General features: G+C 40.2%; 2 protein-coding genes across 2 annotated transcripts; both read right to left on the minus strand.

Annotated features, from left to right (window-relative positions):
• Nucleotides 1–32,533: 32,533 nt before the first annotated feature.
• LOC112842621 (mucin-5AC-like) lies at nt 32,534–34,472 on the minus strand. Its single transcript, XM_025899488.1, has one exon. The coding sequence runs from the start codon at nt 34,130–34,132 to the stop codon at nt 32,696–32,698; it is 1,437 nt and encodes a 478-aa protein (XP_025755273.1). The 5' UTR covers nt 34,133–34,472; the 3' UTR covers nt 32,534–32,695.
• LOC112842694 (mucin-2-like) lies at nt 34,463–36,414 on the minus strand. Its single transcript, XM_025899862.1, has 2 exons — nt 35,916–36,414; nt 34,463–35,404 (listed from the first exon to the last, which is right to left on the minus strand). The coding sequence occupies exons 1-2, from the start codon at nt 36,412–36,414 to the stop codon at nt 34,485–34,487; spliced, it is 1,419 nt and encodes a 472-aa protein (XP_025755647.1). The 3' UTR covers nt 34,463–34,484.
• Nucleotides 36,415–72,089: the final 35,675 nt, after the last annotated feature.

Raw genomic sequence — 72,089 nt, forward strand, 5'->3', positions numbered from 1 at the left:
ACACATACAACTGCCCCAACAACTACAACTGCCACATCAACTACAACTACTACACATACAACTGCCACAACAACTACAACTGCTACACCAACTACAACTACTACAAATACAACAGCTGTAACAACTAAAACTGCTGCTCCAATTACAGCTGCCACACTTAAAAGTCCAACAACAACTACAGCTGCAGCACAAACTACAACTGCTGCTCCTACTACAACTGCTACACATACAACTGCCGCAACAACTAACACTGGAGCATCAACTACAACTACTACAAATAAAGCTGCCGCAACAACTACAACTGCTGCTACAACTCCAACTACTACACCTACAACTGCTACAACTACAAATCCTGCTCCAGCTACAACTGCCACAAATTCAACTCCCACAAAAACTACAGCTGCAGCACAAACTACAACTACTTCTCCTACTACAACTACTACAACTGCTGCTCCAACTGCAACTTCTACCCATACAACTGCCGCAGAAACTACAACTGTAGCACCAACTACAACTACTACACATACAACACCTGCAACGACTACAACTGCTGCTCCAACTAAAACTGCTACCCAAACAACTGCTGCAGCAACTACAACTGAAGCACCAACTACAACTACTGCACATAAAACTGCCACAACAGTTACAGCTGTAGCAGAAACTACACCTTCTGCTCCTACTACAGCTGCAACACATACAACTGCCACACCTACAACTGTCACAGCAGCTACAGCACAAACTACAACTGCTGCTGCTACAACAACTGCCACAACAACTACAGCTGCAGCACAAACTACAACTATGACACATAGTACAACTACTACACATACAACTGCCGCAGCAACTACAACTGCTGCTCCAACTACTACTGCTACACATACAACTGCCCCAACAACTACAACTGCCACACCAACTACAACTACTACACATACAACTGCCACAACAACTACAACTGCTACACCAACTACAACTACTACAAATACAACAGCTGTAACAACTAAAACTGCTGCTCCAATTACAGCTGCCACACTTAAAAGTCCAACAACAACTACAGCTGCAGCACAAACTACAACTGCTGCTCCTACTACAACTGCTACACATACAACTGCCGCAACAGCTAACACTGGAGCACCAACTACAACTACTACAAATACAGCTGCCGCAACAACTACAACTGCTGCTCCTACTCCAACTACTACACCTACAACTGCTACAACTACAAATGCTGCAAAAACTACAACTGCCACAAATTCAACTCCCACAACAACTACAGCTGCAGCACAAACTACAACTACTGCTCCTACTACAACTACTACAACTGCTGCTCCAACTGCAACTTCTACCCATACAACTGCCGCAGAAACTACAACTGTAGCACCAACTACAACTACTACACATACAACTCCTGCAACGACTACAACTGCTGCTCCAACTAAAACTGCTAACCAAACAACTGCTGCAGCAACCACAACTGAAGCACCAACTACAACTACTACACATAAAACTGCCACAACAGTTACAGCTGTAGCAGAAACTACAACTTCTGCTCCTACTACAGCTGCAACACATACAACTGCCACACCTACAACTGTCACAGCAACTACAGCTACAGCACAAACTACAACTGCTGCTCCTACAACAACTGCCACAACAACTACAGCTGCAGCACAAACTATAACTGCTGCTCCTACAACAACTGCCACAACAACTACAGCTGCAGCACAAACTACAACTACGACACATAGAACTGCCGCAGCAACTACAACTGCTGCTCCAACTGCAACTTCTACCCATACAACTGCCCCAACAACTACAACTGTAGCACCAACTACAACTACTACACATACAACTCCTGCAATGACTACAACTGCTGCTCCAACTAAAACAGCTACCCAAACAACTGCTGCAGCAACTACAACTGAAGCACCAACTACAACTACTACACATAAAACTGCCACAACAGTTACAGCTGTAGCAGAAACTACACCTTCTGCTCCTACTACAGCTGCAACACATACAACTGCCGCAACAACTAACACTGGAGCACCAACTACAACTACTACAAATACAGCTGCCGCAACAACTACAACAGCTGCTCCTACTCCAACTACTACACCTACAACTGCTACAACTACAAATGCTGCTCCAGCTACAACTGCCACACTTACAACTCCCACAATGACTACAGCTGGAGCACAAACTACAACTACTGCTCCTACTACAACTACTACAACTGCTGCTCCAACTGCAACTTCTACCCATACAACTGCCGCAGAAACTACAACTGTAGCACCAACTACAACTACTACACATACAACTCCTGCAACGACTACAACTGCTGCTCCTACTACAACTGCTACACATACAATTGCCGCAACAACTAACACTGGAGCATCAACTACAACTACTACAAATACAGCTGCCGCAACAACTACAACTGCTGCTCCTACTCCAACTACTACACCTACAACTGCTACAACTACAAATGCTGCTCCAGCTACAACTGCCACAAATTCAACTCCCACAACAACTACAGCTGCAGCACAAACTACAACTGCTGCTCCTACAACAACTGCCACAACAACTATAGCTGCAGCACAAACTACAACTACGACACATACTACAACTACTACACATACAACTGCCGCAGCAACTACAACTGCTGCTCCAACTACTACTGCTACACATACAACTGCCCCAACAACTACAACTGCCACACCAACTACAACTACTACACATATAACTGCCACAACAACTACAACTGCTACACCAACTACAACTACTACAAATACAACAGCTGTAACAACTAAAACTGCTGCTCCAATTACAGCTGCCACACTTAAAAGTCCAACAACAACTACAGCTGCAGCACAAACTACAACTGCTGCTCCTACTACTACTGCTACACATACAACTGCCGCAACAATTAACACTGGAGCATCAACTACAACTACTACAAATACAACTGCCGCAACAACTACAACTGCTGCTCCTACTCCAACTACTACACCTACAACTGCTACAACTACAAATCCTGCTCCAGCTACAACTGCCACAAATTCAACTCCCACAACAACTACAGCTGCAGCACAAACTACAACTACTTCTCCTACTACAACTACTACAACTGGTGCTCCAACTGCAACTTCTACCCATACAACTGCCGCAGAAACTACAACTGTAGCACCAACTACAACTACTACACATACAACTCCTGCAACGACTACAACTGCTGCTCCAACTAAAACTGCTACCCAAACAACTGCTGCAGCAACTACTACACATAAAACTGCCACAACAGTTACAGCTGTAGCAGAAACTACACCTTCTGCTCCTACTACAGCTGCAATGCATACAGCTGCCACACCTACAACTGTCACAGCAACTACAGCTGCAGCACAAACTACAACTGCTGCTCCTACAACAACTGCCACAACAACTACAGCTGCAGCACAAACTACAACTACGACACATACAACTACTACACATACAACTGCCGCAGCAACTACAACTGCTGCTCCAACTACTACTGCTACACATACAACTGCCCCAACAACTACAACTGCTAAGCCTGCAAATCCTACAACAACAACAACTGCCACACCAACTACAACTGCTTCTCAGAGTACAATTTCTGCACCTACAACTTCAACAACAACAACTACAAGTGCAGCAGCACCTACAACTGCCAAAACAACTACAAATGCTGCTCTAACTACAAATGCTATACATGCTTCTGCCACAACAACTACAAGTGTCGCTACAACTACAACTGCTACACATCCAACTGCCATACCTACAACTGCCGCACCAACTACAACTGCTGCACCAGCTACAACTGCAACTGCAGGACCAACTACAGCTGCTACACATCCTTCTGCCACAACAACTACAACTGCAGTGGCAGTTACAACTGCTACACCTACTGCTGCAACAACAACCACAACTGCTCCTACAACTATAGCTGCTTCTCCAGCTACAATTGCCACAACTACAACTGCTGCTCTAGCTTCAACTACTACTCCTACAACTTCTACAACAACCACAAGTCCCACATTAACTCCAACTGCTTCGTCAGCTACAACTGCTATACCTACAACTGCCATATCTACAACTGCTGCTCTAGCTACAGTTAGTACACCTACAGCTTCTAAAACAACCACAACTCCCACAACAACTACAAATACTGCTCCAACTACAACTCCTATGCATACAAGTGCCCCACTTATTACAACTGCTGCTGCAACTAAAACTGCTGCTCCAGCTTCAACTGCTACGCATACGAATGTCACACCTACAACTGCCACAACTACAACTGCTGCTCTAGCTTCAACTACTACACCTACAACTGCCACAACAACCACTACTCCCACATCAACTACAACTGCTGCACATACATCTGCCACAATAACTACAGCTGATGCTCAAACTACAATTTCTACACCTACAACTTCAACAACAACAACTACAACTGGAGCACCAACTACAACTGTCAAAACAACTACAACTGCTGCTCCAACTACAGCTGCTACACATCCTTCTGCCACAACAACTACAACTGCAGTGGCAGTTACAACTGCTACACTTACTGCTGCAACAACAACCACAACTGCTACTACAACTATAGCTGCTTCTCCAGCTACAATTGCCACAACTACAACTGCTGCTCTAGCTTTAACTACTACACCTACAACTTCTACAACAACCAAAACTCCCACAACAACTAAAACTGCTGCTCCAGCTTCAGCTGCTACGCATACGAATGTCACACCTACAACTTCAACAACAACAACTACAACTGGTGCACCAACTACAACTGCTGCAACAACTACAACTGCTGCTCCAACTACAGCTGATTCTCCAGCTACAATTGCCACAACTACAACTGCTGCTCTAGCTTCAACTCCTACGCACACAAGTGCCCCAGAAATTACAACTGCTGCTCTAGCTTCAACTACTACACCTACAACTTCTACAACAACCAAAACTCCTACAACAACTACATCTGCTGCTACAACTACAACTGCAGTGGCAGTTACAACTACTACACCTACAACTGCCACAACAACCACAACTCCATCAACAACTACAACTGCTTCCTCAGCTACAACTCCTATACCTACAACTGCCATAACTACAACTGCTGCTCTAGCTACAACTAATACACCTACAACTTCTACAACAACCACAACTCCCACAACAACTACAGCTGCTCAACCATCTATAACTGCTTCACCTGCAACTGCTAAAACAACTACAAGTGAGCTGGCAGTTACAACTGCTATACCTACAACTGTCATAATTACAACTGGTTCTCCAGCTACGAGTAATAGACCTACAACTTCCACAACACCTACAACTGCTGCTCCAGTTATAACTACTTCACTTTCATCTGCTACAACAACTACAACTGCGGTTGTAGTTTCAACTGCTGCACCCACAACTGCCACAAAAACCAAAACTCCCACACCAACTACAACTGGTTCTCCAGGAACAACCTCTGCACCTACCGCTGGCACAACAACTACAACTGCTGTGGCACCTACAACCACCACAACTACAACTGCTGCTCCAGCTATAACTACTACACCTTCAACTGCTACAACAACTACAACTGTGGTGGCAGTTACAACTGCTATATCTACAACTGCCACAACCACAACTCCCACACCAACTAACACTGCTTCCTCAGCTACAACTCCTATACCTACAACTGCCAGAACTACAACTGCTGCTCTAGCTACAACTAATACACCTACAACTTCTACAACAACCACAACTCCCACAACAACTACAACTGTTTCTCCAGGTACAACTCCTATACCTGCAACTGCCACAACAACTGCAACCGCTTTTCTACGTACAACTGCTACACCCACAGCTGCCACAACTAACACTGGTGCTCAAGCTACAACTGCTACACCCACAACCGCCACAACAACCACAACTCCCACACCAACTACAACTACCTATTCAGCTACAACTGCTATACCTACAACTGCCACAACTACAACTGCTGCTCTGTCTACTATTACTACACCTACAACTTCTACAACAACCACAACTCCCGCAACAACTACAGCTGCTCCACCAGCTATAACTGCTTCACCAGCAACTGCTAAAACAACTACAACTGTGGTGGCAGTTACAACTGCTATATCTACAACTGCCACAACCACAACTCCCACACCAACTACAACTGCTTCTCCAGCTACAACTGCTACACCTACAGCTGGCACAACTACACCTGGTCCTCCAGCTACAACTGCTACACCTACAACTGCCACAACTACAACTGCTGCTCCAGCTATAACCACTATCCCTACAACTTCTACACCTACAACTACCACAAGAACTACAAGTGGTGCTCTAACTACAAATGCAGCACCAACTGCTTTCTCAGCAACAACATCCTACAGCTCAGCCACACAGTCAAGCTCAGCTGCAACAACTGCAAATGATGCATGTTGTCACAGACTGGGTTTGGTCCACCTGGTGCTTGCAGTATTTCTTCTCATTTTTAATTAGATGTCAGTAAAATATGAGATGAAAACATAAAGAGATACCAGCAACACTTCTAAAAATGATCTGAAGTTTTAAACTAAGTTTAATTCTATTGCTTATATTGTTTTAATTGTTAGATTCCAAATTTATGAAAAATGGTCTGGGAGAGGCTACATAAGTTAGGAAACATGTATGTTTCAGTAACATGCGTGAATTTACATAATTAATTCAATTTAACTGAACATAATGTTTCCATTGTTTTTTTGCTGCATACTGCATTCTTTTCATGTACTAGTCTTTATCTATTTACTTATTTACTCTCAAAGCAATTAGAGTAAATCAATGCCTTGAGGCAACCTTTGTTGTGATTTGGTAGTATAAAAATAAAATAAAATTGAATTGAACTGTTGGAAAAAAGGAAAAATCTTTTATAAAAGGACTTCTTTGAGGGATATTTTCAAGGCTAGCGATATTAGTAAAATTTGCTGTACTTCCTCTAGTAGCTGTCACGGTCCTGGGTCGGTGACCCAGTGTTGTGTATTATTATTGTTATTCTATTTCTTTCTTGTGTATGACTTCTAGTGTTCTGATTTCTGTTTTGTATTGTAGTTCTTAGGCTTTGTTCCGGTGCCCTTGTGTTTAGTTCTTAGGCTTTGTTCTGTGCCCAGTCTATTTCCTGCTTTATTTTGAACGTCAGTGTATTGTGTTTTGCTTTCTCCCAATCTTGTCATTGTAATTACTGTCAGCTGTGTCCCCCAGGTGTTTGCTCTTTGCCCTTGTTATAGAAATTTTAACAATAACCTGCAACACACTCAGTGAGCTTGATTTGAAGTGGGTTTAATAAACACATTGCAGTGTGGAGAGAGCATCCCAGTGAAACACCAGGACCATCTCTTCCTTGTGGCCACCGCCCTTACATCTTATATAAAGACACACAGACAAAGAACATTCCACAAACTCTTACATGTTGGCCCCTCACATGTTACCTCCTCCCGCACAGAGAGAATTATGACCTTGTTTTCTGCTTAGCCTTCACCTAAGGATTTACATCCCTGATAAGCAGAAGGAGCCTCACTATCTGTTTAATGTCTCCCATTACAATGGCCTCACTGTGTTAACTTTCCACATGCATGTAAAGTAGTGGCAGGAGTGCTCTTACTATGGTAAAGTGAGAAAGTGATATTACTATAGCTAATGTGATATAATTAAATATGTGATTAATACATGAGAAAAGAAATCTGCCACCACACCCTGTTTCCCATTCTATTTAGTGTCTCTGTGTGTTCCCGTTCGTTGACGGGCCTGTGTGTTGTGTTTCTAACTAATTTTCTAGCTGTCGTAGTTCAGGTTTTGTTTTGACTTATGCCAGCAATAAAGCTGTGGTTTTTGAGTTTAAGTTTTGCTTCCACGAGTCTGCATTTGGGTCCTACTTTCCTGCCTGCTGCACACCGACCATAACAGTAGCAACTTGATGTCATCACCATTAGAGAGTCAGTCCACACAGACTACAACAGTTTTCACAGTTAGGTACAAAAAATGGTTTTAGTTTATGCAATATATTTCCACATATGGTTTATGGTTTTGAAGCATTCTTTAGTGCAAAATCTCGTACATTTAGTCCATATTTAATAAAAATATATACAACCCTTAAAGAAGTCAAAATACAGTTGTAAGTACTGTTCATCTTTTAACAGATCTTTCATAATTCTATGGATTGTGCTCTCATAATGTACCACTGTCAGCTGTTGGAAGGTTAAATGAAAATGCGGTCAGCTAACTGATCAGACAATACCTCAGACTGTGTAATAGATTGACAGGGATTACAATTGGAAAAAGTTCACAGTGTGTTCTCACATCTTTTTGCTCTAAAGGGTTAAAAAACAAAATATCTTAAGTATCTCAGTTGCAGCAGCAGAAACTGTGTAAACACCATTTTCAGAACTTCTGCTACATGCAGAAGAATCTGGACGTGGCATTTTCAGTGGGAGAAACGTTTCGTCAGTCATCCATGTGAGAAGAATGAAGAAGACGTCTTCAGCCTCATGTATGAGTGATGAAACGTTTCTCCTACTGAAAATGCCACGTCCAGATGAACAGAATCAACTTTCTGGCATTTCCGTACCTGGATTTATGAGCATGCATCAAGAGAACAGAAAAGGTAGATGAATTGTGTTCCTTGTCATGACAGACTGCATGCACTCACCTCAATGTGTCTTTGACATGTATACCTATGTTTTGCTGACACAAGCCTGAGCTTGATGTGTTGATCAAGAGGGAGGTCCATAGGGAGGTCCATCATCTCATTTCTGCTCATTATTTTATTGCTGATAAAGTTGCTTATTCATGGATGACCGTCAGGCCTAAAAACACCTGATGCTGTCAAGTATGTAGCTGAACTGAATGTGCTGAAAATGGTAATACTGCACAGCCAATAAAAATACAATGAAAACATGACAACAAATAAAAAAACTAGAAAAACTAAAAAAGAAACAAACAAAAGAGAAAATTAAAATTAGTACCTAAACTGAGAAAGTGCGTGTGTGACAATCAATTATGTTTGATTAAAAAAAGCGTCCTATTAATGAGATATGTGGTGTCTAAAAGTGGGTGGCGGGGATCACTTTAATTACAGCAGGTGTGGCAAATTCACAGGCAACACTGTGTGAAAAAAATAGTCCTCTGTCTAATAACTAAATTCTCTGAATTCTTTCATTTGCTAAGAATTAAAAGTAATCTGTGGTTAATGATCATTCTTTAAACCTTGTACTAAAGTCATGGTATGAAAAATCCTAAAGTTTCGTTGATTTCTCTGATTATTTTAGGTGTAAATCAAAAATAGTTAGAAGAAAATCCATAAAATGTACATTCAGATCTATGATCAGAAAAAGGGGAAAAATACAGTTGTGTGTAAATACAGTTTGAGAGAGTAGGTGAGTAAAAGCACAGTTACTTCATTCTTCAAGTACTGGCCTGACACACAAGACAAGGCAACTGCTACACCTAAAGCAAATCAAATTAACATGACTGAACAGACCGGTTGCTTTTTAATAATCCACATTAACAGGAAAACAAGAAGTACATGCGAGACAAGCTGTAAGATGATAGACTGTGGTTCATTAGCATGGACATTAGGTCTTTGAGATATAATGAAATAAACAGATGACGAAATTAAAATGGCTTTCATTTCACATTATAGTTTATGGTTATTTTGTGCTGTCACCAAACACACTGTTTACTGCAATATTTTTTCATTGCTTTAGATAACAGGTTGTAATACGCAAAAAATTTAACTGTGCAAATTATGCAGCAGACAGGTCCCGCAGACAGTAACACAACAAATGGCCCAACTCTTTTCCATTATAATCAAGTACCACCTAAAATGTTGTTATAAAAATAAAACCAAATGTCGTGGGACATCATTTTTATGCGACATGACCGACACAGCAAAAGAGGATGACAAGGCGATGGTAAACCTATTCCTCGGCCTGTGGCTTTTTGTCAGACTCTGGGACCAGTGTTTTGTGCAGCCATTTCCCTCGTTGCCAGGTTTTAAAGATGGCGGTTTTGGTTTTCATGAAGGAGACGCTCTCATAACTCATTGAGTAACACCAGTGACTAGCCAATCGGTTGCATGCAGTCTAATGATGTCACATGTTCAGATCACTTGGAACTCTGGCCAAGTACGCAGTAAAAAATGTGCCTGATACCAGGTACTATCACCTAATAGAAAACCTTAAAAACTGTGTCGAGCCATGCCGAGCTGACCTGAGTATGACTTCTGTCATAGTAGAGTTGTCACTGATGACGATTAAGTACAAATTAAAAAATGTGCCTATTGTATTGATTGACTAATCTTTCAAACTCTCAAACAGCACTCAGCTACTTAATTGATCTTCAAATTTTTATCAAAGTTACAGTAATAAAGTTTTTTTAATTTGAGGCCTTGTTTTGTGCTGGATGTCTTCTGCTGTACAACAGAAAAGGCAGATGATTTGTGTGCCTTAAGATGTTATGATTTAAAGAGGTAAAATACACTGCCTGGGCAAAAAAAAAAAAGTTGCCACCTGGATTTAAATAAGCAAATAGGTACGAGCCTCCTGTTGGACAATTACTGCATGGGCGATTATCTTTCAGCTGGCAACAAGTTATTTAACCCCAACCAGTGCAATGAGTTGCTTCTCATTTCATAAACAATCATGTCAGAGACACATCTCGTGGTGATGGAAAAGATGTTAGTGTGTTTGAGAAGGGTCAAATCATTGGCATGCATCATGCATAGTGTAATTGTCACAGAAATGGCTTATTTATAAAGAAGGTTAATAGTTGGTTCCAGCAGTTAAAATGTTCTTGCTTATACATTTCTGTGGACCATATTGTAAATGTGTGTTTAATCCTGTGTAGGAGACATGTTTATCTTGTTACAAAGAGCAAGTTTTTGTTGCACCGCTATTATCGCGAGGTTTGGGTGTGATAATATAGGCTGTGAGGCCCACGTTTAATAATCACGCTAAGGAGTTCATTGACCTATCTGCAGAAGCCTGGTTTGTCTACCAGCTATACAAGGTATTTACTATAATTGTATTGTAATATTGGGAAAATTTGTAATGTATGGTGTTCTAATTATTTTATGTTTTCATTTAGAATGCACATGACTGTAAAGTTATTCGTCTAGGACCTCGTGGCAGGCGGCCATGAGGTAATTTTTTTGTTAAAGCACATGTGTTACTTTTAAGAGACTGAAGTGCTTAAAGCCTTTATGTTTTAGGTTTGGAGTTTTCACAGCGTTCAATAAATGCAGCAAAGCGCCCGTCTTGAAGAAGCCGTGCCTGTGTTGTCATTTCGGAGTTACAGTGAACACTCGTCCTAGCCAGTGCCGGTGAGAAGAAGACGTCAGCTGCAGAGTGTGACGATAAAGTGGAGCGACACAAGAGGGCGCCATTGCACAAGCTCACGGTTCACAAGCAGCCAAGCACAGGAGCAACAACGTTATACAACTGGAGTAAGGTGGAAATTAACAAAGGACAGTTTTAAAAGTAGAATAAGAGTGGTTTAAGTCAAGTTTAAAGATCCACAATAAGTTTCTATAACACATTTTTCAAAGTTTATTTAATTTCTACTGTACTTCAAAGTGATGCTTTGTAGTTTGGGGAAGAGTTGTGTGCTTGCTTAAGGTCAACGTTTGAGTGAAGTTTACAAGGTTATTAATGTAAAAGTGCATCTAAAGTATACAGTAACAGTAACCCCAAAGTTACACTTAAGTCACAAATTTAAGAAGTATTTGAAATCTAAACACAGTGCACTCAATGACATTTAACTAGACTCATGAGATGGTTGACGAAGATATCGAAGAGCGCTATGCTGTACCACTTACTGAAGTGGAAGAAAATGATGATGAACAAATTACAGAACTAGAGACTGTTCGTAAAAGTGAAAGACTAAGAACACTAACAGAAAAGGGTAAAGAGCTTCAAGAGAAGAAACTTAAAGGCCTCCAACACAGGTATGCCGTTGTTTTTGAAAAATGGAGATATGAAACAAGATTGAGCAAAGTAATATTAAGAAAAGAAGTTTCAGAGAGTGAATTGAATGAGCTCATTAACAATGTAAATGTTGCATGCAAAGATGTACAAACCATTTATGAACAAATACACCAAATACAGTCTCGTGATGCAGACGAAAAACACAAAGTAGATGCATGTACATCACTTTCCTCATTAATTGTCAAGAGAGCTGAAAAACAGCTACAAGGAGACCTTGCAGATGGTGATGAAGAGCCATGGCCAGATGTTGGGTCGTGCTTAGGATCTGAAAGTACTAAATTAAGGTCAAAATCACGAAGGTCTAAAAGTGGCTCAAGCCAGTCATACTGACAAACAATCAAAAGAATGGAAGCAGAGGCTGAAGCAGCTGCATGTCAAGAAATATTAGCAGTAATGGAGGATCAAGAAAGGGAAGCAGCTGAACTACAAAAATTGGAACTTCAAAACTTGAAAAGGCAACAAGCAATGGAGGAGCAGCGTAGAAAGATTGAATGCTTGGAAGAGATTAAAAAATTGAATGCTGCAAGAGCTAAAGTAAAGGTTTATGTGGAAGCTGAAAGAATTTCTGAAAGTTGTGTCGTGTGCAGTACTAAAACAGAGAGCGAAACCTCAGCAATCCTTGCTCCACCACAATTTCCCTTTCAAGCTCCAAGTACAACCCAAGCCCATAATACGACAAGCCCTGCATTTGTTCCACATACTCCCACAGTCATAAATCAAGCCCAACCAAATCCTGGTGTGCAACCACAGGCCAAGCACTCAATGCATCAAGTCCACCATTTATCTCTCAAGCGACACAGGCTGCTGCTTCTGCAACTCATCCACAGCCAAACTTCAATCTAGTTGGCATACTAGCAGACGCAATAAGTGCTAATCGTCTTCCAACTCCAGAACCTGCACTGTCGACTGGTGACCCTTTAAAGTTCAAGGACTGATTGAAAGAAAAAACATTCCAAAGAACGAAAGACTCTATTATCTCAGGAAGTACCTTGGTGGACCCGCAAAGAGAGTGGTTATAGGATTTCTCCTAGTGGGCAGAGATGAAGCATATGTCGCAGCTTGGGAAGTGCTGGAAAAGCATTTTGGAGATCTGTTTACTATAGGAAAATGCTTTCGAGACAAACTTCACAGTTGGCCTAAAATAAGTTCCAAGGATGGAAGTGAGTTGAGAGAGTTTGCTGACTTCCTTACAAGTTGTGAAGCGGCGATGCCACACATAAAAACATTAGAGGTTCTCAATGACTGTATGAAAATTCAGAAACTCTTGCTGAAACTTCCAGACTGGTTGACGACAAGATGGAATCGCACAGCTATGAAAATAAGAAAAACCCTTAAAGAAGAGTATCCATCATTTCACATGTTTACGGATTTTGTATCAACTGAAGCAGACCTAGCATGTGATCCTATAGCTTCAAGCAAGCACTCAAGGGTTTGGAAATAAGTAAACCCAAACACTCACGCAGCCAGGTCATTCAAGCTAAAACATTAATGACAACTTCAAGTCACTTAACCAACTCAAGTCACATAAATACTGTGACCTGCCTTTACTGCAAAAGAAATGGTCACACAGTGGATAAATGCTTCAAATTCACGGAAAAATCAGTCCAGGATTGTATCAAGTTTGTACAAGCAGAAAGGCTGTGTTTTGGATGTTTAAAGGGGGGACATCATTCTAAGAAGTGTGATAAAGGAACACGTGTGAAAAATGCCAGAAGAAGCATCCCATGTGTCTGAACGATGACAAGTTTGTAGAGCGTAAAAGGATAATGCCTGCAACAAATGATAACTCTCAAGACAAGGACGAAGGAGATGAACCAGCAACTGCAATCTGCAATAGAGTAACTCAAGTAACTTCAAGCACACTGACATCCTCCATTCTACCTGTCTGGGTTTTGTCCAAAAATTACCCTGACAAAGAAGTTCTAGTATATGCCCTCCTCGATTCTCAGAGCGATACATCCTTCATCTTGGATGAAGTAGCCCAGGATCTTGACACAGACAAAAGTAAAGCCAATCTGCGACTATCGACCATGTCCGCCAAGTCAACAGTCATATCATGTGAGAAGCTGGTAAATCTTCAAGTTAGAGAATACAAGCATGAAAAGAGGATTACATTGCCACCGGCCTATACAAGAGAGTTTATCCCTGTGAACAGATCACGACATCTAAAACTGCTTTAAACTGGCCTTATCTCGAAAGGCTGGCAGATAGGTTACGTCCAATGCTTGAATGCGAACTTGGTCTGCTTCTCGGCTATAACTGTCAGCAAGCCCTTCTTCCACAAGAAGTTATTGCAGGTGAGGAGAATCAGCCTTACGCACAGCTAACTAATCTTGGCTGGAGCATAGTTGGTTGTACGTCTCAAGTTCAAAATCACAATGATGACACTGGCATAAGCCACAGAATCATTGTTCGTGAAGTTACTCCTGCGTTACAACAAGCAGTTGAACTCAAGCAAGAAGTGCATTTTGTATGCAGAACTCAAGTGAAGGAAGTCGGTCCAATTGATGTAATAAAGGCTTTGGGATCTGATTTCTCTGAGCATGCAACAGATGACAATCCAGTGTCTCAGGAAGACATTTTGTTCATGTCAAAGGTGACCTATAGGCATAAGACAAAAGAAAAATAGTCACTATGAACTCCCATTACCATTCATAACCGGCAACCCAAATCTCCCAAACAACAAACAATGCGCCGAACATAGACTGTCTTCATTGGAACGTCGGCTCAAAAGAGATAAGAAATACAGTGAAGATTATGTCAAGTTCATGGGCGACATCATAACCCGTGGAGACACGGAGAAGGTCCCAGAACAAGAACTGGATAATGAGGTAGCATGGTGCACACCATTGGGTCTACCATCCCCACAAACCTGAGAGGATACTTGTGGTTTTTGATTGTTCGGCCTGTTTCCAGGGGACATTTCTTAACGATCACCTTCTGACTGGACCAGATCTTACCAACGCACTGATCGGAGTGTTATGTCGATTCAGAAAGGGCCCCATCGCCATCATGTGTGACATGGAGAGGATGTTCCACCAATTCCATGTCGTCAAGGAGCATCAAGACTATTTGAGATTACTTTGGTGGGACAAAGGCAATTTAAACTCTGAGCCTTCAGTGTACTGGATTAGAGTGCATCTTTTTGGAGCAGCTTCATCTCCTGGATGCTGTAATTTCAGACTCAAACATATTGCTTCTCAAGGTAGAAACAGATTCAGCAAAGAGACTATTGAGTTCATCCAAAGAGGTTTTTACGGACTCGCTAGTTTGACATCAACAGCCAAACCCATACAGTCGGTAGAAGAGTCAAGAGCACTTTGTAAAACAGGCAACCTACATCTGCATAAGTTTGTCAAACAATAAAGAAGTGCTTGCAGCAATTCTCCAAGAGGAACGAGCTCAAGCCAAAGACCAGGACATGGCTCTTGGAGAACTCCACATTGAACGTGCACTTGGAGTGCAATGATGCATAGAAGCAGATGAATTTCAATTCAGAGTCTAAGTTAAAGACAACCCACTGACAAGGAGAGGGGTACTCTCAATTGTTGCTTCAGTCTTTGAACCCCTTAGTTTCGTTGCCCCGTTCATATTATTTGGAAAGCAAATACTTGAAACGTTGTGCAAGGACAAAATTAATTGGGACGAGGATCTCCCAGATCACATTCTACCACAATATGAAGCATGGTTGAGAGACCTGCCCAAGCTGGCAGCTCTGAAGATCCCACAAAGCTACTCACAAGATGTCAACATTGTACAGTGCGAATTACACAGCTTCTCGGATGCGAGCCTCAGTGGTTATGGTGCATGTTCATACCTGAGAGCAAAAGGCAGAGAAGGACAGATCAGTTGTGCACTCGTCATGGGTAAGGCGAGAGTTACACCCATTAAACAAACAACCATCCCAAGGCTCAAACTGTCATCGGCCGTGACTTCAGTTCGCATCGCAGATGTGAAATGTCAAATGAGAACTAGACATCCAAAATCTACGGGAATATTATTGGATGGATTCACAAGTTGCATTAGCATACATAAATAATGATGCTAAAAGATTTCACACATTTGTTGCCAATCCAATTCAACAAATAAGACAAAGCACGTCCTGGTAAACGGCAGCATGTCAGCTAAGAGGAAAATCCAGCTGATCAGGCCTCAAGAGGTTTAAATGCTACTCAGCTGAAAGATTCAAACTGGTTGAAAGACCCTGATTTTCTTTGGAAACAAGAACTTCCAGTTAAAGAGGAAATGGTGGGAGAGGTTGAAGAAATGGATCCTGAAGTCCGTAAAGGCTATACGCACACTGTGCATTCAAAGGAAGCAAACCCAGTGCTAGAGCGTTTAGAGAAGTTCTCCAGTTGGTCGAGAGCTATCAAGGCTATTGCCAGGCTCAGATAATTTATCAAAGAGTACAAAAGTGTTCGACAAGGTGACAGATCTTAAAGAAAGAAAACACAGAATTATTCATTATCAAGCTAGTGCAAAGAGACGTCTTTACTGAGTAAATACAGAAAATCAGATCTCAAGGAGAAAATTCTCTGCACAAGTGCAAAAGACTAAAGCAGTTAAATGCCTTTTTGGACAAGTCGGATGTTCTCAGGGTGGGAGGAAGATTATCTCAATCAACTTTACACTATGATGTAAAACACCCTGCAATTCTCCCCCAGCGTGTCAGCCCTACTCGTCAAACACTACCATGTTTGACCATGTTTCACCAGCGAAGAGGGATGACGATAAATGAATTGCGTGCAAATGGCATATGGATTTTAGGATGTGGGAGTGTTGTTTCTTCACACATTTACCACTGTGTTAAGTGCAGAAGATACAGAAAGGCTACAAATGTCCAACAGATGTCAGATTTGCCAGAAGTGAGAACAGAAACGGCCCCTCCTTTCACGTATTGTGGTGTCAACTGTTTTGGTCCATTCATGGTAGAGAAAGGAAGAAAGGAAGTCAAAAGGTATGGATTATTGTTCACATGCTTATGTTCACGAGCGGTGCACATTGAAACACTCAATGACTCATGACTTATTGACAGATGCCTTCATGAACGCTCTTCGAGTCCTGATAGCCCTAAGAGGTCCTGTCTGACAATTAAGATGCGACCAAGGGACAAACTTTATCGGCGCCAAAAGGGAGTTTTTGGAGCTAATGAAGGATGTGGATCAAGAAACACAAAGAGCTACTGGTTGCGAATTTGTGGTGAACATTCCGTCAGCTAGCCACATGGGGGGCGTCTCGGAATGCCAAATTCGAACAGTAGGAAGTGTACTGACAGCAGTGCTTGACAAGTTCTCAAACAGACTCGATATAACTGGTCTAAGAACACTGCTTTACGAGACAATGGCCATTATTAACAGCAGACCCTTAAGTGTGGAGTATCTTAATGATCCCTTGGGACCGGAACTCCCAATCAAATTTTAACGATGAAATCTTCAGTTATTCTCCCACCTCCAGGAGAGTTTTGCAGAGAGGATTTGTACTTGAACAAAAGATGGAAAAGAGTAAAATTTCTAGCAAATGAGTTTTGGCAAAGATGGAGGCAAGAATACCTGTTAAATCTACAGCAGCGACAGAAGTGGCAGAACGTTTCACGAAATCTGCAAGTAAATGACATTGTGACACTGCAGGATGATAATGCTCCAAGATGTAAATGGAAACTTGCTCTAGTAGTAGAGACTATAGAGAGCGCAGATGGCAAGGTTCGAAAGGTGAAGCTCAAGACCCGTGAAACTACCTTTGACAGGGGAAAACCATTGACAAGGCTGATATATCTAGAAAGACCAATTCACAAGGTAGTGACTTTACTGGGGACTGACATGCAAAGTGAACCAGACTCTAATGTTGACACTCATTAGAAAATCACATTCCAAACATTGAGTGATTTTGGTGGGAGTGTAAGTGTCACAGAAATGGCTTATGTATAAAGAAGGTTAATAGTTGGTTCCAGCAGTTAAAATGTTCTTGCTTGTACATTTCTGTGGACCATATTGTAAATGTGTGTTTTATCTTGAGTAGGAGACATGTTTATCTTGTTACAAAGAACAGGTTTTTGTTGCACTGCTATTATCGCGAGGTCTGGGCGTGATAATATAGGCTGTGAGGCCCACGTTTAACCCTCTGGGGTCACCGGACGCGCCGGCGCATCAAAATTACATGACCAATTTAAGACGACACAGCTACAAGATGCAGCGAGTCAGAGTCTCCATTCCAACTTGGGTTGAAAGTGCGGACTTCAAACTATATACCAGTTTTTGAATTGTGTCGATAGGCCACGTAAAGCCAGAGTTATGATAAAAAATACACGCGATGTTTTTTTCTGAACAAAACAGTGGTGTTTACAGCGGGAAGAACGGTAAAAACAGCGTTTTCTACAGACAGCGCTAGCAAACACTCTCCGCTTCCGAGTGAAAAAAGAAAAAGAAAAAAACACCCCTTCCTTGTTGGTGTTACAGTTTACCATGTCAGCCAATCAAAAAAATGATATGGCAACATGTGACATTTGGTTGCTTAGGGAGAAGGGGAAGTTTTTAGAAGTGACACCCACGAAGGAAAGCGGGCGAGCGAAAGAAAGAGAGAGAGCGAGTTTTCATATGTGAGACATTAGTGATGTTTAGCGTGTTTGGAGGCTATAGTTAGTTTGTTGTGTAATTATTGTTTTGCATTGTGTGTCAGTTAGACTGCTGAATTTCATATTTTCTCCAAAAAAAGCCGTCAAAGGTGGATTCCAGTGTAAACACTGTTCCCACGTGGAAAACAGGACTGATGCACCTCCTGCAGTCAGACCTGCAGGGTTTAGGCCTGTGGTGTTCTCTTCTGTCTTATACTGAACACAAACTACATTTTTTGGACTGGCACAAATAATTTGTGTGCCTTATTTGATGCAGCACTCCTGATTGTTCTGTAAATAGTATTAAATGGTTATATAAAAAACGCCTGAGGCCTTGGCTGCATTTTTAGGTAAATAGTACCATATAACTTTGTTGTTTGCAAAACTTGTGCATAATTTTTAGAAATGTACAATTTCTCTTTGCATTTCAAGTTATGAAAATGATTCGTTAAAGATGTTTGTGGGTTTTACAGTAAAAAATATAACTTTTTTTCACTCGGATTTTGATTTTTTTGTCTGAATTTAGATCAACTGTGCTAATATAGTATACCAAAATGAAAAAATAACTCAAATTTCAGATATTTGAGGTTGTGCTGAAAATAATGATACCAAACAAGGCAAGAAAAACATATTTTTAAGGTGAAATATTGAGGTAAAATCAAAAGTAGTCAAAAACGGCCAATTATACCCTGGACCCCAGAGGGTTAATAATCACGCTAAGGAGTTCATTGACCTATCTGCAGAAGCCTGGTTTGTCTACCAGCTGTACAAGGTATTTACTTACTGTCTTGAAGAAGCCGTGCCTGTGTTGTCATTTCGGAGTTACACAGAGAAAACATCTAAGGAGATTGTAGAAACTACTAAAATTGGATTAAGAACAGTCCAACGCATTATTAAAAAGTGAAAAGATGGTGGGGACCCATCATCAAGGAAGAAATCTGGCCGGAAAAAAATGGTGAATGATCGTGATTGGCAATCACTTAAACGTTTGAAATCAAATAGAAGAAAAACAACAGTAGAACTTAGGGCCATGTATAATAGTGAAAGTAAGAGCTTTCTGCATGCACAATGCAAAGGGAACTCAAAGGATTGGGACTGAACAGCTGTGAAGAAGCTGCAAAAAACCCCACTAATCAGCGAGGCAAACCAGAAAAAAAAAAGCTTCAATTTGCTAGGGAGCATAAAGATTGGACTCTGGAGCAATGGAAGAAGGTCTGATGAGTCCACATTTACCCTGTTCCAGATAGATGGGCGCATCGGGGTAAGAAGATAGGCAGATGAAGTGATACGCTCATCATGCCTAGTTCGTACTGTACTAGCCTGTGGGGGCAGTGCTATGATCTGGGGTTGCTGCAGTTGGTCAGGTCTAGGTTCAGAAACAGTATGTGTCCAAGAATGAGGTCAGCTGACTACCTGACTATACTGAATGACCAGGTTATTCCATCAATGGGTTTTTTTCTTCCCTGATGGCATGGGCATATTCGAAGATGACAGTGCCAGGATTCATCGGGCTCAAATTGTGAAAGAGACATAATTTTCACACATGGATTGGCCACCACAAAGTCCAGACCTTAACCTCATTGAGAATCTTTGGGATGTGCTGGAGAAGGCTTTGCGCAGCTGTCAGACTCTACCATCATCAATGCAACTTTTTTTGCTCAGGCAGTGTAAGTCAAGTGCTAGACCTGGACAGGACAACAATTAGTTGCAAAGCTTTATTCAGCCAGGAGAAATACATGAGCAAGATTAACTTGAGCAAGAGACTGATCTTGCTGGGGAGAATGGAACACGTAGCAAGGAACTTGATGAGGAGCTAAAGATTTTAATCGACTGTCTTTTGTGGATAACAACATTCTCTGACGTTTAAAATAATGTGGCGCCAGGATCATCCTGCAATCTGTTAACCATAGATTGTTCTCCACAGTGCATGGGAGGGCTGCCCTGATCTGTCCCTAGACCCGGAAGCGTCTTTGCAGATGATGGTGGACTGAAGTAACTGCCAGATCTTGCTCAAGGGCAGGAAACAAAGTTGGCTGATACCCCAGTGTGACTTCAAAAGCAGGAAAGACCAGTGGTAAAAGAGGTTAAATTGTTCTGTGCATATCAAACCCCTGCTTATTGCTCACTCCAGGTAGATTTATTCTGGGACATCATGCAGCAGAGGGCCTCCTCCAGGTCCTGATTTAGCTGCTCAGTCTGCCTGTTGGTTTGTGGGTCGAAACTGGAGCTCAAACAAACTTCGGCTCCTAAAGCCAAACAGGTAGCCTTCCAAACCTGAGAGATGAACTGGGGGCTTCTGTCAGACATGTTCTCCACAGGGAGGTGTGCAGCCTGAAAACATGGTCAACCAAAAGGTTAGCAGTAGCCATGGCACTGGGTTATTTCTCTAGGGCTAGGGAATTGTCTGACTTGGAGAACCTGTCCACAATGGATAGAATCACAGTATTATTACTTGAGGGTCTAAAGTCTAAAGCAATGTGAGACCAGGGTCAGTGACGAACTGAGCGGCAACAACAAACCAGAGGGAGGCTGGGTTCAGCTTTAACTCCGGGTGCAGATGGTGTAAGCTGAAACATACTCCTTTACATCTTTAGACAGAGTTGGCCACCAAATATTATATTTGAGATAAGTCAACATCCTACTCACCCCAGGGTGGCATGTGAACGTGGCAGTGTGGGCCCATTGGGGAACTGCAGAGTGCAAAAAGGAAGGTACAAAGTAGAACCTGGGGGGCCATCTCCCAGATCAGGCTGGAGGTCTTGCTGGATCTGGGCCTCTATTTCTACAGGGTAGCTGTAGCTCAGGAGGGTGGCTGTAGTTCAGGACATAGAGCAAGTTGTCTACTGATGTTGCATCTACAGTTGCTCTCCGATGCATCCATCGGAGTGTGAATGTGTGTTAATGTTAGTTAGTAAGCACTTAAAAGCATAAAAGAAAGTGCTTGTGTGAATGGGTGAATGTGACATGTTGTATTAAGGGCTTTGAGTACTCCAGGAGGGTAGCAAAGTGCTATATAAGAATCAATCCATTAACCATTTATTTCCCAGGCAAGAGAGCCCACAGTGCAGATAGAAGGCAAGATGTTCTCCTGTTTTGTGGCTTCATCCTAAGCAGTGACCTGACAGAAAAGAGCATGAGGTTTTACATTTCTAGAGCTAGGATGATAACAAATTGAGAAATTAAAGTGAGAGAAAAACAAGGACCCGACAGTTTAAAAGTTCAGCAGTTTGAAGGTGAGAGTTTTTTTTAATGATTTGTCCTTACCACAAATGGGCATTTTGCACCCATCCAGCCAGTGACACCACTCCTCAAAGGCTTGTTTGACTGGAAGCAGTTCTCAGTTACCAACATCATAGTTTGTCTTAGCTGCTAAGAACTGGGAAAAGAAGGCACATGACTGTAACTTTGCCTTAGGAGAGGACTGCCCTACTCCCGAGCTGGAAGCATCAACTTCTAAAATGAACTGGATTTTGGGATCTGGTTGCACAAGAATAGGATCAGATTTCGTGATTTTAGCTCAGTGAATGTGGAGTCAGCCTCAGTTGACTAGACAAAAGGTTTTTTAGGGGTGGTGAGTCAGGTGAGAGGTGAGGTTACCTGGCTGTAATTGCATATGAAGCATTGGTAGAAGTTAACAAATCCTAGAAGCCGCTGGAGTTGTTTCTAAATGGTAGGTGTGGTCCATTTAATGATTGCCGTGATCTTTTTCGTACCTGTCTTCACTTTCCCGCCCTTAAACAAAAAAACAAGTAATAGGACAGTAGTTACATGAAACTCACACTTCTCTGCCTTGACAAACTGTTCTCCAGAAGCCTTTGAAGCATTTGTTTACCATAGACCTGATGTTTTTGTTGACTCTTGGTGAGGACAAGAATATCATCTAAATACACAAAAGTGAACAGGTTTGGGAAGCCCCAGAGCACAACATTGATGTTTGCCAGCGTTTGTGACTCCAAATGGCATGGTAAGTAGTTAAATTGGCTGAGGGCCATGTTGACTGTGATTTTCCACTCATCGTTTTTGGTTTCTGACCAAGTTGTAGGACTTGCACAATTCAAGTTTAGTAAAAATAGAGCCTGTTGAGGTTTAAATTTATAATCTGAATGCGTATTTGCTGGTCATATTGCTTTATAGAAGAAAGGTCTAACTCTGTGCCAAAAAGTCCTGACAGGAAATGATATGCTTTTGCAAAAGCATGGTAACTGCATACTTTTGCAGAGCATAGGACCAGAAAGTGAAACCAACTAGGCTGTTTGATCGAAACTTAAAGTGTATGTGATGTAGAGCAAGTATATAAATACCTAGGCTTCCGTTTGTATTTCAGACCTGAGGTTGTGATTGTTGTGCTTGGGTCTCCATATTCCGGAATATGTAAATTGAAGATCATTTTGAAGTAAAAGACCACTTTGGAGCCGTGTCCTTTTTTCGCCGTAAAGAATCTAAAGAACCGGATTTAATACTTGGTGCCAGTGACCCGGATTCTTGTGCGGCTGAGGGGACTAATTTGGACCCTAAGGTACGATCTGATATGAGGTGGACAACAGACCAGTCTAAAAGATTTATAGGTAAGCGCAAACCTGTTGAAAATTGTGCACATTGGATGAATTCTAAATTAGTTGTCCACTGAATTGATGATTGTTACCATTAAATTGGCTCACTAGTGAAAATTAAATTTAATTGTAAAATCTGTTAAGTAGATTTTCAGTAGTGACATGTCCATGATAATTTTGAGTAATTAGAAATAAAGAAAAGTAAAGTTTGGGGATATTGGATGAAAGCTAATTGTTGTTAATATTGGGGTGGATTTTTAATTGTTGTGACGTATGTTTGAAGTTGGTGTGTTATGTGTGTGTTACGTCAGCCAAGAAAAGAGTTTAGATTAGGGCATTTGGTTAAGGGATGGATTTATCCCTGTATTGATTAGCGGAATTAGATTCGGGCACCAGATAATATACTGCATGGTACTTGGAGTCCACAGTGATGCTTTTAAATGTATTTAAATTAATCGAGGACCAGAGTTGGACTCCGAGGAGCGCAGGTGCTCAGCGTGTGGCAGCGACTGGTGATCGTGGACGCACGGTCATCCCTGGCGGCGTCCTGTTAGCTCGGGTGGTACCCGCAGGACTTCGGGCACCCGTTAAAAACCAAGTGGTCAGGGACCACTTTTTACTGCGCTGTTTGAGTGAAGAGTTAGACTCAGGCGTGACCATTTCAACGTGGCTGACAGGTGAGCTTTAAGTAAAGCTTTAAGGTGCAAAGTGGAATACTTAGACGCTGGTAAGTGGAGCTTCCTGTCAAGCTGCGGGGAGAGCTTATAAATTAACATAGGGCCTAGAAATTTGACCGCTATCGGTGAGGGCGTTCCCGAAGCGGGTTGATTGACCAGCAAGGTTGGACCTGGGCCTTAGAGGCTTTTAAAGTGGTCGAAAAGTTAGGAGTAGCGGTACTGAGGTTTGGAAAAGGTGATATGGAAATGGAAATAATTTATCTTGGCAGTTACTGGCAGTCTTTTGTTATATATAAATGTGTGAATCTATAAATGAAGTGTAAAATTGTTATTTGGATGAATGATTAAAGGTGCACATTGTGTTGAGAGAAAGAGGGCATGGTGTGTGTGTGTTTGAGATGATTTATTTATTTTATTGTTTTTAAGGAAGTTCAGGGAGGAGTGTAACATGCTAATGAAAGTATTGCGTGGCTGATGCTACAAAAATGGATGGAAAGAATGGTGATGTGTGTGCGGAAAATTGTTAATTGAGATGATGTCTGAAAGAAGATGCTGAAGATTGTGATGTGAGTGCTTGCAAAAACCAAAGAGCTTAGTATATTTAAAAGTGTGTACATGAAATAAGGGTGTATTGTTTTTAGATGAAGACTTAGTAGAACTAAAGAGGGTTTATAGACTGTAAATATAAAAAACAAGAGTTTGATTAATCTGTAGAAACAGGAAAGTGAAACAGAAAAATACTGCGCTGCTGTGTGCGTGAGAGGAAGTGGTGTGTGTGAGAGGAACTTTGCATGCCCATAAAAGGAACTGAGTGTGTCAAGAAAGCACACAGAGAGACAAACAGATGAGTTAAAACTCTAGGCATGTGAAGCAAATGGAGGCTTTAAGAAAATAAATGCAAATGATATTAATTCCATGCTTTAGTGTGTTAATACAGGTGGATTTCTCTCAACCTGGAACCTTGAGTACAGCGACAAAAAGGATAGAGTAACAATTGGGAAAACAGGCCACTTTTTGGCTAAAATTTTATAGCTTGACCTCCCACTTTGTCCTCGACTCTGAGAAGAAGCTCAAAGGACAGTTAATCTCATGATGAAGACCGACAGAACATCGTGGACTTGAAGACTTAACAGCAGGCAAAAGACAATGGAACTGAACCATTAACACTGACGACGACTGACGACACCAGCAGCAGCATGTAAGAAAAGCAAGTGATGCAACATGTACTGTGAATTACAGGCTGGGCAGTTGAACAGTGGGATAAAGAACTGTGGAAAAGCACTGGACACTGAGTTTCATATTTGCCATGCTTGAAGTAATCTTGAAAGAGAAGACTGAAAAGATGAATGGAGAAGAAAAACAGAGAAGAAACAGACTGTGTTTGTTGGAGCTTTGAAGGCCACACAAAGACACTGTGAAAAAGGGACAAGGACCGGTGAGAGGTGAAGCCAGGACAAGTTCGAGTGCGAGAACACAGGATATGATTGGTTTGAAATTGAAGCCGGAACTCATGATGGTTTAGAGATGTCCACCAGATCACAACAAAGAGGTAAACAATAGAAAAGGTAAATATAATGAAAGAGAATAACTGCCATTACCTTAATGAATAGAAAACACACATACACAAATTGTTACATGTGAAATTATTTTTGGAAAGAATCAGAAGTGAGATAGTTTGAATTCAGGACTCAGTGAAAAGCATGAATTAACCTGATTGTAACAAACATATGCAACGAAGAAAGCAGCTTACACTCCATTAACATGACCCCATGACGCAAGGAAGAACATGCTTACATACATGACATAAGTAGGTATTTCTGACCAGAGAGAGAGAAATGGGTCGTTTAAGCACTTATGTTAATAATGAAAATGTCTCAGTTGTGTTATTTTCAGGGGCAGAGCAGACCTGGATCAATTTTCCACATGCAGCGGTCGGAAGAAAGTTATAGGTTAACATCATTAGAAACGCTCAGGCAAGTTTCTGGTTGAATTGTTTACAGCATGATGTGTCCCTGGACCTGAAAAGCAAGCCATGAATCCTGGCTGAAGACAAGGGATGCTGTTATTTAAGGTGGGGAATCAAAATTTGGGTTAGCAAATTTGGGAAAGAGTAAACTGACTGTTTAAGTGGAAAATTGTGAAGGAGTCTGAAACGCTGCAGAAAGAAACATATACAAGATTACACACAAACAGAAAATGCATTAACCCTACAAAAAGACAAGAGAGCTCATGAAGATTAATGCATAGACATTGATTAATCTTGGCTAAGAACACAAACATATGCAATGAAAATCAGGTTGCTACTTTTATGAGTGATAGAATGGTGTGAATGTTTAATAAAACACACTTAAAGCTTGAAGTTGAGGAATAACTCAGAGAAGCTATATGACAAGGGAGTGATTTATGGAAAAAAGAAAAGCGATTGAAGTAGTTTTAAAAGAGTGAATTGGAAGGGCTCTTGTGTCAATTGAACAAAACAGGTGATTACTGTAGGAAGAAAATAAAATAATTTAATAATGTGGTAAGATTTAAATATGCCTTTCTCTTGTCGCGGCAACTTGTTGAGATATGACTCACTATGCAAATTAGCTGAAATGAGTGGTGACAAAGAAGCTTCCTGTGTGTATGTGTGTCAGAGGCGTCAAATGGTCTGTTCTGAACAAGGTCTGTTCAGAAGTGCAGAGTTGGACAAGGAATGTATAATTTAGTGATGATACATTGTTATAACGGGTTTATATCTTATGCTAAATCTAAGTATGTTAAAGTGCTTAAAGGGGAACATTACTGTAAACTGTGTGGCTTTTAACAAGATTTTCTGTGTATTTAGCAGGTGAAATTATGTCAGTTGACCTCCGACTCTCAGGACGCTGTGGAATCTGAGGCCAACAACTAGATATGATGTGGGGAAAATGAACAGAAGGAGCGATTTTAAGTCTGATTTCAGACTATGTAAGTATTAATTAAACCAAGAGTAGGGCAAAACTTTAGTGGCCCTGAAGTTCTAATCTCCATAACATATTGATAGATTAATAAGTAAAATTTTTGTGTGTCTAAGATCTTTGGGGTTGTTGTTTGAGTGATGGGTTGATAGTGTCAGTTAGGTTTGGGTTGTTTTTTTTGTTTTTTGTTTTTTATTTTAATAGGGGGAGTTTTAGTAAACATGGACATGTCTAGAATTGGGCCCTTTAAAATTGTAACAATGCACTTAGAGAAAACCTGTCAATTTGCTGGTCATATTGCTTTATAGAAGAAAGGTCTAACTCTGTGCCAAAAAGTCCTGACAGGAAATGATATGCTTTTGCAAAAGCATGGTAACTGCATACTTTTGCAGAGCATAGGACCAGAAAGTGAAACCAACTAGGCTGTTTGATCGAAACTTAAAGTGTATGTGACGTAGAGCAAGTATATAAATACCTAGGCTTCCGTTTGTATTTCAGACCTGAGGTTGTGATTGTTGTGCTTGGGTCTCCATATTCCAGAATATGTAAATTAAAGATCATTTTGAAGTAAAAGACCACTTTGGAGCCGTGTCCTTTTTTCGCCGTAAAGAATCTAAAGAACCGGATTTAATAAGCCCCCCTGAAGGAGTTCAAACACTGAACTAATGAGAAAGAAAGGATATTCATTCTTCACTGTTATCTGTTTTAGACCATGGGATCAATGCCCCCGCGACCCTGAAAAAGATAAGCGGAAGTGAATGGATGGATGGATGGATAAATGCAGGGTCTGGGTGTTTTATTCTTCTTTGGCATAAAGAAACATTCAGCAGCTAGAGATACTCTGACGTCCTTCTCCATATGCTCTTCAGAGGCTCAGTAATGTTACTTACTGTTAATAGAATGTCAATATAATGTCAGTATAATCTTTTAATTATATAGGTTTACTTATGGTAGAATGCTGCATGTAATCATTTGTGTTTAGAAGTATGTAGTAGATGGTATATTGAAAGAATGTCTCATCCTAGGAGCTTTGTGTGCATTTCCAGGGTGTTCTGGTTTTCAAACCCACATCCTGGGAGCATGGGAGAGGTCGTACCTTGTCTTATTGTTTTATGGTAGGATAAATGTATCTATGTCTATTTTAGGCTAAGTGCATTTTGTTTAGATGAACTGCTGGACTTCCAGGCCGGCAGGTTTAGGGAAGTCGTTTATGGACACACACACACACACACACACACACACACACACACACACACACACCTAAACATCCACATTCCAATGTAAGGAACAAACACCCACTGATGTATAAATAAAGACCAGGGCAGTGGCACGGCACGAGTTTCAGAGCCCGCACTTCTGTGCGAGTGCTGTGGCTGCCCTTGCTTGCAAGTAACTAACTGCAGTGTGTGTTTCTCCTCTCTGATTCTCAACTGAAGAAGTGTTTTAGAATAATTCTCCTGACGCTTACTGAAACTGAGCAACCACGAGACACTGTGTGCCCTGCGCAGCTTGAACAGCAACAAAAAGAGCATGTCCTTTTTGTTGTTGTTGTTTTGGGGTTTTTTTTGCCTGTCCCGTTTGGTACTTTAGCCATCAGAATTATTGTCTGAAGGCCAAGAAAGATGCCCAACAGATTTACTTTACCAAGTGGATCATCATGGCCTTGCCATATTTGTTTATTTGATTATGTATTTATTTGATTTGATTTGATTTTCAGTTGTTACAGATGGAGCAGATATGACTGGGGGATAGGAAAGGGAGAAAGAAAGAAAGATAGAAAGAAAGAAAGAAAGAGAGGGAGAGAAAGAAAAAGAGAGGGGAAGAGGGACAGTGAGAAGAGGCACTTAAAAAGAAAAAAAATCACCTGGATCACCTGTTGAGAGAATAAAAAAACAGAGAAAACAAGCAAAAAAGAGAGGAACATAATATACACAACACCATCGCAATAATCTAGCTAACAGTAAATAACAGTAGATACTAAATATTGAATGTTATTGTGAAGCACAAGAAGATCGACACACCTGTGTGGGGAAAAAAAAAAGCATGTCATAGGGTTCTTAATTCATGGAGAAATCTTAAAAAATCTTAAACTCCTCCAGTAGCTTCTCATCCAGCAAGACAGAAAGGTGGAGAAGGGACGCGCCAAAAAATAAATGTACAATACGGTGGCCCCTAGAGACAAAGCACGTACAAACTCCAAAACACATGCAAACTCCAAAACACTTGCAAAATACAAAACACTTGCAAACTCCAAAACACTTGCAAACTCCAAAACACTTGCAAACTCCAAAACACTTGCAAACTCCAAAGCACTTGCAAACTCCAAAACACTTGCAAACTCCAAAGCACTTGCAAACTCCAAAACACTTGCAAAATCCAAAACACTTGCAAACTCCAAAACACTTGCAAACTCCAAAACACAACGGAAGTGCTCCAGGACGCTAGGGGCAGTGTTGAGCTTTTGTTACCTAGTAACTACACAAGCCATGAAGTACCAATGACCGTCGCGCTTCCCAGGTTGCCTAGCAACCATGATACTAACCGCTGGAAACGTGTCATACAACTTTTTTTGACAGAAATGAAGAACACATTTTGTTCATTTGTTTGTTTGTTTCTACATGAGCTTTGTGTGATTTGATAAGTATCTGAGGCTGAGACCACAGGACAGTAAAACATGATTTTTGGGCTTCATTTCTGTACTGAACAGTCATTTAAGATTAGTTAGTAAATAACAATTTGCTAATGTTGTTCATGAGACTAGTCATATCACTAATGTAAATATAATATGGCCAATATTATAGTTATTATATTGATCATTATTAGCTATTACGGCAGTTAACATGAACTCTGTGTTAAATACTGAGCTTACAGATTCAAGTTGCAGTTATTTATGTCTTATCACCTTAAATCTTCACTCAAAGACAAGTATCTTTGACAGTGCATATATATATATATATATATATATATATATATATATATATATGTGTATCATATATAAGAGACAAATGTTGTTAGTATGTTGGCATCACTAAATTTGGCTCATTGCTTACATATATTTATAAAAAGAAAATGTATGAGCTGTGATAACTGTTTCTTATAAAATGAAGAGTAGACTGATATCGTTAGCTTCATAGCATAAGTGCCTAAGTCATTGTCTGGTCAAAGTGACTTAGGCAATTATGCTATGAAGCTAACGATATATGAAATATTCCTTTATTGGGTGAGAAAATCAGACCATGTCATAACTGCTTTAAGTCATACAGAATAGATATCAGAGCCTTAAACAGGCCGACTTCTGCTAAATGGGTCAAACTGGGCAGAAAGTATACAAACACATAACGTCCTTATAGAATATGATGTAACACTATAGATCAACTTAGCTCAGAATATATAAAGCATATAAACAATTACAGCAACATGATGCAACAAACACAGCAGTGCTACTAATCCAAAATACTCAAAGCTTCATAGAACTGAAACAAACATTTATTTTTAGCTCCATTCTGCTGCTGATACATACTTTAGGTTTCTGAATATTAAACTTGTTGCTGCCTTTCATAGTGTGTAACTTGAAGGCCCTGAGTACTTTCTCCCACACTGAAAACACTGGAATGATAATATTATTTGAACATTACCTAATAAGACTGATTCAGGACAGACAATTAGTTATGTTAAACTTTCCTAGCAGTCCTTCACAAACAGGGAACAGTCTGTCTATTCTCTCCATCTGTCAGCTGCTGCTGGTTCTTCCTCCTCCTCTTCCTCACACACTGCTGAGTTTGTCCTGGTGGATCATCAGGGGTGCAAAGCCTCACAGGTGATGTGCAGCAGTGGGTCCCTCAGTCTGTCCTCACTCTGGACACTTGCAGTTGTCACACATGGAAATCAAATGTGTGATAAGCTGCAGGATTCAAACACAAGTGTAACTTATAAATACATGTTCATACTTTTATTCCACAATCAGAGAGAAAGAAAGAGAGAGAGTGCAGGACAGACAGACAGGTGACAGTCTCAGGTGTACACACTGCTACAAAACAGCACAGAGAAGGAAGATTTAGTGTTTGTGTTATTACGAGTGCTAAACAAGAAGAGTTCCCAGATGGTCCAGTGGACACATGTGTGACTCCTGTGATTAAAGCATCTTTCTTTCATCTTAACGAGTGAACCGTCAGCTCGTTCAAACACGCATTAAAGTCCGTTTGGCTCGACACCACCGAACAGAGGCAGCAATATAACATAGCTAACATTAACAGTGCAGTGAATCCTGCTTGTACCCTCATATTCAGGACTGCAAACCGAGCAGCATCACTAACTTTCATCTTGTTGTGTTTGTGGATATATGACTGACTTTAATTATCCATGAAATCCTCACATTCTCTGTAAGACTAAGGTCGACTATTGAACGGGGAATATTTTTCAGTAAAGGCTTTAAAACCAAGCTAATGTCACATAACTTTCCCGACATGTGGCCAATAGTAATGTTTTAATGGTCTTCATTATAAAAACATTTGCGCATAAATAACTGACATAATATTCAGTACTTACTTCTGAAAGTTTACTCTTCGGCTGCTCCGCTTCCGCTGTTTTTTTTTTTTCGGCAAAATTATCCACACCACCACCGCGCTATGAAATCTGGGGTATGTTCGGCCATGAAGGCTACACCGACCCTTCCTTAAAATTCAGGGAAATTAAGGGCCGCATTTGGAGCAGACTTTGAATTGGTACAGCGTGTCGCTGTGAAGTAATCGGCCTTAAAATGCGGCCTACAGCCCAAATCCGGTCATTGGTACTTCATGGCTTGTGTAGTTACTAGGTAACAAAAGCTCAACACTGCCCCTAGCGTCCTGGAGCACTTCCGTTGTGTTTTGGAGTTTGCAAGTGTTTTGGAGTTTGCAAGTGTTTTGGAGTTTGTATGTGTTTTGGAGTTTGTATTGCAAGTGTTTTGGAGTTTGCAAGTGCTTTGGAGTTTGCAAGTGTTTTGGAGTTTGCAAGTGTTTTGGAGTTTGTATGTGTTTTGGAGTTTGTATGTGTTTTGGAGTTTGTATGTGTTTTGTCTCTAGGGGCCACCGTAGTACAAAGCACAATAGTAGCTTGATATCAGACAGAATTGTCACATGATATTTTAAAAAGCTGTCAACTGAGCTATGTAGAGTTGGGTAATCACAATGAATCAGTTCGTTTTATGCGAGTTTACAGTATGGTAGTCTCAAGAGTCCTAAAAATGAAATGTGGGCGCATGATTGCGGAAAATGAAGGAAAAAAGTTACATTAATTATTGATTAATTATATTATACAAAACCAAAATATTGTCTTAGCCCCTTTTTTGTTTCCCATACTTGTCATCAATAGGATTGTTGCACAGTAAAAAGAAAAAAAACAAGACAGAAAATAACGCCACCCCAGTGATGTCAGCAGAAAAACTTTATTACAGTTGTTATTTTTGGTACCTTTTTGGTGTTATTACTGTCACAGGTCTAGAACTGCTATCACTGAAAAGATAAATCATTTAACTTATTTTATGAATATAAAACTGATGATATATCTCTATATAAAAAAAAAGGAAAGGTAATAGTAATAGGTATATGGATATTTATTCGAATTCATATTACTCCACACTATTACATTTACTAAACACATTTCCATGATCATTGAAATAAATAGATAAATATATTTGTATTTATAACATTATATAAATATTGCACTTTATAAGTCACTTAGAAAAGGTGTGTTAAATATTTATCCTTCCTCAGCCCTATGCAGGCACTTAAATCTGGTTAGAAAAACCCAACTAAACAAGAAAAGTAGAAGCAAACTTCGGTGGTACATTCAGTAGGTCCTTTCACAGTTTTTTAGTGGTTAGTGTGTGTTTTCCTGTTAGTTAATAAAGGATGAAGAGAAGTCCCAATAGAAAATGGATTACATTCATTCTGATAGAAAATGCATTACTTATAACAACAGCTGTAGTGCTTGTTGTTGAAGTAATTGTTGTTGGGGCAGATGTTGCTGATGTTGGTGCTGCAGTGATTGTGGTTGGAGCAGCAGTTACTGTGGTTTGTGCTGCTGTTGGAGAAGGTGATGTTGCGGAGGGTGGTGTGGGAGAGGTTGTGGTTATGGTTAGGGATGGTGCAGTTGTTAAAGTGGTTTGACCTGCTGCTCCTAAACCAACAACAGTTGGTTTAGGAGCAGCTGTAGTTGTTGTTGTCGTTGGCGCCACTGTTGGTGTTGTTTTAGCAGCTGTTGTTGTGGTTGGTGCAGCTGTGGTTGTGGTCGGAACAGCTATTGTTGTGGTTAGTGCAGCAGTGGTTGTGGTTGGTGTCACTATTGTCATGGTTGTTGAAGCTGTGGTTGTTGTTTGCGCAGCTGTGTTTGTGGCTGCTGCAGCTGTGGTTGTGGTTGGTGCCGCTGTGGTCTTCGTTTGAGTTGTCGTTGTGGGAGCAGATGCTGTTGTTGTTGGAGCTGTTGTGGTTGTGGTTTGAGTGCCAGTTGGTGTTTTTGGTGCAGTTGTTGTTGTGGTTGTTACCACAGTGCTTGGTAATGCAGTGGTTGTGGTTGGGGCCATTGTGGTCGTGCTTGATGCAGCTGTTGTTGTGGTTGGTACAGCTGTTGCTGTGATTGGAACTTTAGTGGGTGGGGCCGCAGTGGTTGGGCCTGCAGAGGTTGGTGCCGGTGATAATGTTGTCGTGATTGTTGCAGCAGTGGTTGTGGTTGGTGCCGCTGTTGTTGGAATTGTTGCAGGTGTGGTTGTGGTTGGTACAGCAGTGGTTGTGATTGGTGTCACCGTGGTTGTGGTTTGAGCACCAGTTAATGTTGTTGTAGTAGCTGTTGTTGTTGTTGGAGCAGCTGTTGTTGTGGTTGGTGCCACTGGTGTTGTGGTTGGAGCAGCTGTAGTTGTTGTTGGAAAAGAAGAAGATGTTATGCTTGGTGGCACTATTGTTGTGGTTGGTGCAACAGTGGTTGTTGGAGCAGCTGTAGTTGTTGTTGGTGTAGCAGATTTTGTGGTTGGAGCAGCTGTTGTCGTGGTCGGTGCCATTGTTGCTGTGGTTTGAGCTACTGTTGTTGTGGTTGGAGCCACTGATGTTGTGGTTTGTGCCACAGTTGTTGTCGTTGACGCCACTGTTGTTGTGGTTGGAGCAGCTGTAGTCGTTGTTTGTGCAAGAGATGTTGTGGTTGGAGCCACTCTTGTTGTGGTTGTAGCAGCTGTAGTCGTTGTTGGTGCAGCAGATGGTGTGGTTGGAGCCACTGTTGTTGTGGTTGGAGAAGCAGATGTTGTGGTCGGTACAACTGTTGTTGTGGTTGAAGCCACAGTGGTTGTCATTGGTGCCACTGTTGTTGTAAATGGAGCAGGAGTTGTGGTTTCTGCAACTGTTGTTGTGGTTGGAGCAGCTGTTGTTGTGGTGGATGCCACAGTGGTTGTGGTTAGTTCCACTGTTTTGTGGTTGGAACAGCTGTTGTTGTTGTGGCTGGAGCAAATGTTGTTGTGGTGGGTGCCACAGTGGTTGTCGTTGGTGCAACAGTTGTTGTGGTAGTTGCCACTGTAGTTGTAGTTGGAGCAGCTATTGTTGTGGTTGGTGCCACTGTTGTTGTAATGGGTACCACAGTTGTTGTGGTTTGAGCCACTAATGTTGTGGTTGGTGCCGTGGTTGTTGTGGTTGCTGCAACAGTTGTTGTCATTGTGGAGCAGCTGTTGTTGTGGTTGGTGACACTGTTGTTGTGATGGGTACCACAGTTGTTGTGGTTTGAGCCACTGTTGTTGTGGTTGGTGCAACTGTTGTTGTGGTTGGTGCCACAGTTTTTGTCGTTGACGCCACTGTTGTTATGGTTTGAGCAGCTGTAGTCGTTGTTGGTGCAACAGATGTTGTGGTTGGCACCACTCTTGTTGTGGTTGATGCCACAGTGGTTGTGGTAGGAGCAGCTGTTGTCGTTGTTGTAGCAGCAGTTGTTGTGGTTGCTGCAACAGTTGTTGTGGTTGGAACAGCTCTTGTTGTCGTGATTGGAGCAAATGTTGTTGTGGTGGGTGCCACAGTGGTTGTGGTTGGAGCCACTGTTGTTGTGGTCCGTGCCACAGTCGTTGTGGTTGGTGCCACTGTTGTGGTTGGAACAGCTGCTGTTGTTGTGGCTGGAGCAACTGTTGTTGTGTTTGTAGCAGCTATAGTTATTGTTGGTGCAGCAGATGTTGTGGCTGGATCAGCTTTTGTTGTGGTTGGTGCCACTGTTGCTGTGGTTGGAGCAGCAGATGTTGTAGTTGTTGCAACTGTTGTTGTCATGGGTGACACAGTAGTTGTCTTTGGCGCCACTGTTGTTGTGGTTGGAGCAGCAGATGTTGTGGTTGGAGCAACTGTTGTTGTGGTGGGTGCCACAGTGGTTGTCATTGACGCCACTGTTATTGTGGTTGTAGAAGCTGTAGTCGTTGTTGGTGGAGCAGATGGTGTGGTTGGAGCCACTGTTGTTGTGGTTGGAGCAGCAGATGTTGTGGTTGGCACCACTCTTGTTGTGGTTGGTGCCACAGCGGTTGTGGTAGGAGCAGCTACTGTCGTTGTTGGAGCAGCTGTTGTTGTGGTTGGTGCCACTGTTGTTTTGGTTGGTGCCACTGTTGTTGTGGTTGGTGCCACAGTTTTTGTCGTTGATGCCACTGTTGTTATGGTTTGAGCAGCTGTAGTCATTGTTGGTGCAACAGTTGTTGTGGTTGCTGCGACAGTTGTTGTCATTGTTGGAGCAGCTGTTGTTGTGGTTGGTGACATTGTTGTTGTGATGGGTACCACAGTTGTTGTGGTTTGAGCCACTGTTGTTGTGGTTGGTTCAGCAGTTGTTGTGGTTGTTGCCACTGTAGTTGTATTTGGAGCAGCTGTTCTCGTTGTCATTGCCACAGTGGTTGTGGTTGGAACAGCTGTTGTTGTGGTTGGCACCACTCTTGTTGTGGTTGGTGCCACAGTGGTTGTGGTAGGAGCAGCTATTGTCGTTGTTGGAGCAGCAGTTGTTGTGGTTGCTGCAACAGTTGTTGTCATTGTTGGAGCAGCTGTAGTTGTGGGTGGTGCCACTGTTGTTGTGATGGGTACCACAGTTGTTGTGGTTTGAGCCACTGTTGTTGTGGTTGGTGCAACAGTTGTTGTGGTTGTTGCCACTGTAGTTGTAGTTGGAGCAGCTGTTCTCGTTGTCATTGCCACAGTAGTTGTGGTTGGAACAGCTGTTGTTGTGGTTGGTGCCACTGTTGTTGTGGTTGGTGCCACAGTTTTTGTCGTTGATGCCACTGTTGTTATGGTTTGAGCAGCTGTAGTCGATGTTGGTGCAACAGATGTTGTGGTTGGCACCACTCTTGTTGTGGTTGGTGCCACAGTGGTTGTGGTAGGAGCAGCTGTTGTCGTTGTTGTAGCAACAGTTGTTGTGGTTGCTGCAACAGTTGTTGTGGTTGGAGCAGGTGTTGTTGTGGTTGAAGCCACAGTGGTTGTCATTGGTGCCACTGTTGTTGTAAATGGAGCAGGAGTTGTGGTTGCTGCAACAGTTGTTGTGGTTGGAACAGCTGTTGTTGTCATGATTGGAGCAAATGTTGTTGTGGTGGGTGCCACAGTGGTTGTTGTTGGAGCCACTGTTGTTGTGGTCCATGCCACAGTCGTTGTGGTTGGTGCCACTGTTGTTGTGGTTGGAACAGCTGCTGTTGTTGTGGTTGGAGCAACTGTTGTTGTGGTGGGTGCCACTGTGGCTGTCGTTGGCACCACTGTTGTTGTGTTTGTAGCAGCTATAGTCATTGTTGGTGCAGCAGATGTTGTAGTTGGTGCCACTGTTGTTGTGGTTTGAGCAGCAGATGTTGTGGTTAGAGCAACTGTTGTTGTGGTGGGTGCCACAGTGGTTGTCATTGGCGCCACTGTTATTGTGGTTGTAGAAGCTGTAGTCGTTGTTGGTGTAGCAGATGGTGTTGTTGGAGCCACTGTTGTTGTGGTTGGAGCAGCAGATGTTGTAGTTGGAGCAGGTGTTGTCGTTGTCGGTGCGACAGTAGTTGTGGTTGGAGCAGCAGATGTTGTGGTTGCTGCAACCGTTGTTATGGTTGGAGCAGCAGTTGTTGTGGTTGCTGCAACTGTTGTTGTTCTTGGAGGAGCTGTTGTTGTGGTTGGCGCAGATGTAGTCGTTGTTTGTACTGCAGATGTTGTGGCTGGAGCAGCTGTTGTCATTGTCGGTGCCACAGTGGTTGTGGTTGGAACAGCTGTTGTTGTGGTTGGAGCCACTGTTGTTGTCGTTGGGGCAATTGTCGTTGTAGTTGGTGCAGCAGTTGTCGTTGTAAGTACCACAGTGGTTGTGGTTGATGCCACTGTTGTTGTGGTTGGAGCAGCTGTTGTGGTGGCTGGTGCTCCTTTTGTTGTGGGTAGTGCCACATTTGTTGTTGTTTGAACAGCTGTTGTTGTTGTTGTTGGAGCAACTGTTGTTGTGGTGGGTCCCACAGTTGTTGTGGTTGGAGCAGCTGTTGTTGTCGTTGGCACGACTGTTGTTATGGTTGTAGCAGCTGTAGTTGTTGTTGGTGCAGTAGATGTTGTGGTTGGTGCCACTGTGGATGTGGTAGGAGGAGCTGTTGTTGTTGTGGGTGCCACAGTTGTTGTGGTTTGAGCCACTGTTGTTGTGGTTGTAGCAGCTGTAGTTGTTGTTGGTGCAGTAGATGTTTTAATTGGTGCCACTGTGGATGTGGTAGGAGCAGCTGTTGTCGCTGCTGGAGCAGATGTTGTTGTGGTTGGTGCCACAACTGTTGTTGTGGTTGGAGCAGCTGTTGTTGTGGTTGGCGCAGCTGTAGTCGTTATTGGTGTAACAGATGTTGTGGTTGGAGCTTTTGTTGTTGTGGTTGGCGCAACTGTATTTGTTGTTGGTGTAGCAGATGTTGTGGTTGCAGCCAATGTTGTTATGGTTGAAGCCACTGTTGTTGTGGTTGGTGCCACTGCTGTTGTTGTGGTAGCCACTGTTGTTGGCGTAGCGGCAATTGTCATTGTAGTTGGTGAAGCAGTTGTCGTTGTCAGTGCCACAGTGGTTGTGGTTGGTGAGACTGTGGTCGTGGTTGGAGCAAGTGGTGTTGTGGTTGGTGCTGAAGTTGTTGTTGGTGAAGTACAGGTTGGTCCACTTGTTATGGTACCAATGCTCTGCATGAAAGGTAGAGAACCCAGGCTTGAAGCAGCTGCACACAGGTTTTTAGATGAACAGCCGTAAGCTGGGAAAGTTTTGGTGCCGTCGGTCACTGCAGATGAAAAATTTCAGACATTTTTGATGTCATGATATATCATCTTATTTAAAGCATCACTCTACATCGTAAAAATCTTTGTGCTTATATCCAGTAATATTTAATATTATGTTGGTTTAATGTCTGTTGGTAAGTCCCAAGACATATTGAATGGTAAAACAGCTGATACATATATTGCATTTTTGTACTCTAATAAAGCCCCCAGTTTACTCTTTACTCCAACTCATATTTTCCACTTTAGACACACATTCATACAGCAGTGTCACTGTTAGCCTTTTTTGTGCTCTCTAACTGTTGTGTGTAACAGTGATGATGCATCAGGGTAATTTGAGGTTCAGAATCTTTAATCCTGACCTGCTAACTCTAACTGAATAATATATCATCAGACAAACATAACTTTGTAGTAGCCTGTGAAAATCCAAACATGTACTCAGAGTATTGTATTACATTTTATTTAGAGCTTCTAGTTGTCTAAGGAGCTTGGAAAGAAAAGCGTCTGGACTTCTTTAAGTTCTTTGAAGACGTTTCACCTCTCATCTAAGAAGCTTCTTCAGTTCCAGGGTCAAATGGTGGAGAGTCCCAGAGCTTAAATCTGGGACTCTCTGCTGAAGTTTGGGAAATACTTGTTAACTTATATATGTATGTGTTGTGGACAAATCTGCAACATTTCATAAGCTGATTATCAAATCTTAATCTTCACCTTTAAAGATTTAGAGTACGAAATAACATTTATAACAAATACTGATAAAATGCTTGATAATGGTTTTGGTTAGTGATTGATTAAAAAAATAATACTTGTTGATTTTATTTTATGCAAAACAAAATAATTTAAAGATGAACTTTGTTTAAGTATACATGATGAAGACTTACTCATTGATTGAAAGCATTTGTCCTCCACTCCCTGACACTGTAATGGAGTGTTGCACTGAGAGGTGGAACAAACGTTACATAGTAGGCCGTTACTTGACTGAGGAGTAGGAGCTGAAACAGAAAAGGTCATCATTTCATTTTAGAACAGAGAAAATTGTAGCAAATATCAGAATATTGTTTCTTATCTCTTTCTGTTATTGTGTCTTAAACACTTATTGATTTGTACGTACCAGGCAGAGTTTGTGAGTTGCAGTTATCCGTGTTGCAGCATGTGCTAGATGCAAGAGCACTTTTAACACCCAGGTCAACTGAAAATGTCTGAGAGCCGGTAGCTGGACACAGGGAGGAAGATCCACATGCCTTGTAGATTTGTGTTGCCGTAGTTCCAGATGAGGTAGCTGCAAATTCAAAGTGTATTTTTTTAATGTTGTTGGAAAGTACACATAATTTCACAGTATTTGAAATTTACTGAAGTGTATCAGATAATCTGAAGAAAAGATTACCTAAAATAGTAGCTGTAACACACATGGTCTCTGAAGAACATGTAACTGGTACTGTGCTTGAACACGTTGAATTTGTGCAGGTTTCACACTGAAGGGCTCCAGCTGCAATCAGGAGAGAAACAGTGAAAGGATTGAAGTTAAAATAAGAGACTACAGGTTTTTAAATACCACAAGATGTGTTCAGCACTATTTTATGCAATATTAAGGTGGACTTTAATCACCAGCTATCTATGGTCTGTTTTCCCAATCACATACGGACAGTTCAGAAGATAACAGGTTATGACATCTCCATCACAAATTGTTTCTCCAAAAAAGTATTAATCCTAATAATTAATCCATCAACATGTGCACACTGAAAAAACATGAAGTAGAACTAATTCACTCAGTGAAATAATTTGGCCAAAGTAAAATATTTCCTTATCAGTTTGCCGACAGAATCAGAAATAGAATTTATAAAGTAAAAGAAGAAAATAATGTTTCCAGAAAGTATGGCATATTTTTCTTGGAAGCTCCTCTTGTTTTTTTTTCTTTGTTTGTTTGTTTTGCCTTGTAATTGGGTCCTTCACACAAATGAATCTTTTTTCTCTACATATGCTGACAGATATTTAGTTTCCTTCCTTTGGGAAGAAATTTAGTTATGTTTTTGGTGTGATGCCCATGTAGTTACATGTAATCTTGTAAGCTGTTTGAATTTTGGGGGGAAAAGACATTTAATCTCTATATTTCTTTTTCTTTTTCTGTAAAATATGGACTTGAAATGCTTAAATCAATTCCTGAATGATAAGAAAAAGTGGAGTTACCTGTGCTGGATAGTCCCAAGAGGAGAATCAGAACAGTCAGCTTCATTGTGATGAACAGGTCAGTTCTGCAGATTGGGTTCCCTGGACTGTGATACTAAACCTCAGGAGCACTGCTACACTTTATATACTGAACAGGTGACCTCAGGATTGGGTGTGTTTGGATTTTTACAGCATGAAAATTCAGACGTTCAGCTCCTCTTTTGTAAAATCATTCTGACAGCGCACTTTACCACAACCTTTGTTCAATTGTGCAACAAAAAGAGTACGCAGCAGCTTTTGAATTTCTAATTATAAATGAATGAGTATGATTTCCTTTGCCTTTTCCTTTGCGTCACTGAGCATTCATTTTCTCTTTTGCTATGTAAAATTATTTTAGTTACGTATTCATGTTTTTTTTGCATTTCTTCACTCACTAAATTAAATGAGTCCATGAATACTTGTCAGAGTTGATAGAACCTAGTAGAGTATGGAATGAATAGTTATGTTGAGCTCTTTCATGCCTCAAACTACATGAAATATTGCACAGCATTATTTTTGAAATCCCTCGAACATTTTTATGTTAAAATAAGATTTTTTCAGAATAAATTTGACTTTGTCAGGGAGATAACTGCCTCAAAATAATAAAGGAATAAATAAAGGAATCATACTCACTTTTTTTTCTCGCTTGTACTTTTGTTGTTTCTGCTAATCTGTATTCTTATCAAGCCTGGTAACCAGTCTATTCAGTGAAATTAATCAGACAGAGGTTTAAAACTGGAGCAGCAGGTGTGGCAGCAGTCTCACCTTGAGTATCACATTAATATTTGGACAGTGAAGGGACTGTAACTTTAATCCGCTGCTGTAGTTAAGTATATTTTAGCCCAAACTGTTCAGATTTATTGTTCATAAATCTAAATATATATTTGCACTTTGTTAATTTTGTTATGAATATGTTGCTTTTACAGTTCTTGTAACTTTAATATGTTTAAAGCTCAACATATTTTTAAAGTATTTAGTATAATAAGTTCAACAATAGTACAGAATGCAGTATAGCCTGTTTTGCTTTCTGATACCACACCTTCTCGCACTGACATCTGCTGCAATCTCTATTTATGTCTCAATAATAGCATGTTGAAAATCAAACATAAGGCATTCTCTGCTCAGGTCAGTTTGTGTGTCACAGGCACACACACCCATCTTCTGTATGTCATGTTTTTGTTTTGTTTTTTTGTCTTTGGCTTTTGATGTGTATGCTTTTACTTAAACCATTAAAGGGACAACAAAGAAGGTGGGTTTTCATGCAAACACATTTATTTTAGGTTTTGGTTATTGATGTTGTTCAATAGGAGAAAGCGATCAAGTTCAGGGGTGGCTCAACATCTGCTTCATGGAGAATCCCAAAGGAAATGGCATTTCATGGAATCTCAAAATCCCACCATTTACAAAATAGGTATGTTATGCCTTAAAATCAGTATATATGGGAATTCAGAGGCCATGACAAATGTCAAATCAAAACTCCCTTACTACTAATACTACTATAACAGTGTAGGTAAAAAATAATTTCACACTTCAATGAGACAATTCTCACATGCATTATTCAGCCTTTATCTGCTGTAACTTCTATTAAATGTTTTTGTCAAAAATTATGATCATAAAACATAAACGATATATATATTAACACTGAATTTATATCTGTCTTTAGCTGTAAATGTTAGAGTGAATAACAGAACACCATCAAGCATCAGTCCATTTAGTACATCTAGGGTTATAATTTTAAATGCACATGTGCAGTAGTCATATTAAACATACTAAACATTATAAACAATAATCTTGCATTGCAAAGCAACCCCTGCAGGTGTAAATGGTGTAAATCCAATGCAGGAAAACCAAAACCTTGCAGGAAAAAGCAAAGATGGTTACCATCATAATTCAGAAGCCCTCTACAGGAAAGGGCAGAGCAGGCTGTACCTGCTGCGGAGACTCAGGTCGTTTGGAGTGGAGGGCCCACTCCTGAAGACCTTCTATGACTCTGTGGTGGCCTCAGCCATTTTTTATGGTGTGGTCTGCTGGGGTGGCAGCATCTCTGCCAGGGACAGGAAGAGACTGAACAGGCTGATCAGAAGGGCCAGCTCTGTTCTAGGATGCCCTCTGGACCCAGTGGAGGTGGTGAGTGACAGGAAAATGGCGGCTAAGCTATCATCCCTGTTGGACAACATCTCCCACCCCATGCAGGAGACTGTGACAGCACTGAGCAGCTCCTTCAGTGGCAGGCTGCGGCACCCACGGTGTGGGACGGTGAGATTTCGCAGGTCTTTCCTCCCCACTGCTGTCAGACTCCACAACAAAGACTTTAAATGATCAAACACACACATCCACACATGTGCAATAACACTAAGTGCAGTACTCCTTTCTGGCATCGTTGTATTTTTACTCAGTTGTATACAGCATTTGTATTCTAATTTTTTTTCCTATTGTACATTTTATTCTATTTTATTCTACTGTATATAGTATTTTATTTTATTCTATTCCATACAGTTGTGTACTGTATTTATTCCTATTGTATTCTAATTTTTGCTTCATAACTTTTGCACTGTCCACTTCCTGCTGTGACAAAACAAATTTCCCACGTGTGGGACTAATAAAGGTTATCTTATCTTATCTTATCTTATCTTATCTTATCTTATCTTTATGGTCCTGTCACAGTTATTCCTGACATACACATTACTAAATTTCCTCTTTCAATCTGCACAAGTCTTGTCTCACTTTACACTTTATCCCCAAACAACACCTTGTGCACTGGCCTTCAAGTGCATAAGCACTCAGTTTCACTTCTTTTGCAAAGGTCAACAAGCTACCTACGATGTGAATCTAAATATTTTGTTAATCATTACTTAGGCTTTCTAAATGATATCATGAACCATCAACAGCTCCTTAATAACTTATTTATATTTTATTTAATATACTTTATTTAGAAATAGTTCATTTACAAAAAGCATAAAAATGCTGTCAATAAACATGTTATGTAAAGCCTTTAACCAAAGAGGAATAATACTTTATAAATGATGAATAATGTATGAACTAACTCCTGTAAGGTGTAATCGTGTAAAGTTACTATAAGGTTATAAATATTATATGTTACCATTTCTGTCTTTTAAAAAGTGCATCAAAAATTTACAAATTTACATAATTAAATGATATGCTGAACAGCTGACCTGGGGATTGGGTGTGTTTACATTTTTGAAGCATGAACTTTGAGACAGCAGTTTGCTGTAAAGTGAAATCCTCACGTCAGTACACATCTCACACCCTTATAATTCAACATGTAGTAGGGTGTCAAATCAAAACAAGGTGTGAAAAAGAATTAATATTTCCAAATTTAAATGAATTATAATTCTTTCCTGTTGTGTGTCGTTGACACTTGCCTTTTGTGTTTGAATTGTTCATAAAGTTCAGTTTTTCATACCAGACCCTAAATAACAGTTATTTTGCTTTAACAGAAACTGAAAGACTACAACACTACTGTGTGATCATAGTGACAACTTTTTTAGTGAAATAAGTTTGTAATACCTCATATTTTTCTCACCCTGAATTTTGGTGGCAGTTGTTTTGTTGATGAGAAGTTGTTGGGGGTTTTTTTGTTTTTGTTTTTTGTTTTTTTGCTTTGTGTTTTTGCATTCCCTCTAAAGCAGGCGTGCCAAACGTAAATGAGCTATGGGCCACTGCTGGCACATCATCTCATTGGAGGGGCGCTGCATCTGTGAAATTGCTGCTCAAAGAACTGCCATTTACATCATGCTTGCTTTAACATTGTTTTTCTTTTAAAACTTTAAAATTTTTCAGTACACAAGTGGGCAGCCTGGTGCTACTTTCTGCAGGAGAGGCTGGATCTTTGGAGGGTTAGGGGTTAATCAATGATGAAGGCGGTGCAGGATGATGGTGTTGCTCCCCCGACAACCCTGAATGTGCCCCACTTTCTTTCTTACCTGAAATATATTTACCATATTATGTGATGAGTGTTTTAATCAGCTATCATGACCATGGTATTAAATTCCTGCTTATTACACAGAAACCCCCACAGGTGTTTCCTGGTAGTCATTGCTATTCTTTAAGTTTTTTTGAAACAATTATTACCTGATTTTTAAGAGATTTTTAAGTATATTTAATAACAATGTTGGTAATTTTAATTACTAGGTGATTTCATGGTAATTTTAGTAAAAACAACCAAGTGCACCGTAAGTAATTTTAAGTACTGTGTAAGTAGGTTTATCAACTTATCTCTAATGTGAAGCCAGCCTGTACCACAGGCCTTCAAGCTGGCAGAACTTGAACTGCTATTTAAAAAGCCATCTCTTGACCCAGATGTCTTAGCTAATTATAGGCCAATCTCCAACCTTTCTTTTATCATCCCTTAGTTATGCTGCAATAGGTGTAGGTTGCTGGGGGATTCCCATGATGCACTGAGGATTTCTTCAGTAATCTTTCTCACTTATTATTTAATTTTCTTTTTTCTTTTACCTTTATATTTCACATTTAAAAACTGTTTACCTTGTATGGTATCGTTTTTTTACGACAACCTCATTTGTCTGGCTGTACAGTTATTTTTCATTTTGACATACTTTATTAACACAATGGACCTAAAATCACACAAAAAACAAAAAATCAGAGTAGAAAAAATCTGATTTTTTTACTGTTAAAACCACAAACATGTTTAACGAGTCATTTTCATAGCTTGAAATTCAAATAAAAATGGTAAATTTCAAATTCTACAAAGAACAAAGTTACAACTATTTACAGAACAATCGGGTGTCACAGTAAGGTCACACAAATTATTTAGGCAACTCCAGAAAACAGTTCCATGACAAGACAGAGGGGCACATCACAGGCCTGACACTTGTGTCACACCTGCTGTCGACCTGGAGAGAGTGGTTACATTTGAGTCTTCCTTTAGTGGCCATTCCTTCAGATGTTATCAGTGAATTCATTGGGCTTTATTAGTGGATATCAGGTCCATAGATATGAGCCAATAGGGGCCTTCTATTGACAGTGCTTATAGGTCAGACAATTTAAATGGACAGCATTTATGGTCGTCATTTGAGCTGCAGTGAAACTAGCCGTCTCTTATCTGCCGCATACATTTTCTTGCGCATGTACACAAAGCTTTACATATAGCGCTTCTTCCCCTTTGTAGCTGATCGCAAATATAGGTGCAATCATGTGATTCTTCATTCTTCTTCAAAATTTCTAACAAGATAAACGACAATTATTCTCAAATTCAGTACAGTCAGTATGCAGTATGGTCATATCACATTCAAAAATGTAATGTGAAAACATTGATGTGAATCTAGAGATATAAAAGGAAAATTGTGCTCAAATTCGACTTTGTCCCTCAAATATGGCATCATATTTGAAAATTCATTAAAAATCATCCTTGATACTAAAAATTGTAGACCAAGTGTGGAGACAGCTGAGTTAGCTTTACACAGTCCTTTTATTTTTGCAGCAAAACACAAAGTAACAGCTTGGCATGGGAATGTGACAAAATGTTTAAAGTGAACACAAAATACAATCATGGTTTGCGCAAGGTTCTTGTTTAGGGAAACTAGCATGGAGGTCTAAGGCAGGGACAAGGTGTGCCTGATAACAATAGTGGTCGTACTGAGGAGAGAGAACAAAAGGGTATTCCAGATCATGGCATGTACAACGTGTACATGGATTTAATAGAGGGGTATAACTTACATTGCAGGTGGAGTCAGTGGTGCTTTGAGGGGAGAAGGTGAAGTTCCGGGTGAGCTGAGTAGAGAGATGATCGCTGACCTGAGTTCCAAGGGGTTTTGTGTGCAGCAGTGGCAAGAGAGCAGGCAGGTGTAAGGTTGGAAACCTTCCAGCTTCTGCTTCTGCTTTGGTTAAGTATAGCTACCTATATCTAAGTATACCTTTTTTTTTTTTTTTTTTTTTAAACCTGTCCCGTTTGGTTCTTTTGCCATCAGAATTATTGTCTAAAGGCGAAGAAAGATGCCCAACGGATTTACTTTACCAAATGGACCATCCCAGCCTTGCCGTAATGGTCCATTTGATTCACCTTTTATTGTTTATTTTATTTTCACTTGCTGAATACGGGACAGACTTGACTGGTGGAAAGAAAGGGGAGAAAGAAAGAGGGAAAGAAAAAAAAAACCCGAGAAGAGGGACGGGGGGAAAAGGGCAAAAAACAAAAACCAACAGAATAAGCAGACAAAAAATACATATATCGATCACCTGGATCACCTGTTGGGAAAGAAAAAAGAAAGCAAGCAGAAGAAAACGAGAGTAATAAACAAGATCACAATGATATATGGGAATATGACAGTAAATACTAAATATTAAACATTATTGTGCAGCACGTGAGATCGACAGCGCACAGTGTGCTTTGAGGTAGGAGCCAAAAAGGGTGTAGTTTGTGTGTGTGATCACCCGTGTGTACACCTGTGAGCATGAACGCGCTTGTTTTTAAAAGGTTCCTTCATGTAATGATCTGCTAGAGGGTGTGGGGGACCACTGCCCCGTCCTCAAGGGCATATCTAAGTATACCTAATAATAGTAACCATAATGCGGTCACAAAATACCTGCCATCCACTTTCTAACTACCTGGTTACTTCCTGCCAGTTATTTTAAAAACCATGTGGTAACTTAACGTAACTCTGTTTCTTCTTGATCCCCTCAATGTTGACGGAGATGTCTAACAACATAAAGGGTTCCAAAAAGGTTAAGTATGGAACATACTATAAATGAAAAATCTTATATTGCATTCGAAACACAGCAGATCTGAAATGGCAGAAAAGATAAGTGCTCTGTGTGCAGAGTACAGGTGTACGTTTATCACTGAAGAAGAAAATATAGTGCCTTTGCAGACTGAAAATCAAATACAGAGATAGTGGTCACTGAAAAATGACAAATACCTTAACATTGCTGTCTTATATTCAGTGCCACCTAAAGACAGTAACTGACAAGTAAGATAACACAGCAGTTACATTATTACCTCTTACCACAAGAGGTCAGTACAGAAAGGAAGAAACTGATCTTTTAAATCACAAATACAGTAATGCAGTAAAGACAAATTATGCAGGTTAAGGCATAAAAAGCTACAGTGGAAAAAAGGTAAGTGAGGTAAGCAGGCAGAAAATTTGATTTTTTTGCACACAGTCCAGTAAAGACTATATACTTTTCCTCTGCTATAGGTTTTTCAGGCCTGCTACTTTTTATTTTGTCCTTCACCTTCATAGATTGTTGTGTGGGAAAATCCCAGTAGAATAGCATTTTCTGAAATGCTCAGATCAGAGCATTTTTCTGCAAAAGTCCAAGTGACTTTGAACTTTGCCATGTTCAAAGTCCTCTGTGTCCTGAGGAAGAATAACCTGGATCGGAAGCTGCTGCTGGCCTGAAACGTTTGAAAAACATTTTTATATTTCAAACTTAAATTATTGCACACCTATCATGACGATTCAAGAGCGGTAAACATTGTTGTAAATAAAGTAATGAACTTATAGCAAATAAGATATTCCACAAATTACTTCTTAATATCACAGTTCATTATAATTCATTAAAGATCTTTTATTTTGTGTGAATGTTTGCATCCCTTGCATTCCAGTTAAAGTCTTGGCAATGTGGATTTGCTAATCCTTGAAAGCCATACCTGCCACTCCTTGAAATTCTTCAGAAAGTTTTTCAGCAGCAGGCGGAAACAGTCGCTGCTGAAAATGCCACTCTCAGAGAGTCGGTGAAATCCCTCTCCTGGGTGAAAATAAAATCCCAGAGAGGAGCAGGTATACCAGCATAACTGGTTTTTATGTTAACTGGTTAGATTTGTTTACATATTTCACTGTTCATGTTCCAGGTGTTAAAACCGCAGATTCGTCATTTTCACCAAATGGTTTCCTCTATCTGCCAGGGTGTTACATTTTTTGACAAGATTAAAGACCCCGGCAAAAACAGTCTCCATCTCCAGCTCGTGCAAATGTGTTCACATATCAGTATTATCTTCAAACAACAATTAAATTATTTTAATTGAAAAAATTTAAATAGTCATCCTCGTGGTCTCATACCTCTGTGTTTCTGCAACATAAGGAACGAGCCGATATTTTCCTCACAACACCACCGATCAGCTCAATGGACTGGTGAGTTTACCTGCACACACCTGTTCACCTGCCAGGTGTTAAACACCTGCTGCTGATTTTGGAAACATGCCCACGTAACTTGGTGATAGTCACAGTTGAATGTGGGCAGCTGCTTCTCAATATAATGTAACGCCGTCGCAATATTCTGCGCAAAATAAGCAAATGCTTGTTTCCTTAGCGCAGAGCTGCTGCTTGTGCTTCCCCTCAGAGTGACTGATCTGCGTTAAAGATGACAAACAGGTTTTAACAGGAGGGAGGGATGGACACTGAGATAACCACAGAGCACTTTATAAGTGAACATGTTGTTTTAATGAAGGTTTGGTCTATCTGCATTTAAAATAAATAGATTTAATGACACACATTAATTGGAATGGTACCTCAGTTCTGCTCAAATGACTAAATAACATCCCCTCAAGATCCCAGCATATTTAGGAAACTCACCCAGGTTAACTGGTGATAGGCACAGATAGTCTATGGTTATTGTGAAAAAAAATAATGAAAATGAATAAAAAAATTAAGTCATTTTAAGACAATGATCGATGTACTCGAAGCATACTAGTGACGTCTCACGCTGAAATATATAGCACTTAACAGTGTATCAATCAGCTTAGAAAGAGGCCATAGGTTTAAGGAACCGGGATAAAATAATCTGTTTCTAGTAGGTTGCTCTCCTGCTAGGTGTCCATCCCGCAGTCCTTTTTAATCCTGTTTGTCATCTTTAAACTGGCTCAGTAACTCTGAAGGGAAAAACAAGCTCCAGCAGCTCTCTGCTGAGGAAACAAGCTACATTTGCTTATTTTGTGTAGAATATTGTGATGACATTATGTTATATTGAGCAGCAGCTGCTCAATATAACATAATATAACATAATGTTAAACTGTGACATCACCAAGTAATATTGCTCTCCAGCTGGTGCCTCAGGTCAGTCAGGTCTTTGGCCATCACAGATGACCTCTTGCACCCTGCCCACCACCTGTTTGATCTACTGCCCCCTGGTCTGCGCTTCAGGTCAATCAGGTTTCACACCTCCAGACTCACAACAGGTTCTTCCGCTGGGCCATTTACACTGTTAACAAATACTACCCTCCCACACCTCACCCCACCCCACCCTTTCCTGGTTACTGAGTCATGGTCTGAGCAACCCTCATCACTTAGGCCACTCACACACAGAAATACTATTACTCAGACCAAGTTCTTTGTACACTTTCAAGGCCTTTTGAACCTGTCCTCTAATCTGTGCCTTTTCTATTGTCCTGTTAACCTATGGCGAGTTTAAAGCTTCATAAAAGTAAACTCGGGATAGCCTATAACTTCTAATGGTAAGTTGAAGTAAATAGCTGGAGGAATGGAGAAAGATGATCTGCCATGGCAACCCATAGAGCACCTGAAATAAAAATAAAACTTTTACCCTATGATTATTGAACCTCATATCACAGCAAATCATGTAATAGACATGCCGGCAGTAACAGCAGAGGGAGATATTTTATTTCAAGCCAACATGAAAATAATCACAGGAAAGCATTTAAACAGACATTATTTACACATTTACAAGTAAATACATATTACCCTTTTAAATCAAGCTTATTAGTTGCTGGCAATTACTTCTTGGCTTTAAATATATTACTTCCCCCGCTGTTAATACAGCTTCTGCATGCAGGAATGTCTGCATGTGTGAACATTTCACGCTTTGGAGTGGTAAAGCATGGATAGGGTGGACCGGTGTGTCTTTTACGTGCTTTGGGATATTGGGTTGGATTTTCCGATTTTTTGGATATGGCTCTTCTCTTCTCAGTCCCTGTTAGTAAATGATTTAATAAATGGCCAACATACTGACTTAATGTGCCTTACAGAAACCTTACAGCACAAATTGAAATGTTAGTTTAAATTACTCGGCAATGCTGAGTAGTGATGGGAATTGATCCTTGTTGATTTTTTTTTTATCAGTTCTCATTAGGTTATCATTGACTCCACTTTGAGAGTCACCATCAAAGACATCATTTTCATGAAAATTGATTGCATGCTCTGTAGTCAAATGTTTGATGGAAGTATTCCCCGTCTCGACTGTGATCCGTATTGCACGATCTGATATCGTCGTGTTGGTGTTGTTCCCAGATCAACATAGTAAATGTTGTTCCAGGATCAACATTGCAAGTGACCAATCAGAATAATGTGACGTCATACTTTTGCGACTTCGGGAAAAACCGCCGTAAAACAAAAAGCTGTACTTAAGCTGCGAGAAACCGCCTCTGTCCGCCGATCAACGGACCCTGACCCTAACCTTTTAATAAACGCCAAGCAGAATTGATATTGTCCTTGCAACATTGGAATTTCATAAATGCACGAATGGCTTGGCGCGCCAAAGAATAACATCACAACAATGTGATTGGTCAATTGCAATGTTGAACCTGGAACAACATTTTCATGATGATCTGGGAACAACACCAACACGACAATATCAGACCATCCGATCAGTATTAGGGTCATTACCCCAAAAGGAATTATTAACACATATTACACAGAACACTTTTCTTAAAAGTTATGCAGTACTTTTCTTAATTACTCTCAGTAATTCGTTATACTACTCGTTACATTACTTTCGTGACCACAGTCCCACAGACAAACAAATAGCTATTCTAATGAGGACACAAATAGTGTTCTGACTGTTGTCAAATTTGTACATGTTTTGTTTTGTTTGGTTAGTGCACTGGCCCTTTAAGAGAAAGGCATGGTCCGTGTGCGGACAGGGGAAGTGTAAGAAAGACTCAGACAATCTACTGAATGTGATCTATGCTGTGATCTATGCTGTGAAAGGCTGATAAAAAGGCATTCCCTGTGAGTATGCATTATTTTTTGGCACTTTATGTTGATTAATAGTAGTTACTTAGATGCTGTATTACGTGTGCTAATTTATGGTTGTAGACAGTTGTTTGGTGTTAGCATTAGCACTTGGTCACGCAGCTCCTCAAGTAATTATTTTAATTTGACACTCATATACACTGTATTTTGTTGTTACAGTTTCACACCTGCCATATAAAGCAAAGTCTAAACCCACTCTAGCGTCAGTGACTTTTGTGTGGAGGTGTTTGTGAAGGATAGAAATATTTTACTGCTATTATTTGCTGCTATTTTTATAATCATCATTAACATTTCAGTATTAATAGTGATGTTGCATTTAGATGCATTCAGATGTTCAAATATATGGTTATAGTCTTTATTACAGGTCCAAGAAGAACCACTTTAAACTATAATTTTAAATGTTTTAATGCTTCTATGATCTCAGTGTTTCTGTGTAGAGGGCAGAGACAGGAAGTTATAGGCTTTTGAAGTTGCAGGCTTTTGCAGAAGTGTAACGGGTGAGATGTGAGAGCATTTAAGGGCGAGACACACATACAGACACAAATAGTGAGAGGTCATGACACGTACACAGTACACAGCACGCACGCGCCCCCGCACGTGCACACATACACACCATAATAGATCTATTTTGGTAGGGCAGAAGTGAAGATGTATTTTTGCTGCAAATGCAGAATTGTGCCGACGTACTTAGAGGAACTGCAACAGATCTCCCACAGGGAAGCGACAGCGAAGACGAGCTGAGGGGAAGCACCGACCCGAAGACTGTGTTCTTTTAAAACTATGTTAAAGTTCACGGAACATTTTGTGGTTTAGGCTGACGTATGCTTTGTTTAAATCTGCCTACCAACAGAAAAGGGGGCTGTACTATCTTAACCCTATAAAACTGTTGTCTGAATATGGTAAAGACAGTTCAATACTGATTGGGTTGTTGAACTCACACATGTGTTCATTAAAATGCCGTCTAAATTGCACACGCCTGGATCTGTGGTTATTTATGGATTCCTCTCTCAACAATGAACCTTGACATTTGGGGGCTCGTTCCGGTGAGAGAGGGGAATGGTGTAGACGGAGAGATCCGGGGTCTGTGGTAATTGGACGGGCAGACGGTAATCAGTGGTGAAAGTGAGCAGGCATTCCCCGGGGCATTTAAAGGTAAGACACTGCCTGTTGAAATATATTTCCAAAAGGTGTCACATTGGGCATGTCAAATTAAAAGCCTGGTCACTGTAATTACTGGTGAATGTCTGTTTTGAGTTTGATGGGAATTTCATGAGCATGCTGGTTGAAGTAATGATAAGTGATAAGTAAAAGTACTGGGTTCAAGTCCCAAAGAAAAGGAAAAGAGTTAAAGTGAGTTCAAGTCTCACGTAGAAAGTAGGGAAATTGGTCATTTCTGTGGGTTCAAGTCCCGCTGGACATTGGATTTATCTTGTGATGGTCATTTTGTGGGTTCAAGTCCCCTATGTCCACAAAGGTAGATCTGCCTCAATCTTAATCCTGTTTTGGGCTTAGATTGTTGTTTCAAATTATTCTAAATTTTTCTAGGACGACAGCGGCGTCTGTTAAGAAGCGCATAGCCCGGACGTTGCGATCCCTCCTCGATGTGGACGCACATCGTTGACCTATCTGTGAATAGGCTTAGCTCGGTTTGGCTTGACCGTGGGGTACAGGGCATCCTGAGAAAAGCCAGTGGTTGGACCACTTGACCGTTTGAAACGGTACTTGCGCTTTTTTGGCTACCTGTAAATTAAGTTAGGTTTAGAAAATCTGGACAGAGCAGTTCGAGTCTGGTCTGATGAATTGGTCGCAAAAAACCTGAGGTTTGCCCGTTCGAGTCGGTTATGTTAAATTATCGAAATTATATAGGTTTTAAAAGGCCTAAAATCTGTGCAGTTGTAATTAAAGACGTCTGTAATATAAAATATGAGATCTATGAGTAAGATCAGTCTCTGTGTCAGCAATGCACAGCCGGATGTGCACTGATGGTGTGTGTAAATGCAAATGAGGAGCGGTGACGCGCATGCAGAGGGTTGCTTTCAGTTTCGAGACTATTGAGCTTTATCTGATATTGCTAAATGCCTGTAAGTAAGATGCTGGTTTTGCTCATTAGAATTGTATAAATACAGTTCGAATATACTAGTGTGGATGTATAGTAAGTGACTGAATTTTGATAGATGTATATATCTTGAGTAATAAATGGTGGTGTGTTTTATTTTTAGTTATGTGTGTGTGGGGAGAAGCTGTGAGGACGATGAGAGGTTTCAGTTTTCTTTTTCTTTTTTCTTTTGACTTGCTCTTTCTGATCATGGAAGGCATGTCCAAGATACTCGCATGAAAGCGTATTTCGAGTGATTTTAACCGTGTGAATGCTGTCAGTATTTGATTTGAGTGACTCTGCATGATTTGTCTGAGTGAGTGTAAAATGGAAGTTTGAGAGAGAAAAGGCAGTGCGTGTGAGACGATTTATGGCGTCTGAAAGAGGTTAGAGCATTTAAAAGGGGTGTATGAAATAAAGGAGTGTGAAATATATTTCTTTTGTGATGTAAAATAGGATGTTTAAAGTTTGCAAGTGCTTTTAATTCAAGAAACGCATGACTGAGGGTATGAGAAATTGAGTTTATTTTTTCTGATGGAAAACACATAAGTGTATACGCTACAAACTGATCTAAAGAAGGGTGAAGGGTGATGTGTGTGGAGAAGTGTTAGTTGTTCTGATGTGTGAAAGAGCTCTATTTAAATGTGTGTGAGTGACATGAAGGTGTATTGTTTTTTAGATCAAGATTTAGTAGAATTAAAGAGGGTTTTTAGACTATAAATACAAAGAGAGACAGACTCTGCAGAGAACAGGAAATAGTGAACAGGAACTCTGCATGCCCATAAAAGGAACTGAGTGTGTACAGAAAGAACACAGAGAGACAGATGAGGCACATGAAGCAAATGAAGCCTTTAAGAAAAAATGAATATAATACTAATTGTATGCTTTAGTGTGTCAATACAGGTGGACGTCTCTCAACTTTGGAACCTTGAGTGCAGCACCAGAACAATAGATTAATAGAATTGGGAGAAAATAAGCCAGGCTTTGGCTCGAAATTGTGCAGCTTGATCTCTCACTTTGTCTTTGACCCTGAGAAGAAGCTTAAAGGCCAGTCAATCGCCTGATGAAGACCGACAGAACATCGTGGACTTGAATACAGCAGGCAAACGGCAGTGCCACTGATCCAGTAACACTGATGACGACTGAGGACCAGCAGCAGCATGTAAGAGTAATGCAACATGTACTGTGAAAATACAGGCTGGGCAGTTGAACAGTGGGATAAAGAATTGTGGAAGAGCACTGGACATTGAGTGATATTTTGCCATGGTGGGACTTAACTTAAAAGAAAAGACTGTAAAGAAACAGAGAAGAAGACAACAGCTGAGTTGAGACTGTGTTTGCTGGAGCTTTGAAGCACGAACAGGACACTGTGAATGAAAAAGAGACCGGTGAGAGATGAAGCTGGACGAGTTTAATTGCGAGAATACAGGATATGTTTGGACTGAAAATTGAAACCTGAACTCATGACTGTTTAGGGATGTCCACCACCGCATAACAAAGAGGTAAACATTAGAAAAGGTAAGAATAATGAAAGAAAATAATTGTCATTACCTTAATGAATAGAAAACACATACAAATGGTTACATGTGAGATTATTTTTGAAATGAATCAGAAGTGAGATAGTTTGAATCTAAACCTCAGTGAAAAATGCATGAAGTAAAACTGATTATAATTTAAGATGCAATGAAGAAACAGCTTACACGTAGAGTACATGGACATGAATACATAGAAATGCAACGAAGAACTCAATGAATTAATTCAATGAAGAAGCAGCTTACACTCAATTAACATGAAATGCAAGGAAGAACACGCTTACATGCATGGCATAATTGGTGTTTCTGATCAAAGATAGAGAAATGGGTCATTTAACCACTTGTGATAATAATGAAAATGTCTTAGTTTTGTTATTTTCAGGAGTAAAGCAGACTTGGACCAACTCTCCAGATCCAGCAGTCGGAAGAAAGTTAGAGGTTAACATCAATGGATAAGTTAAGGCAAGTTTCTGGTTGAATTGTTCACAGCATGATGTGTCCAGGAACCTGAAAAGCAAGCCCTAACACCTGGCTGACGACCAGGAGGGCGGTAATTTAAGGTGGGAAATCAAAAATGTGGGTTAGTAATTCGGGGAAAAAGAAAACTGACTGCTTAACTGGAGAATTGGGAAGTGTCTGGGAGACTGTGAAGCCATATATGCAAAATAACACACACACATACGCATACAAACAGAGAATGCATTAACCTTACCAAGACAAGCTCCTGAAGCTTAATGCATAGAGACATTGATTAAAACCTGGCTAAGAACACAAGCATATGCAATGAAGATCAGCTTGCTACTTGTATGAGTGATAGAATGGTGTGAATGTTTAATAAAATAGACTTAAAGCTTGAAGTTGAAGTTGACTCAAAGGAGCTATGGGAATTAACAGAAGAAAAGGGACTAAAGCAGTTTTTAAAAAAAAAGTGACTTAGGAGTGCTCTCGTACTGAGTGATTAAAGCAAGTGATTATTATAGAAAGAAAATGAAAATAATTCAATAATGTGATAAGGTGTAAACATGTATTTTCTTGTCAAGTTGGCTGTTGAGCTGTGAGTCTATGAGCAGAGACACTTCCTGTGTGCGTGTGTGTTGGAGGCTTTCAGTTCAAGAGAGAGCGGTGGCTGTTGAAGATTACCATTATATATTTCGCCAAATAAAGTATCAGGATATTTGATTACGGTGGTCAGGTCTGTTCAGAGGGGCAGATTTGGACAGGAAATTTATAATTTAAGGATGATACGTTGTTGAAATTGGTTTTTATCTTGTGCTGAATGAACACATGGCAAAGTGAGGAAGGGAGACGTTGTGCAAACGGTCTTTGATCTTTTGACGAGGTTTTCGGTGTGTTGAACGGGTGAACTTTGAGATTGTTTCTGATTTTGGAGGCTGTTGTTTTATTTCCAGAGAGGGTGTTTGATTAAGACATGGATATGTCTGAGAGGGGCCCCAAAAAATTTTTGTAGTAGTGCACTCGGGAAAACCTGTCAGGTGATTTTGTTTTGTACTTTGATGAGCTAATAATCAGCTCTCTTTTTTTTCATTTTTTGTTCTAAGCAGGCCTGGAAGAGAGTGAACGGACGGCGCTGACAAAGTTACCAAGTACGAAAATCAGGTGGGCATTACAGAATTATAATTGATTACAATCAGAGACTGATTGGCGGCAAGTCTCTGTCTAAAAATGGATTGATCGATTCAATCCAGTCAAAAGGATAGCGAACTATTTTCCTAAAAAGGAAAACGAAATAAAACAAATGATTGAGCTCATTTTGCTGATGTGGAGCATCTGATGACGTGCGCAGAAGGCTGCAGTATCAGCAAAAAATATCATGTGTGAATGCATGTGAGTGAATGCGAGTGATGGGACCAAGAGGGGAAATAAATAAAAGGTTGACAAACAGGAGGAGTGGAAGACTTAAGTCTGGGGATGCTGATTTTGGGATATTGATGTGTGCTTTGAGGTAATTATTTACTGGGGTTGGATCATGTTATTACATTATAGAATGCCAAATGCTAAAAGGGAAACATTGGTTGAGGTAACTCAAGTTACCATTAACTGAGGTAACTCATGATTAATAACTGTTCTGTTTAAGTCTATTTTGTCATGACACAGACTGGATCATAGAGGGAGAGTATGAAATGTAAAGTACAGGTTTTGTTTTCAGGAAATTCCAAGGATCCAGAGTTCGATGGAGCAACGAGTTTGAGAAGATTTGTCAGGATAATGTAATTGATCTTATTCCTTAAACACAGGTTTTCAGGGCTGGAGCAAAATACCGGAGAGGAAGATGGCTGAAGTGTTCTGAGAAATGATATGATATGACTAACCTTTTTTCCCTTGTTAATTTGTTAAGCTTGGGTGAAGCGTGTTGAGTTTTTTGCCACATGAGATGTGTCAAAAAAGAGAGGGATTTAAGATTTAATTTGTTTAATTTGAAATGGGTTTTAGTATGATTTTATGACGATTGGGGTTTTTTGATAATTTAGAGATGGTAAAATTCTTTAAATTCTTTAAAGAGAGGATTAAAATGAACTGAATTAGGTTTAGAAGATAAATTGCTGGTGTTAATAAGAAGTGGTATATAAAACTTAAAGGGAAACTGTGGGAATAAAGGATATGCTTTGGGGAAAATAGTGAACATTTTATGAGTAGAAAATGTGTGATTTCTTTTTGATTTTTAGAATAAAGTTGTTATAATGTAGGCTTTAGAAACAGATAGTAAATAGATTTATTTCTAGGGTAGAGGAGAGCTTTTTATGAGGATGTTAAAAGTCTCGCTGACTCAAATGAATAATATTGGAGATTATATATGTAGAAATGGTTTTTTATACACATTGCATTTTTGTGCCTTTAACGGAGTTGTGGCTCAGAGAGTCGTCTCTTGAGGGTCACAAACTTTTGGTTAACGTTATGATTAGCCAATCTACTGTGAGAAGGACCCGAGTTATTGAAGGATTGCACACGCTTACAGACATATAGAGTTCATCAACACACAGGACAGTATAGATTTGAGGCCTAGGGCCTGAAATTCCTTTAGCTTTTAACTGAATTTGAGTTGGCCCTGTAACAAGTGACAGACAAGAGGAACTGAATAGGAGTTTGTTTGTGACTAAACTGTGTGATAGGTAAAATATTGAGATAACATATGCAGCTCTAAATTAGTCCTCTTATATAAAAAGCAGTTACAGAATAACAAATGCCTGTTGAAGTGACTAAGTTTTTGTTTAAAACAGAAGCAAAGGAAAAAAGCTTATATATTTTGGTTAAGTCTGATAAAGTATAAATTAGAATGAGTCATTACATTAAGAGCAGCAAAAGGAAATAAAATGATATATTAAAACAGGGTGTAACACGGGAAACGTGGGTTCTGAAATGCTGTTAGAGTTCAGCTTTTAGCTATGATGAAGTTTATCTAGGAGCAATTAACTATGTGTTTACACGTAATGATTAAACTGGTTGTTTTTTCTTTGATCTTTTAGTAGAATAAGTAGTTTTCTTGTGATAGGTGACTTTAGATGAGAGGCGCCTGCAGCAGTGACAGTTTGTGTACAGGATGTGGGTGATCAGATAAGGAACAACAGGAAACATATGACAGCAGTGCTGTAAGACTGGTAAAATGCTGTAGATTGAGATGAGTGATGTTTAAGATTATATAGGAATAAAAGTAAAAAACCGAATACGCAATTAGGTTCATGTTTTGAGTAATATTAGGTTGAATCAAGTTTGAATAGAGAGAGCACTTGAGGAACAGAGTAAGTTAGAGCATAGTAGGGAGAAGGTTTTTATCCATCACAGTTAAGGTGAATCTAGTCTTAGACTAGGATCTACTCCGTGAATTATTAGTTTCGGTCATGCTTTTATTTGTTTTGGTGACCTCTGGATAACATCCAGAGGTCAAGAGGGGAACTGTGAAGGATAGAAATATTTTACTGCTATTATTTGCTGCTATTTTTATAATCATCATTAACATTTCAGTATTAATAGTGATGTTGCATTTAGATGCATTCAGATGTTCAAATATATGGTTATAGTCTTTATTACAGGTCCAAGAAGAACCACTTTAAACTATAATTTTAAATGTTTTAATGCTTCTATGATCTCAGTGTTTCTGTGTAGAGGGCAGAGACAGGAAGTTATAGGCTTTTGAAGTTGCAGGCTTTTGCAGAAGTGTAACGGGTGAGATGTGAGAGCATTTAAGGGCGAGACACACATACAGACACAAATAGTGAGAGGTCATGACACGTACACAGTACACAGCACGCACGCGCCCCCGCACGTGCACACATACACACCATAATAGATCTATTTTGGTAGGGCAGAAGTGAAGATGTATTTTTGCTGCAAATGCAGAATTGTGCCGACGTACTTAGAGGAACTGCAACAGATCTCCCACAGGGAAGCGACAGCGAAGACGAGCTGAGGGGAAGCACCGACCCGAAGACTATGTTCTTTTAAAACTATGTTAAAGTTCACGGAACATTTTGTGGTTTAGGCTGACGTATGCTTTGTTTAAATCTGCCTACCAACAGAAAAGGGGGCTGTACTATCTTAACCCTATAAAACTGTTGTCTGAATATGGTAAAGACAGTTCAATACTGATTGGGTTGTTGAACTCACACATGTGTTCATTAAAATGCCGTCTAAATTGCACACGCCTGGATCTGTGGTTATTTATGGATTCCTCTCTCAACAATGAACCTTGACATGTTTAACGTATAAATAGGATCTTTTTGTATTGACATAAGAAGACAAACCGATGGCACAAAGCAAAAATGTAAACCAGCACAAAAGAAGAAACATGAATAGGTATAGACACAGAGGCTAGAGCCTGACTGTTCATCACTACTTTTGTTACCTGTTGAAGTTTTGGGTCTGGCTGCTGGGCTGGTGTTTGGATTTACTCAGGTTTAACATCATTCTGGGTTTTTGGCTAGCTTAGTGTTAGCATGCTGTTTGTGCAGGTGCTTGCAAAGAGCCAAAGTTGTGTTAGCAGCAAAATGCAGCAGTTTTTGTCCTGGATGCAGTTTCCACTTTACCTTCAAAGTCTCATCCTTTTCTGCTAAAAAACATAAACAAAATGTCCATATTCATGCTGTAGACTGTGCTGATATTATTCTCAGAATTCGACAGAATTTTAATTCATTTGAAGTTTGAGTCTTAGCCTTCTTCACCCTTGTTCTCATGTATGCCATAGAAACAGAAGATTTGACAGCATTCCCTTAAACCCTCTTTTGTCTGATCATTTCTTAGTAACACTAGGAAAATTGTATATATATGTGATCAGCTACATGAAATGTATCCTTTCATTAAGCACATGTCTACGTGACTTTTCACCTAGTAACTTGTGATGAACCTATTTAGATACTAACCGCTTCCTGTTTTTAAAGAACATTTAGATGGTAAATGGCCTGTATTTATATAGCGCTTTTATGGTCCCTAAGGACCCCAAAGCGCTTTACACATCCAGTCATTCACCCATTCACACACACATTCATACACTGGTGATGGCAAGCTACGTTGTAGCCACAGCCACCCTGGGGCGCACTGACAGAGGCGAGGCTGCCGGACACTGGCGCCACCGGGCCCTCTGACCACCACCAGTAGGCAACGGGTGAAGTGTCTTGCCCAAGGACACAACGACCGAGACTGTCCGAGCCGGGGCTCGAACCGGTAACCTTCCGATTACAAGGCGAACTCCCAACTCTTGAGCCACGATCGATGTAGAGAAGTGAAACCTCTGCTCTTTTTACAAGAACACACACACAAACACACACACACACACACACAGAAACATAATATTAATGGTGAGAGGTAGGGGTGGGTTTTAATAATCGATTCATCGATTAAAATCGATTCTGGCTTGGATAACGTGAAATCGATTCATTAAAATCCTGAATCGATTTTTTAATATAAATTTATTTTGCCCGAAACGCCAGAATCTCAGGTGAAACCTCACAAAATTTCAACAACCACCAAACAGCTAAGACAATAAATGAGAGCAGGTACACGGATTCTGCACAAGGACGTAAACACACAGCGCGGACCCGCGGATCAGAATCAGTGAGATGTCGCCTTTCTCACCCGACGGGCGCTGCAGCTTTAAGCGGCTGCGCGCGCTCCCACGGGCGGCAATCACTTTCTGGCAGACAATCACTTTTTGGCACAACAACTGCACTGACACGGTCGGGGCTGAAAGCGACAGCTCGCTGATTCTGATGTTTCGGCAGGTCTGCGCTTTGTGTTCACGCCCTTTTTGCGCTGATTCTAAAGCTGTTAGTTTTATCTCTCTCCAAACAATATTCACTGAACCAGCAGCAAAAGAAGATCCAAACTACGCTTCACCTAAACATCGTCATGAAATCACTCTGACTTTTACTGTTTTGCTTCCACCACGATAAAAATCACACTTCATGCACAGCTCTCCCTCTCTCTCTCTCTCTCTGTACTTCAAGAACAGTTTCCCGTCTAAAAATCTGTTTTCTGCATTATTCGCTTGCTTGTTACGCACAAGTCTACTGTTGTTTACAGCGCTGTCCGCCGCTGTTTTTTTTTTTCGTTTTACATACTTCCGAAAAGAAAACCTAATTTCTGCCGCTCAATACTGAACAAATTTAAACTTTTTAAAATTATGAAAAATGCAAAATGCTTAGCATGTCTCTAATAAAACCGCTGTAACGTCAGAGGTAACGTTCATATGTTGATTAATGGTTTTCTTTCGTTTTTGATGTACTGCAGAAAATTTTTATAAAATCCCAGGCCAGGAAAACCACCTTCATGTTTTTCTGTGTTTTATCTTCAGCTACTTTGACACAAAGGCATCTGCTGTGATGCTCACACCTTTGATAAAGTCTTGCGTGTGTCAGCTTCCTTTTTATAGATACAAAAATATGTAAATGTACTGATCTGAATTATAATATTTCTGACTGTCAAAATTTCCCAGATTCAAACTGAATTTAATTGAATCGAATCGAATCGGATTGAATCGAATTGAATCGAATCGGATCGAATCGAATTGAATCGAATCAGAAATGAATCGATTCTAGAAATCAGTGACGATACCCAGCCCTAGTGAGAGGCACCTCAGTCAGTTATGATGTGAGGTGGATAATTGTTAAAAGTAGTCTGATTCAAGCTTAAGGTTTGCTCAAATTCAGTATAATGATATATGAGATGAAGAAAATAAGGAAAATACCTAATCTAATCAAATGCATAGAGACACTTGACCTGATTGAAAACCTGTCGTCCTAGATGAGACAATGTTGAGATGAAGAGCAATCCTATACTAATAACTAATAAGCTAAACCCTGTATACAACAGCTAAAGCTAAAGGTTTGAGAAGCTGAATTAAATATGTGGACACTACCAAGCTGTTGAGCAAGTTACACATTTTTTATTTTTATTTGTCTTTTAGAGCAGAAGCTGCATATTAAAGCTCACACATGCAGCTGTCTGTGAGCTCAGTTTTTTCTTCACACTAATCCTTTGCAGCAGCTTTTTCTTTTTCTTTTTGTGTCCTGACTCATGTGTGTAAAGCCTTCATGCCATCAACAATTTGTTTTTGTTTGTTTGTTTGTGTTGTAAGTTTGGAAAACAAATTTGTGATCATACTTGTGGATCACAGTGACACATAATGATTAGGCATATGATTTATTAATGCCTAGTTTTAGAGCTGTGAGCTATGAGCTGTAAGCAATGCAAAGTTTTTTCCTAACTTAAAAGTTTGAAATATGTAAGATGTGTGACACGTATGAATTCTTTGAAAAATAGGAATTGCCTAAAATGCCTTAAGTCAAAATGTAGTGTTGCATCTACAAAGAAGAAAGCAGAAGAAGCATTCAGTAACTTGAAACTAGCATTACAGACAAATACAGTTTTGGCTTTGCCTGATTATGATAATCCTTTCTACTTACATGTAGATGGAGGTGCAGGTTACATGAAAGCCGTGCTAACACAGGCATTTGGAGAAAAACAGCGTCCGTTTGCATTTTACTCCTGTAAATTAGACTCTGTTGCATCAGGCCTGCCTACGTGTGTGCAAGCCTGTGCAGACGCAGCAGAGGCAGTAAAAAAGGTCAGCTGACATTGTTTCAGGGCACAATTTAATCATCAAAGTACCCCACGCAGTGAAAGTTCGACAAAGAGTTCGATTAGTCTGCGAAAACAGGAAATATGTGTGCCTGTGGTGTGTCTGTGACAGGAAATTGTGTGTGTAACAGGAACTACATGCCCATAAAAGGAGCTGACTGTGTCAAGGAAGCAGACAGAGAGACACACAGACAGTCAGTATGTTTTTTCAGCAGTACATCACTTTGCAGATCAAGCAGCTAAGTTAGCCGCACCAACTGCAGAACAGAAGAAATGGTTAAAGTGTGGAGCATGACTAGAAAATGATCTGATGACTTGTGAAGTTAAACCAATACTTTCCAAATCCCTTGACAGAACAGCAGCATTAGTGACCCATGGGGTTACCCATGTGTCATCGGCAGGGATGATACAGATGATTTACGGATGATACACACTTTTATACTCTAAATTTTGAAACTCACAAGGCAAAAAGAGGACATTTCCCCACACCAACCCATCCATTTCACACCATTCACATGGATTTTATTGAACTAAGTGAAAGTCAAGGCTCAAGATACGCTCTAGTGATTATAGATGTATTCTCAAAATGGCCAGAGATTTATCCAGTGAAAAAAGCAGATGCAATCTCAGTTGCAAAAAGTGAACCCTTACGGTGTGTTCACACCGAACGCGATAGAGGTGGCCAGAGCGTCAGGTTTACATGTAAAGTCAATGGAAAGAGCGCGATGACACGCGATTGCGCGTCAAGCGAAAATTCGGAGGCAGATTTGCGTCGCGAAAACGCGAAAACGCCTGAAACGCGCGTCAGTGTAGCGCGTGGGGCGCGTTTGACTCGCGAAAAAAACCACGCGCGTGAATTTTTGTGTTGCATTTTGTGCATACGCGTGTTTCGCCTCTGCCGCTCCAGTTGGAAAATCTGAACTCCAGCGTCATATCGCGCCGCGACAACCAATCAGGAGCCTGGTGACGTGGCTGTGACCTAGGTCAAAGGGGCAGATCCAGCCAAAGCCCTTCATTCTTTAATGGAGGGAAGGCTAATCAACGCAGTAGCAAACAACCCGGAGCTGTACGACACCAGCTGCTTTGTGTACCGAGACAGGAATATAAAGGACCGAGCTTGGAGGAAGATATGTGAAGAGATCGGGCAACCTGGTGAGTTCATTAATTTCTCTTTTTACATTTTTCACTGACCCGGGGAAGCCGCACAAAAGCTAGCAAGCCACCGCTATTTTCCCACTGATGTACAAATACCGTTCTGCTTTTATGCATGTTGTCATATAGGAATATATTTTGTTTATTAATAAACAGCACACAGTGGTCCCGCTCATCCGTCACTGCCTCGCTTTTTCGCTGATTTCTTTTTTTTTTTTTTTTTTTTTTGCACAGTACAGCATTGCATTCTGCAGCCTGATTGACAAATCTCCTCCGTGCTGTGTCTCCTGCGCTTGTCAAATTTATCATGTTTTGTTTTGATAACCATCACATCCAATAGATAAAACAGCACAAAAACACCCATAACTATGACCCTCATTCGGAAATAGACACCTGCACCGCGAGGGAAAAGGGCGCACGAAAGTGGCAGGCAGATGAAGACAAAACACGGCATAATACTTTTACGTTTTGCAATCTACAAAGGTTTGCACTTTGAGAAACAACTTGTGAGAACTGTGACTAATGTTCATGTGTGTGGGGGAAAAAGTGTATAAAGTGCATGGCGAGGGGCTAGTTATTCTGACAACCCCTGCTGCAATAAATGAGGGACCACTGTATATACTTTCTCTATGATTATTGTATTCAACCTGTTAACATTTAATATTGTCTTGATAGAACCAACTGATTCTGCAGCAGAGCATCCCCTGTTGCTTCTCCTTGCTCCCCAGTCCCTGAGCTCCTGCTGCTGCACCCACAGGTATGCAATTGTAGCATCAGATGTACAGCAAGCACTGATAGCTTTTTACTCGGTGGGATTCCCTTGTGATCACCTTTACTAAATATCTACAACTAATCTGATTATATCCTGTTGTTTTTTTTGTTTTTTTTCAATGTTGAAATGAAAATCTAGTAGCAGCTTTCTCATTTCTTTGTGTTTTGTGCTGTTTTACAGGCCCAGAGAGGAGGACAGCTCCGAGGCAGATGAGGGATGGGTCCCAGGACGGTCCATCGGTGGTGGAGCTGGCCATCCTGGTGTCCCTGAAGAGGCCACGCCAGTCTCCAATGGAGCATTTCCTCCTCAGCCTTGTTCCTGCTCTGGAGAGCAGCTGGGTCCTTTTTATTCCTGTCTCTCTGTAAATACTTATATTTTATATATTTATGTTTAATGTTTTTCTGTTTGTGAATTTTAATATTATTTCAAGTAAATTTTTATAATGACTAATGTCTCAGTTCTACTACACAGCAAATGTTGGCACACGACTTGACACATGTAGAATTTATTTCATATTATACTAATGACAGAATATACTAATACAGTGGGATGCAAAGGTTTGGGCAACCTTGTTAATAGCCATTATTTTCCTGTATAAATCGTTGGTTGTTACAATAAAAAATGTCAGTTAAATATATCATACAGGAGACACACAGTGATATTTGTGTTAAATGTGATAAATCAAGCAGGTGCATAAATTTGGGCACCACAAAAAAAGAAATGGAATAAATATTTAGTGTATATCAATGTGTGTGTCTCCTATGTGATATATGGGGTGCCTTTGTCTGGACGTGCTTCCCATCCAGAGCTCCACAGCAGAGAGGGAAGTTCCAGAGCTCCTGGAATCCCTCTGTGATGGACCGCCAGTCTCCAGGTGAAGGCACAGCCATGAAGTCGCCCACTAGACAGTCCCAGATGGCCGTCGCTACCTGGGGGGTGATCTGGCACACCGTGGACACACCGACTCTGAAACTGAACGCGATGGTCCTGAAGGAGTCCCCGGTGGCAAGGAACCTGGACAAAATTTTTCAAAATTAGTATTATGTGTACTGCAGTTACAAAATACATTATTCAAATTCCAAAATACTTTTGTGATGTCAGATTTAAATTACAAAACATAAATCTTACATAAAACATTTTGTAATTATAAGGATAATTACATAACATATATTAGATATAATATAAAACAGTCAGTTGTGTTTTGTTTTAACTTTACCATATCATAATTTGATTGGTAACAACTTTTACCACTACAGTGTGCCAATCACTCATAATTCCTAGACATGTGAATCAGGTAGGAATGAAGTAAGACATTAATAGAAATAAAGAGTTGTATGTTGACATGTAGCCCTTTCCTTGCTTAAATCATTGTTAATATTTTTGCAAAATTAACCTGTGATAAGACATAGCTTATCAAGATAGAATATGCTAGATAGAACCATATAACTAAAGATGAACCAAACTGTTCACAATTTTATCTAGCTCTCAGTTTAAAGAAAGGCTGGTGACCCCTGTTATAGAGTCTGACAGCTGCGGGGATTATATACAAATATTCAACTATACCAGAATTAAACCAGGTCTAAATAAAAAAGAAAAAAGGAGTGAGTATCACTACAAAGATTAACCCACAGTGGTCCTCATACCACAGTTTGATATCAGCAAACACCGAGAGCATACATTGATAGACACCACAGCCATGCTTTCATTGCTAACACTGATAACAGCATAAATCGAATTAAATCGGGACTTGATGAGAACTGTTGAGTATCACTAGAAATATTATAAACAGTCGTCTCCATACCACAGTTTGCTATCAGTAAACACCGACGGCATTCACTGATAGCATACCACAGCCATGTTAGCAGTGTATAAACGATAGTTTAGCATATATTAGCACAGGTATCAATAAAGGACTACCGTATTAAACACTTTTACTAACCTCAGGCAGATGGACAGGCGCTCTGCAGGTGGGATTGAGCGCCTGTAGCTGGTGTCTAGGCGGGCGATTCTGGGACCGACGCGGGACAGCAGGTCCTCAAACTGGGCGAGTGAAAGACGGTGATATCGCTGAAATCGGCCGTCATCCAGGCGCTGCTCCTCGAGCAAGTGGTGAAACTCACCAAACTGCTCACGCCTCTGGAGGACCTGATGGACCCAGGTACGGCGGGGACGTCCTTAACGCCGCTGCTCTGCTCTCCACAGTAAATAGAGAAGGGAGACTCTCTCTTCAAACGCTAGCTCGACAGCTGCCATCTAGCAAAGATACCGTCTGGCACAACTTCCTCCCACATCCCTCCCACATTTCCGGTTCACGCGCGTCAAAATATGCAATTTTGACGCGCGATGGATTTTTCTTGGACACGCGTTGAGGTGCGAATGTGCACGCGTCAAATTAGGGGCGTTTGGGGCATTTTCGCTCGCGTCTATCGCGTTCGGTGTGAACACACCGTTAGAAAAATCCGTCAGAGAAACAACTCTGGCAGAATGGATGGCAAAACTACTAGAAAATAAGGATATTGTTTTGATCAATAAACTGCTGTAAGACTCTTCTCCAGTCTCTTGCAGGTTGAAACCAGGCGAAAGGGGTGTTCAAGAGGAAAAATTGGCCAATACCAAGTGTTATTGACAACACCCACAGCCTGTAAAATTGCAGAGAGACCATCTTGGATTCATCAGAGCCACTGCAAGAAAGTAGAGCTTGAAGCCCAGACCACTAGAGATGCACAAGTGTAAGGGGAGTTTCCCCCGGGTGTCAGTAAAGTCCGGTGGTGAGGGAGGAGTGCTGATTGAGCTCAGCTCTCATTCTCTCTAGCCACTGACCAACTTTAGGCTCACTGATACATTTGGGTGTGACTAACCTCAAGCAGGAAGTGTTCTCAGGTGGTAACTGGCATCTCACTACTGGCAACGGCTCTGCTCATCACACTATGAACCCTGGAAGACGGAAGAAAACAATACACGAGCCAAGAAAAGAAATGGACAATGCCTGATACAGATACGTGTTTAACAGGATCACAGAGAAAGACTGTTACGTCTGCTCGCACATGCCGAGCATATTAACACAACCATGTATGGGAAACACCCTGGAACAAGTGCACTAATTCTGATCTCCGACCATATCATCAGAATGACTTTGTAAAGTGCACAATGACATCAACATCCTCATCCAGGAAGAAACGCTCAACTTCAACAGTCAGAACATGACTCAATCTGGGGAACCGACATACCTGAAGAATTCAAACTCTGGACAACTGGACAAAAGGTACTCAACCCACTCTTCCTGTGGGCAGGAGTTGGGAAAACATGCTCTCAGAAGTGAGATACTGGACTATAGATTCAACTTGTTTCTCAAAGCATCCTGGAAGGTCAACGAGGGACAAAACCAAGAAATAGACGCTCTCAGAATTGCTGTAATGCAACATCATGTAGCACTGCACATGATCCTGGCTGAGAAAGGAGGATTGTGTGTCTTATTCAACACCACATGCTGCACTTACATACCAGATAATGTACATTCTTCAGACATGACTTCAGATTTTAAAGAGACTGTTGATTGTCGTTGGACTTTTCCTGGTTTTATTTTGTTTTCTTTATTTGAGTTATTCCTTGTTTAAAAGCTGTAATTTCACAAATGATAAGTTTATCATTCACAGCATACGCAGATGTACTGAAATCAATGAAGACCATGAAGACTTCTTTTCCTATTTGTCAGATAAAGATGAAGTGTAACTAATGATGTAGTAACTTAGAATGTGAAAGACAAGTAGTTACTTATTGTACATTTCATTTCTCTGATAAACAGGGCGGAATGTCAAAGGAAAATTGTATATATATGTGATCAGCTACATGAAATGTATCCTTTCATTAAGCACATGTCTACGTGACTTTTCACCTAGTAACTTGTGATGAACCTATTTAGATACTAACCGCTTCCTGTTTTTAAAGAACATTTAGATGTAGAGAAGTGAAACCTCTGCTCTTTTTACAAGAACACACACACACACACACACACACACACAGAAACATCTCGTATAAATAAAGAAACGGTGACAAAGTGCGAGTCCATGAGTGTCTCCTGTGCGAGCGCTCTGTGACCGTCCTCGCGAGTGAAAGAACTGCAGTGTTTGTGTTTTCTAACTCAGGAGTCTTAGCTAAAGAAAGAACGGCAGGGTGATTTAAAGAAATCCCCTGTCAATTCTAAAGTGTTACATCCTCACTGGATAGCTCCATTGCAAAATCAAAAGTGCTTGGCTCTCTTGTATAGCTTACAGATATGCGCGTTGAAGCAGATAACCAGAAAGCTGGCGAAGAAATAGTATCTTACTAATCTGGAAGATTTTCATTTAATCTGTAAAGAGTTTGTTGCACTATAAAAAGCCCTGTAAAGCTAGGACACTATTCATCAGTGATTGACGAAAATAAGAACCCTCTAAACAGGCATTTAGGGTCAAACAAAAAACAAAAAGAAAGATGACACACAACCTGAAATTCGTAAACATTTCAAATGCAGATGACAGGTCCCAATGACACACAACAGGAAAGAAATGTCATTCATTTAATTTTAGAAATGCACGTCACTGTTCACCCTTTTTTGTTTGGACACAGTATTAAATGCTGAATTAAAAGGGTGTGGGACCTGTACTTGCGTGACGATTTTGCAAAAGAGCAAAGTGCATGTTTAGAATTCAAAAAATGTAAACACACCCAGTCTTGAGTTCACCTGTTCAGCATATAATTCAATTATAAAATATATAACGTAACCATTTAATTATATAATTTAGTGCACCAAGTAACAGAGAAAACAAAATAGAGTGGTGAAGAGGAATTTTAAAAAGCAAAAAACCAAAAACGGACTATTTAAGTTTTCTCTATCAGGAAATACTTCTAATTCCATTTTCAGAAAAATAAAAAATTGTTTTCTCATTTTTTATTTTGATGTACTTTTTTTTACAGAAGGTTTGGGTAAAGTGTGCTGCCACACATTTGATTTGATTTGATGAAAGAGGAAAAAGTTCCCTGAATGTTATGCTGTAAAAATGTAAACAAATCCAGTCCTGGCAGAACGCCACTCCCAGTGCTATGTATTGTATGTTTGCCTACTGAGCTGCAGTGTTGTCTTATAGTTGAGATTCTTTGCAAACATTTTTTTTAAAAAGAAACAAATGGCAGTGCATCAATAGAAATAGCTTTATAAGGTTATAAGGTAAGTGTTATAAGGTTGTTTGTGGATATAGATAAAAAAGTGACACTACTATAAATTCAAATAAAATTCAATCAAACTCAATGGAAATGTGAATACAGACATACAAATTACTATGTCTGATTTCAGATTTCCATTGAGTTTGATTGAATTTTATTTATACAGCGCCAAATCATAGTCACAGTCATGGCGCTTTATATTGTAAGGTAGACAATGCAATAATACAACAGAGAAAACCTCAACAATCGTATGACCCCCTATGAGCAAGCTCTTTGGTAACAGTGAGGTAGAAAAAATCCCTTTTAACAGGAAGAAACCTCCAGCAGAACCAGGCTCAGGGAGGAGCAGCCATCTGCTGCGTCTGGTTGGGGATGAGGGGAGGAATTCAGGACAAGACCCAAGGACCATGACAAAATTGTTTGTGTCCCCATGAATAGTTTTGTTTGTTTGTTTGTTTGTTGGGGGTTTTTTGCCCAGCGGTCATATTGCAATATTCAGCCATTATTATGTAACACACTAACACGGTTTCAGTAATATTTGTATTTTGACAGACATTTTGCTGTGTTTTTTTATGCATGAATATGGAGAAATGGTTTGTTGAGAAGAAGACAAGTTAGTTCAGAAATTATTCTGTTTCATCATCAGTATTTCTGAAGTACAGAAATGAGTGGCACTCGACTATAAACACTCAGTGTAAGGATCAAGTGAAGAGTTTTAGGAGTTAGGAGTGTTAGAGCTAATGTTTTAACATTACATACATAACTTTAGCATAACATATCTCTCTCTTTTAATCTAGAAGCAGCTAGCTTAAAACACAAGCAGCTTTTTTTGTCATTGAATTTAGACAATTTAGAGTAAACTGTGTATTGCAAGTTTTGTAAATCACATTCTCAGTTACATTGCCTGCCTAAAAAATAACAATAAGTGGTAAATGGCCTGTATTTGTATAGCGCTTTACTAGTCCCTTAGGACCCCAAAGCGCTTTACACATTCAGTCATCCACCCATTCACACACACATTCACACACAGGTGATGGGAAGCTACATTGTAGCCACAGCCACCCTGGGGCACCCTGACAGAGTACAATAAGTAACAATAAGTACATAGGATAAAGTAAGATGTGTGTTTTGTTGTACATCTTCTTCATTTCGACTAGGCAGGCATCTGACATCAAATTGTTTGGAGACTTGTGTAATATCATTCTTAGAATGCTGCTCTTTTTTCCCCCCAAGTCCTTCACTATTCTCCAACCCAACCTTGAGGAAAACATCAGGTACAGGTCAGGTTAGGAAAAGGAGGTACTTTTGAACACACTCCAAGTTTGCTGTGGAAACATCAGGTGAAATTATTTAAATAATCATAAACTAATTAAAAAAAAGGGGAAAAAAAGGAAAAATCAGTGAAATATTTTGCTCTTGTCAAAAACATATGGAAGGAAAATTTGACAAATTACAGAGATAGATATATAAGTACCACATGGTACATATAGAACAATCAAAACATTGAAAAATAGTATTAAAACAGAAAAATATCCACTACAATATTTAATACAAAAAAATAATAGCCTATTATGTATTAACAGTATGTAGAAGTATACCCTAAGTCTAAGATTTTACCTATTAGAAAAAAATTTAAATTAAAATCTCATTCTCAGTAGGTGTTAAAATAAGATAAATAGAACATGAGAGGAACAACCAAACGAGGAAACAGGACATGAAAAAATGATGCTCTTACTGCTTCCATAGGAATTAAGAGGGTAAGGAACATTCCAGTGCTGCTAATCAGATGCATTTAATAAACTGATCATCCACGAGTGTGACCAAATCTCTAAAAGCACAAGTTTTGGCAGTTTGCAGGTCTGTGTGTTAACAGTGCCTAGGAGGAAATACATAAGACATTTTATGTTTTAGTGTTTCTGTTCATAAATCCAGTGGCGTGTCTAGAAAATTTTTGTCGGGGGGGCCAGGTAGGGGCACAGATTTGGAGAAGGGTGGCAGATGTAATTGGCAGATAATGTTAAAAATAAAATCTACCAACCATTAACCATCATTCAATAACCCTGTAAA

The sequence above is a fragment of the Oreochromis niloticus genome, linkage group LG17 (assembly GCF_001858045.2).
Source record: "Oreochromis niloticus isolate F11D_XX linkage group LG17, O_niloticus_UMD_NMBU, whole genome shotgun sequence".
NCBI classification, from domain to species: domain Eukaryota; kingdom Metazoa; phylum Chordata; class Actinopteri; order Cichliformes; family Cichlidae; genus Oreochromis; species Oreochromis niloticus.

Coding starts and splice junctions, on each gene's coding strand:
- LOC112842621 (XM_025899488.1), bottom strand. CDS start 34,132: ATGACAACCACTGTGGCTTCAACCACAACAACAGTTGTACCGACCACA.
- LOC112842694 (XM_025899862.1), bottom strand. CDS start 36,414: ATGGACCACAACAACAGTGGCTCCAACAACAACCACTGTGGCACCCAC. Junction 35,405..35,915: donor TGGCAACAACCACAACAACT/GTTGCACCAACC, acceptor CCACAACAACAG/TGGCACCAACCAAAACAACA.